Source organism: Pteronotus mesoamericanus, unplaced genomic scaffold (genome assembly GCF_021234165.1).
Source record: "Pteronotus mesoamericanus isolate MK-2021 breed Mesoamerican mustached bat unplaced genomic scaffold, CSHL_Meso_final scaffold_21, whole genome shotgun sequence".
NCBI lineage: Eukaryota > Metazoa > Chordata > Mammalia > Chiroptera > Mormoopidae > Pteronotus > Pteronotus mesoamericanus.
In genome coordinates, this window is record NW_026555310.1 from 29,745,629 (window position 1) to 29,817,717 (window position 72,089).

Genomic DNA, 72,089 nt, shown 5'->3' on the forward strand with positions numbered 1-72,089 from the left:
AGCACGAGCACAGTCTTTTCCATATCATAGGTGCTTTGTAAAAGTTTATTCAACTGGTTGTCTTGTAGTTACTGCCTTCAGATTATTTGTCTTTGTAGCTTAGTCTGAGATGGAAGATACTCATTTCCGTTGCTATGGAAGCCTTTCAAGTACCATGAATTTTGTATATATACATATTCATACTGCAAAGTCGTATATTCGAACACATTGGATAAAGCTGTGTCTTGAATGTGACCCAATCAGAACGTGATCCTGATTCCTCATGTATAGTCTTGAGTATAACACTTTAACCTTGATCAGCCTGAAAACATGAGTTGTGCGGTAAGTTCTACCACTGATCCATATGAATTTTTTTAAAAGACTTTTTTAGAGCAGTTTCAGGTTCACAGCCAAATTGAGAAATTTCCCCCAGACCCTCTGCCCCTACCCATGCATATTCTCCATTATCCACATCTCCCACCAGAGTGATACAGTTGTTACAATTGATGAACTTTCATTGGCACATAATCATCCAAAGCCCATAGATTACATTAAGGTTAATTCTTGCTGCTGAATGTTCTATGGGTTTGGACAAATGTATAACAATGACTTTCCCGTGACAGTATCATACAAAGTATTTTCACTGCCCTAAAATTCTCTATGCTCCACCCATTCATTTCTCCCTACCTTCAACTCCTGGCAACCACTGATGTTTTTACTCCATGATTTTATCTCTTTCATGATATTTAGTTGGAATCATACAGTATGTAGCCTTTTAAGATTGACTTTTCATTTAGCAATACACGTTTTCTCATGTCTTTATGGCTAGATAGCTCATTTCTTCCTAGTGCTGAATCATATTCTGTTGCCTGTCTAGATTTGTTACACTTCATCCCTTAACCTGCTAACGGACATTGTGGTTGCTTCCAAATTGCAATTAATGAATAAAGCTGCTATACACATGCAGGTTTTTGTGTAAATTTTAAGTTTATTGAGTATTTTAAGAATTGGTTTTCTGGCATTCTATGGTAATGAGCTGGAATAGAAAAATCAAAAAAATTTTATAATTAGGCAAGTGAGTGCTGTCAGGGAGAGATTAGAATCTAAACCATGTGATGCAGCAGAGAGAACACTGAGGAATCAAAATTCATAATTGTGGCACTGCTTCACAGGGCTATTTTCCCTTTCAACTTATAAGTAGACTTTATCCTTTAGTGGCCTAAAACCTAAGTAGCCATCTGAAAATCTTTTTTGCCACTATTTTTTCATGCTTACTTATTTCATGAGGTGGCCCTCTCATTTAGCTATTGTGCTTGGAAATTGGAGGAAAGATGGTTGTTACTATTTGATTGTAGAGGCCATTTAGGACAATTTGTTTATATTTTATTTTGTTTATTTTATTTTATATTATTTTAATGTTTTATTTTTAGAGGGGAAGGGAGAAAGGGAGAGGAACATCAATGTTTGGTTGTCTCACACACCCCCTACTGGGTCGTGGCCCAGGCATGTACCCTGACTGGGAATTGAACCTGCAACCTGGTTTGTAGGCTGGGGCTCAGTCCCCTGAGACACACCAGCCAGAGCCAGTTAGTACAACTTAAAGAATTTAGCTCTAGAGCAGCAGAATAGCTTTTATTATTACTATTTATTTATTTATTGAATTTATTGGGGTGACATTGGTTAATAAAATTATGTTTCAGGTGTACAGTTTTATAATGCATCCTCTGTATATTGTGTTGTGTGTTCGCCACCCCAAGTCAAGTATCCTTCCATCACCATTTATCCCCCCTTTACCCTCCTCTTATTCCCCCATCCCCTTTTCCCTCTGGTAATCAGCCTACTGTTGTCTGTATTTATGAGGTGTTTTGTTTTGTTTTGTTTTTGCTTAATCCCTTCAGAGACAAAAAGACAAAAGAGATGAGCTAATTAGGGGAACATGAAGTGTCAAACAAGAGGTCTTTTGAGTTTTTAGAGCCAGGAAATTTTGTATGACTCAGTGACATAAAGGTTGGGCATTAGGGCAAATACCCATGGAGGTGAGAACCTGGCCAGGTGAGGTTACTCCTCCCAGTTGAATGATGCGGACCATTTTTTGTGGGGAGCTGGTGAATGCTGGTGGCGTCCTTTACTTCAGCGTAGGACAGGGAGGACAGTGTGCTGCTGTGACATGATAAACGACTGAGGTTTGAAGCTGTGAGCAGAAGACCTGAAGGTGTGACTGTGAACTCCGTGCTAAGCTTCTAGCTGACAAAATTAACAGTGTCAGGAAAGGATGTGTAAAACATGTGGTTTCCCAAATGAAAAAAGGCTTTGCAGCAAAGCAGCCATTAAGCAAATAAATGAATGCTTTATATCTTTATGTTATGCTTGTATAAGTATGTTTTGCAGAACAGTGGATTTGGAAGACAAAGTATAAGAACATTCAAAATATCCTTTAAATGTATCATTCTGTTTTAACAGTGGTTGTGATGAAGGTTGGTGCTTCCACTTCTGTGCATTTAATCTGAGGCCATGCTAGGAGTTTCAGTGCTGCATGAAGCTACTACTGTTCTGATGCTATTTGTCTTCTCATCTAGGAAGAAATCTACTTTTTCTAGAAAATTGCAGCTTAGGAAAACAAACAAATCAAAGAGAGCTTAGAGGGAGCAGCTACACAATTTGGCTTTTTAGTTATTAATTTCATTCTACGTCACTCTAAAACTGAGAAACCTAGATTTCCTCTTCACTTGAACCGCCTTGTTCACAAAGTGCACATGTGGGCTTTGTATCTCTCCCACGTGCAGCAGCGACAGTAATGAACAGGGTGACATGGTGCTCACCCTGTGGAGTTTATATAGAGGAGACAGACAATTATGTACATGTAAAAAAGTGATCCATACCTGTGTGGCCTCCATCATGAGACCTACCCACATCCTCCTCAGCTTTAAGGATATAAATTCAAAAACAAGAAAGGGTCAACATCACCAATATCTCCAAGGCTGACAAGATGTAAATAACCAGATCTCAGGCCACAGGGTGGGTTTTCTGAGGGGTAAGCAGTATGCTGCCCTACGTGCCCCAGTTCTGCTAAGTTGTATTAATGTGTCCACCCCCATCCTCAACTCCCCTGAGGCACTCTTTCAAGTACCTGCACTCCCAACCTGACAGGACAGAGAACCTACCTCAGTTTCAAGATTTCTGGATTGTAGTCCTGCCTTGAGAGAAAGAGAAAAAGAGCATTTACTTAATTTGAGGTCTAAGAAATCCTAACTGAATTGCTAATCTCATTAAATTTTTCCAAGCCTATGAAGAGAGCACTACTCTTCCTGAACATATGAGAAAACTGAGGTTTGGAGATTTGTAGTGACTCATTGAAATTTTTATAACTAGACAGGATTTAAATCTTGGACTTCCAATAATAATATTTCACGCTTAATGAGAGCCTACTATGTATATTCCAGGTCTGCCTAAGCTCTTTATGTGATCCGTCTCAGTTAATTCTCACAGCATCCTTGGAAAGCAAACATCACCACTGTACTGTGGTGAATCTGAAGGTTCAGAGAAGTGAGTGACTTGCCTCAAGTCACACATGGAAACTAAGGCTGGCATTTCAAGCCAGTGCTTTCTGGTTCCAGAATTCATGCTCTGTGACTAAAGTTTGTTGAAAATCCAGGCCCTTCTAAACTCATAGTCTGTGCTCTATGTAGTCAGTCAGGCCTGCTATTAAACATGGGTCAAGAACGAGCAATAATGTGTCCTTTGGTAAGTTGGTTAACCTCTCATGATTGGTTTCTTCATTTGTAAAATGGGTGCAATAAGAAGTAGCTGTCAACATTGGGAGGTATCAGTATGCTTATACACACAGTAGGTCCTCCAACAAATGAGTGTCTCTCTCTGCCACCTTCCCACAATCATTAGTACTTCCCCCACCCGAGCTCCCTGTCTCCCCTTAGCAGACTGATTGATTGATTGATTGATTGATTGATGTCTTTGGCATAGAAAGCTATGGATCTTCCTTCTCTGTTTTTAGACTGACTAAGCCAACCCAGGGTTAGAGTAAAGAGAGAAATAAATACCCAGTAGCAAGTATTCCTGAAGCGTCCCGGCTCTACCCATGAAACTTTGCTTCCATTATTGAATGCAATTAGCCTCTGGGAGGCATTTCAGCTGATTGCTGCATCTGACAACAAGTGGCCGACCTCTGTAGTGATTCAGAGACGAAGGATTGCATCCGAGGACAGAAGGAGGCCCCCTGAAGGCCATGTAACAGGCAGCGTAACGTAAACTGGGTCCTAGGGGTCAGTACCTTCAGTAGACACTGTTTGCAGTTAGTTCGGAGAAGAGGTGAGAGGATGAGCAGACTGAAGAGCGAGGAGGCTGATGTTTGGTGGTGGGCAGAGGTTGGTAAGGGAAGAAAAGAACAAGCAAAGGATGTTGTCAGAGCCTGTTGAAGTAGGGATGGTTTTGTTTTTGCATAATTAATTTCCTCTTCAGTCCCCACCTCACCCCTCTTCCCCTCTTCCATACTCCATATTAACTTCTATCACATGATTTGAAAAGCAACTTAAATTGGTTCCATAGAACTGTATGTCAGAAGATTGACAAGGCCTGTATGAAATGAAAGTGAATATCTGGCTCATAGAAAGAGTTGTAGAAGGGTATTTTCATTGGTAGGTTGTAGATATTCATGGAGTAAGATTTGTGGACAAAACTCAAGTACAGGAATAATTCTTTAGTATCTCTTCTTAAATAATCGAATGTGAACATTTTCACACCCAAGTAGTGTATAAATGGAACAACTTTTCTGGAGAGCATTTGGTAGAATGTATCAGAGTTTTTTAATTTATATACCCTTTGACTCTTCCTAATTTCGTGTTTAAAATTTTTCCTGAGAAAATATTCAAAAGTCCAGGCCAAATATTTTTTATACTAGCAAAACATTGGAAACAACCTAAATGTCCCACAATGGGGGATTGCTAAAATAAATTAGGATATAATCCATGTGGGTAATAATTATATGGTTTTTAAAATCATATTTTAGGCACATTTTTTAATGAAACATTTGTTAGAAAAAATAGATAAAAAATGTGTTAAGTGACACCAACTTACAGTAAATGGATAAAACATACATTTTGATGATTTATGCATAAAAAACTAGAAGAAACACACCAACATTTTTTATAGTGGTAATTATGGATCTTTTAAGACAATTTCTAAATGCATTTATCTGCAATAAACATATGGAAAAAAGAAATAATCTTTTATTTTCCAAATAGTAATATACAACAGAAAATTTCTGACAGGCTATGTAAGAGTTAAAGAACTTAGTCATTTTTTTATGTATACACATATTTATACATTTATATTTTAATCTTTTGTTTTTTACTACTAGTTTCTTTTAGGTATGCTAGTTTTTGTTAAATATATTAGTTCTTGGTCTCTTGAAAGCTGTGTTCCTTTATTTTTTTGGTCCTCAAACGTTGATTTTTTAAAGGCAACTTTGCAGAGTACCAAGCAGTTCATTAGTGAAGATGAAGGAACACATAACATAGCTCATGACCATCTTTCCGTCCCTGCCAACATCAGCTTTTCATCATACAATTTCCTTTCATCAAGAGGAGGGGCAGAAAATTTTGAGTTGGAGCACTAGTCAGAGACAATTCATTTCTGCCTTTTGTCTTAGAGCCCCTCATGCACCCAAGGGATCCAGGGTTGGAAAGGCCAAGTTCTGCCACCTCACTTTTGTATCAGCTTTCTCCACCTGCATCACTGCATGGTGCAGATACAGGTCACAGTTGCTATCATTCACTCATATTTTTGTACCCGAGTATCTATTAGTCCTCCTTATAAAGAAAAGGATTCTTGGGAAAATATTTTAGGAATATGGTATTTTATTCATTACAAAAGACTCGGCATGAGTATGGGATTGATAGGAAAGCATTCTCGATTGATTGCATTCGAACCCCATTAACTCTGAAGAGAATGTGAAAATAGTTCAGCATTCACAGAAAGTTATTTTCTCTTTTAACGTGCTATGATTTGTGCTTGATGTTATCAAAATAAAGAAGAGGGATTTGGGGGGTTATCACATTTAATTTAGACTTAATGATTTACATGTTATCCATCTTGCAGGATTTTGTAAAGGAAAAGACTCCTTTTATTTAGGCAAGTGGAGAAAATGTGGATAGTAAAATTTAGAAAATTTTGTAAATTAAAATAAAATTTTAAAAGAACAGTTACATGTGCAATGTTTTTCTTATTTTCTGTTTCTTGTACATTACCTTGATTAATGTAAGAAGCAAGGTACATTTCAAATATTTATTATTTAATACCTTCTTTTTATATTGCTACCCATTAATAAATTGCATTTCTCTGAATATTACATAATGGCTGCTTTTAAAATTTGTATTTTAACATAGATATTTCTGGCAACATCATACTCAGAAAAATTATTTTTAAAATTTTAATGTTCATTTTTGGGATAACAAGTGCTGGTGTTCGGCTCCAACTTGAGATTTTTATTTGGTACATCTTGCATGGGGAACTGGAATCTGCAATGTTAACGCTCAGATAATTCTTTTGCAGATGGTGTATGGGACACATTTTGGGAAACACTCTGGTCGAGTCATTTTATAGTTGAAAAGAATTCATGAACTCTATAATATATGTAGAGTTGAACATAGGTTTTTTTAAGCCAAGATATTTATTTTTTTTCTGAATTTCAAAAATGTAGAGTTTATGTTTTTTGAATTGATAATCTTAAGGTGTTTTAGTCGTTTGGGATGGCGCCTGTTTTGCCTAATATTTGTATATGTATGTTGAACATCTTGAGCTTGATTGGCTAAGTGAAGAGGACCCAACCTATTCGATCTGTTGGTAAATATTTAAAGAATTATTTTTGTATTTTCTAATAATCATGGGCATAATATCATGTAAATTTCTTATATAAATCAGTCCATGTGCTTTAAGCATTCAAAGTAGTTAATGAGCACACAGGCAGATGCACATACATATCTCTTGTTTCTGATATGTTTCTATAGACTAACATTTTAAGTTTTCTTTAGACAGAAATCATCCTGACGCAAGGTTTTAATGCAAAACATTTTTCTCTTCCTACTCTAGAGATGAGCAATCAGAAAGTAACTTATGCAACCCTGGCCTATCCCCAGTCTCCTTCAGGGTCATCAAATAGATTAAGGCCTGGTGGCACTCACAGGCCTGGGAAAAGCGATGACAAAGATATATGTTTTAAGCATCTAGATTCATCTTTCTCTTATGGATTGTCAAACTCTCGAAGTTTGAAAAAAAGTTTTTATCTGTAGTTCAGGTTCTCATATGGTGATACCCAACCATAAGGGGTGTAGTAATAGAACAATTTTTTTTTTAAGTTTGTGAGAATGGAAAAATAAATGAAATATTGAAATGAAATATGAGATATCTAGAACTTAATTCATGTTGCATAACTGAAAGTTTATATTCATTTCTCCCTCCTGTTTGCCCATGGTAACCACCATACTACTTTCTGTTTCTCTGAGTTTGACTATTATAAATACTGTAATTGGAATCGTGCAGTATTTGTTCTGTGTCTGGCTTATTTCACTCAGCATAACACTTTCAAGGCTCATTCATGTTGTTGTATTTGGCAGAATTTCCTTGTTTTTAAGGCCGAATCGTACTTCAAGTATGGATAAACACACTTCTTTTTATCCATTCATTTGTTGATGGATTTTGGGTTGCTTCCATATCTTGTTTTTTGCAAATAATGCTACATTGGACATGGCTGTGCAGATATCTCTTGGCATTCCAGAACCTTCACGAACTTCATGTTGTCGTTGTTGATAGCTATTAAGATTTCATTCAGTTAGGGAAGGCTGGAGAATATATATCCATATATATTGCTCTGCTTAACAGAATGCCAGATGACAACATTTAATGTTTTACATTATATGTTGTAGGCAAACTCAATGAAGAACACTGGTCCTGTTGTGGAGAAAACTGTTATTTGTTTACAAGTGAAGATAAAAACTGGAATGGATGTAAACAGGCTTGCCAAAGTTATGGATTGTCTCTTTTGAAGATAGATGATGAAGATGAACTGGTATCATGGATGATTATATTCACTTTTATCGTCCTGGACTCTGCCTCACACCCTCAGATTCAAGATATTGAGGACTCAGGGAGGGGTCCAGAAAAAAGGGACCTTTAGCTATTTGTGTTATGTCTGTTGAGTGAGCAAAAATAATATTGTTAAGAGTCTCCCAGGAGACTTTGCTCACTGATAGGAACATGGTCTTGCTATTTACGAAGCACTCAATACATGTTATCTATTACGACCACTGCTATGTCCAAAATGGAAACCCCTTTGATGATGCAGTTTGGGTCTTTGCAATCATTCTTTCTGAGGAACCTGCAAGAAAATCTCTCACAGAAAAATATGCCTTTCCTTTGGTGAAGTATGTAGTTGTTTGGTAAATACAGGCTGGAACCAGTAGTTATTTCTCCCAATAAGGTGGCATCTAAAATCCTGGAGTAACATGGTCAAGAGTTGCTACAAGGAATCCAGGAGCCAGACTGCCTGCAGTCAAGTCCAGCTCTGGCACTTACTCGCTGGGAGACCTTTGGTAAATTACTTAACATCTCTCAGCCTCAGTTTCCCCAACTACAAAACAGAGATGATGAGAAACATAAAACTGATAACAGTTTTACAAATTAACTTCTTAGTGATTTTCATTGCATCTACAGGCAATATTTACTTGATCAATATTCCTATATATTATATCAAAATGCATATCTTTCAAAAAGAATTGTAAAGGGTAAAATAGTAACACAATATCAAAATTATCTATTCACTTTATTACTAATAAAAACTATCCACTTTATTACTAATAAAAACTACACATGCACTCAATGTATTTTGACAGAGAAATGTTTGCAAAGGTCAGTCTTGAAATATCTATTATTTAGGAAAACAACACAAAATTTATATACAAGTCTAATAGATACTTTAATAATACAGAAAAATTTATGTTGTTAAGTCATAAAATATTAAAAAACACAGTTAATTTTAAACCTATATTTTAAAACATATTCACTTAATAAGACATTGTACAATATGTCACTTTGATGAATTACATTTTTGGACTAGCAAATTTCTAAATTCAGCCCCTTTTTTCTTTACCACTTCCAACCACTGAACTACTACAAGACTTTCTCTTACGAGTCTGAAGGCTCTAATGCACACCTCCCACCTACACTTGTTATTATTTTAATATATTTGTCTTGAAGATTCCTTCTTTCATTTAAGAATTTTTAATAATTATTTTTCTATATCCTTAAATATTTTTCTGGAGCATGATTTTTTAATTGGTTCATGAAGTATCATAAACTACTTAACAAAGGTCCTATTTTTAGATATTTTGATTTTTTTCCCCATGTTTAAATAATCTAAGACACTAGCAGCTGTTTTTGACCTAAATAATCCACTAGGAGAAGATTGTCTTGGGAAATGAATATACAAGGATTAAGGGTAGAAATGGCCTTCTAGGAAGGAGGTATGCAAGGTAATGTGGGAAGTAGCTGAGCACTGGCCACCGAAACAGCTGGCCGCTTTTCCTATCCTCCTCATTCATCTAACAGATGGAGATTTAGTCACATGATAAGTTTTGACTGAGTGATAGGCCTTCCTTCAACCCCAGACTTATGAAAATAACTACTGGATTATCATATAATGAAAGGAAAAGTAAATGGGAATGGATGGGCAATGGCACGCCTGGAACATAAGTCTCTGGAATGCATTTAAACTCTAACATTGGTGTTGGGGTTGGAAATATTATATCTAAAAGGTATCTTCTTTCATTTTCAAATAGAGGTTATTGTTAAAATAAATGATTAAGGAAATGTTTTGGGAAATATAATTGAAAAGGAAGAGAAGTGTCATGCAGAGTTGCTAATAATACAATTGTGGTGCTAAACACATGCTTGGAAAAATATGTGTTATTAGGCACACAAAATTAAACAAAACCATAAAGTGATGTGAAGTGATTGGATCATCCTGACTTAGCCATAGTGACCCCTCCCATAATCACAAATGAGTATTTTAAGCATCCCCAAAATTCATCTGAAACTCCTTTATTAGTTTACATATGTTTATATATTACTTATAAATATAAATACATGTGAGTATACACACACACACCTTTACTATAGTCCTATTAGAAGTATAGTATTTTATAAACTCTTGGGTTTACATTAAAATATAATTTGCTATTAAAATGTTCAATGATTTTTTTAAAAAATCTTAACTATCATATTTTTATTTCTAGGAATTTTGTTTTCAAGTCTTGCTAATTACTCATTTTTTTCAAACTGTCTTTTACTTCTTTAATGATAGTAAACACACTTATTTTATACTTGGTATGTAATAATTCTAGTATTTTAAGTTTTGTGGATCTAATCTATTGTTTCTGCTGGTTTTTGTTTATGATGCCATTTTCTTTGTAGTGTTTTAATGATGTTTTTTTTTCCTTTTTGAGCTGCTGTGGAAATTGTTTGAGAACTGGGATGAAGGCGATTTCCTCAAGAAATAATTTGCTTTTGTTGAATGCCTTGAGGTGCTATGAATCTGGGCCACTTTTAATTCTAAACTTGGGCCCTGCAACTCATGTAGTTCTGGGCTGCAAACCTACACAAGATGTGATGTAGGACATTACCTTGATGTACTTAAAGCCTCATGAGCACAACTATCTCAGAGGTCATAGAGCAGAAAGGCTCATGGATCATTGTAAGATGCTCAAATTTCATGGTAAATTAAATCAATTTAAAACACCTCACACACTGCAAGGGGAAAGAAATGGGACAGCTCATCACACTTGGGTGTGGTGGAATAGGTTGCCACACTTAGGATAAGATGCAAGTATATGAAAGGATCACTTGTATCCTGGGTTATACAGTCTTCATATGGACTGACTCTACTTGCTGCCAAACTCTTTCCTGATCTGACCACAGCGTGCTTTCTAAAACCAAGCTCGAAGTTTGAATAACAGGCAGAAGGGAAGGTCCTTGTGGCTAGCACACACGTTTTCGGTGCTGGGGAGATGCAGGAGCATGTTAAGCCTGGCCACAGCTGCAGCTTTTCAATTAACCTAAGGAGCAGATACAGATTTTATTTGTGTTTCTTGCACAGAAGGCCAGAATAAGTGTTGCCAATGAGTGATGAACTTAAGACTGCATGAATGTTGAGTACCTATGTGCATCGTGTATATTTTGTGTATGATATTTGCTCTTGATTCTTTCTTCCTTTTCTACATTCAGCACACGTGAGCTCTACTTGCTGTATCTATACCTTAACACGTATCCTGGTTACTCATCCATATTTAACATATCTTATGTGTTCTGCCATGCCTCTCAAGCTGTTTCGTTTTATTTATCTTATTTGTTTGTTTCCCTTTTTTCCTGTAGCAGATTTAAATATTCTTAAATAGTATAGCAAATGCAAATTACATGAGGGGTGGTTTATGATTTTGGATTCTTTGGTGGGATTATTTTGCTCTTCTGCTTAAATCTAAGGTTCAGGACAGTTCTAGGGGGTTTATACTGAAGATGTATCTCTTTGGCCCCAACCCTATGTACTTTTCTTCTCTTTAGGATGGTGGGTGGAATTCTTCATTCAGCTTCCAAAACCGGTTAAGGGAAAACTGCCTATAGCCCTTCACTTACTTCCCCAGATTCTCACTTTTACTTGATAATCCTTAGCCTGAGTGTGAATTTGCTTCTTGTCTGCCAGTTCATAAATTTATTCAAGAGGGTTTAAATTTTTTTTTTGTATTCAACATTTTTTATTGTTTTTGATAGAAAGTTTTCTGGCATCTAATCCATCACTTCTCTGAAATAGAAGCCCTGCTTTTAGATATTTTTCAATAGATTGCCATGTTTCAGTTAATGGTTAGCTATGGGATTGAGAAGAAAAATAAACAGAACAGATAAAAAATATTGATTAAATAACCTCATTTCTGACTATATTCCAATTCTACCTTTCCTTCCATAGAGTATGTACACATGAGGCCTTGTTATCTGCTTCACAGAAATTCGGTTCTTGTCTTTTTAAATCTCACTTTTGTTGAAAAAAACGTGTTTGCTATATATCATAATGCTATAGCAATATTGCAAGTAATTTTGCCTTCTGACTGAAAATTTCCAGAGTGGAATGAATTGGGAGATTGTGAGTGTAATTAAGAGACAATGCAAGATTCTATCTGATGGGTTAAGAGCCCAAGACAACCTTTAGTGATGAAGTTATGATTAATATTTGCATAATCCTGACCTTTAGGCAACTGATTTAAAAATTATGATTTATGTTATTGTAAGCTTCAGAATTAAGCAATTGACTATACATGTTTTCTGTTTTACAGTAATTCTGCGATAATGAATATGATCTCTGGGCGAGGACAATGTGCACTTTTAACCTCAACAAGAATAACAGCTATTGAGTGCTCCAAAACCCTCAATTGTATCTGTGAGCAGAGTGTTTTCCCTGCTTTTAATGCACTAAGAGGAAAAGGTAAAATGAAATTTTGTCATTTTTTTTAGTGTGCTTCTTATAATAATATATGATTACTTAACAAAGCAATGCTCTTGACTGCAGGACTTAGTCCAATGAAAAGACAGAGGAACAGGAGGTGAGAAAATGGTCTTCTGGATAACGATTTGAGATACCAGACATCACTGGTCTTCTTGGAGAAGAAGAGGATGTTTTGCCTTTGGAGAGCAGTTACCCTTCTCTTTAATGGGCATGTGGAATTATTCTCTCTTTCTCTTTTCCTGCACTACCCACAGGACCAATTAGAAAACTTATAAATACCTGGGTCTTCTCCTTATTTTTTTGATAAACCACTTCAATAGTCTCTGGCTTTGAGAGAGAGCACAATTAAGAACTAAAAATACAGTTATCATTTCCCCCTACCTAGCTGCTTACTTCTCATCTTTAAAAATACATTTTGCTATAATTTTAAACTTACTGAGTAGCTCAAACAACAGTTTAAGGAACTCTCTTATAACCTTTACCCATAGTTTGCTTTTGTTTATATTTTACCATTTGTATGTTATTGAATTCCTTCTCTCTCTCTTTCCCCCATTGCTGATTCATTTGATAATTAAATGAGAATATTATGTTTCTTTGACTAAATATTTTACAAGAACAAGGACTAAGTCTTGTATAACCATAGCAAAATTATCAAAATCAGGAAATTTAGCACTGATATAGTACTATGCTTTTGTCTACTGTCCATGTTTAAATTTTGTCAATGTCTCAATAATGTTATTTATAGGTGTTTTTCCTCCATACTCAGGATCATGCAATGTATGTAGTCCTGATGCCTCCTTAGTCTCCTTTAACCTGGAACAGTTCTTCATGCTTTCCTGGACTTTCTTGATTTTCCCATTAAAAAAAATCAACTTTATGGAGTTATACTTTGTGTGCAGTAAAATGCATCCATTTAAGTCATGAGGTCAGTGGATTTTCAATAAATGTATACACATCTTAAACACCATCATATCAAGATATAGAACATTTTCCTTATCCCCGAAAGTTCCTTTCCACCCTTCCCCACCTACGTAGGTCCAGGCAACTAGTGACATGCCTTCTGTCACTGTAAATTAGTTTTCGTACTCTAGAATTTCATACCTCATGTATCCTTTTGTTTCTGGCTTCGTTTTGCTTAGCATGTTTTTGAAATTAGTTTATGTTTTCCTTGTATCAGCAGTTCATTCCTTTTGTTACTGAGGAGTATTCCACAGAGATACCACAATTTACCGATTTACCTATGGACATTTGATGCGTTTCCAATTTTTGACTATTATGAACAAATCTGTCATGAATATTTATGTACAAGTAATTGTATAGGCATGTGTTTTCACTTCTTTCTATTAAATACCCGGGAGTTTGGTTGCTGAGTCCTATGGTAAGGGCATGTTTAATTTTATAAGAAACTTCTAGATTGTTTTTCAATGCAGTTGCATCATTTTCCTTTTCCCATCCAAGTACAAACCAGGCCCAACCCTGCTTAGCTTCTGAGATCAGACGAGATTAGGTGCATTCAGGGTGGCGTGGCCAGAGACTCATTTTACTTTTCCAGTAGCAACATATGAGAGTTCCATTTTCTCCACATCATTGCCAAAGCGTGTTATTGTCAGTCTTTTAAATTTTAGCCACAATAGTGTGTGTGTAGTGGTATCTCATTGTGGTTTTTAATCTGTATTTCCCTGAAGATTAATGACAGTGAGCATCTTTTCATGTGTCTATTACCATTCATATCTTGTTTTTTAAAAAATAGTTTACTTATTTATTTATTTTTTAGAGAAGAAGGGAGGGAAGGAGAAAGAGAGGGAGAGAAACATAAATGTGCAAGAGGAACATTGATCAGTTGCCTCTCACACGCCCCCAAAAGTGGACCTGGCCCACAACCCAGGCGTGTGCCTTGACTGGAAATTGAACCAGCCGCCTTTTGGAAATGTCTCAGACCAGTGCTTAACCCACTGAACTGCACTAACCAGGGCACCATTCATGTATCTTTGAATGTGAAGTGTCTATTTAATATTTTCCCCATTTTTAAAAAATATTGGTTTTCTGTCTTCTTTTTGTAGACCTGTAGGAGTTCTTTATATAATTTTCATACAAGTCCTTTGTTAGATATATGAATTACAAATACTTTCTCCCATTCTTTGTGTTGACTTTTCATTTTCTTAATGGTGTTTTTCAAGAAAGAGAAGTTTTAAAATTTTTGATGAAGCTTAATGAATCATTTTTTCTTTTATTGTCCTATCCAAGAAATCTTTGCCTATATAAAAATCACAGTGATTTTTATTTTGTTTGCTTCTAGGATTTTTATAGTTTTAATTCATATTTTTAAAATGTTTTTAATAATAATCTAATAATTTTATTAAGTGTGTTGATATAGCTAAATAAATTTGCTTCCTGTTTTTAAATATATGTGTGTTTATAAATTGTGGAGAAGTATTTGTTTTAGCTATATAAGTAAAGAAAGGAAAAAATTGGGAACTGTAAGTCAAATAGTCCAGAAAAAGCAGAAATAAAAAACAGGATGCTCATATACAATAAGAAAGTAGGAAGGGGAAAAGAGTACAATTTTGTCTTTTAAAATAATGATCTAGTCAAATGCCTTAAAAAGGGAGCTAAGAGTAAAATGGTGATTCGCCATTTTTCTGCCCACCCTGAGTCTTTCAACAACCAAGCCAAGCAAGCAACCTGCATAGGCCTGTATGTAGTTCATCTTTAAAATGTACATAAGTAGAACATTTAATAAAATGAGGAGAAATGGGTTTACAAGCAATGTTGTTTTTTTTTCCCTACATGACCCTATTTTAATAGGCTTTCACAGACTAGTGCGTGCTCAAAATGTGAGGACCTGCTGGTACAGGTGTGACATTTGTTACTATCTTTTTCTCCTCACCCTTATTTTCCTGTTTTGTTTTTGTTTTGAGGGGGTTTTTGCTGCTGTTTTTTTAACCCCCAGAACACTATCATATAGAACTGGAGGGATCCCTCCCATAAACAGCATAGCCATCTTTGGAACCTGCGGCATCTAAAAACCAAACTGAGGGTCCACCTGGGCTTTTCTTCCCCAGCTTTTGCCTGATGCCATTTTGACAGAATATGCACTTTCAAGTCAAACCTTTGCCTTTCAGAAAGATCAAGAACTGAGGTCAACTCTAATACAGTGACCTGATCCTTCCCTTTGGTAGTCTCTGCAGCAGCCCAGCCTTGGCAGAGCTGGGTTCCTGGTCTTTGCACACTGTATGATTTTGTTGATAGGTAATCTCTCTGAGAGCATAATACCAACCATGGGTCAGCTGGGTTTTGGCCAGGAAATTATCCTGTGGGTTCCACTCAATGGCTTAGTAGAGGGACTTTTATTTTTTTTAAATGTAATTCAGTTTAATTAATGAACAAATATTTATTGACCAAATAAAATAAAATAAGGATGATTCAAATTACAAAATGAGTAAATATTATTTTCCATTTACAAAAGCCTTTAGTCAAGTTAGCAATGATCAGTGTGCTTTTATGTACCTCTGAGGCCAAACATGGTGCTCATCTCAGCCTTCAGCCCTTGACAGAGTAGTTACCAGGTGAGAGATGCTACAGAATTTCAGGTGAATGAATGAATATCACTTAAAATAGTTTGTAAGCTTTAGTGTATATGGCTACTGAGAATTTTTAGAAATCCAAGTAGCATGAGTGCTTTTTGAAAGTGTATAGATCTGTGATGTTCCACCTTATAAATTTAATTTCGCTTACTAGTTTTTAATTCTGATTTTGTAATTTTGTAATATGGCCACTAGATGGCATCAACACACAAACCAAGCTCTAAAATTAAGGCTCATACTTAAAAATGTCTTATTGGCAAGAATAAGGTAATAAATATATTCCCATAAACTGCTACTTTATGAAGAAATGTCAGTATACAATAACTGTAAATAAGTGTAACAAAACATATTTGTAGTTTTAAAAAGGAAATATATTTTCCCTTTTTATTAAATGTACTGGTTAATAAAGTTACACAGGTTTCAGGTGCACAATTCTACAATGCATCATCTGTGCACTATAGTGTGTGTTCACTACTCCAAATCAAGTCTCCCACTTCTAAAAATCTATCTTCAGGAAATAATACATGAGAACAAACTGCTATACACTTAGATTTTTACTTTAACATTATTTAAATCGCCAAAAACCAGGGAAATCTTGGTTCCAACTATAGTGGAAGTATTAAATATAGATACAACCATACAACTGGAAAGTATAAAAACTTTAAAGTTATTTTAATAAAGTATTCAATAATATGAGGAATTCTGTCATAACATTAATTAAAGCACTTGGATTGTAAAATAATGTGTAATTCCTACTATGTAAAATATACATAGACTTAATGGAAAGGAAACATATTGACATGATTTGATAAGGTGATTTTAAGGTTCTTTTTTCCTCAGATGTTTTTGTGTTCTCCCAATTTTCAACATTGAGTAAGTAGCTGGAAATAACATCATATTTTTGTTATTAATAAGAAGAAACCAAGTATAAAAACAAAAAAGTAAAGGAATACAAGTTTTTTGTGCTTATCATTATTAAAAATTCTTTGTCTTCTACTGTGTTCAACCACAAAATATTTATTTATTCAATAATTATCTAATTTTTTTACATGTCAAATATTGTACTGGGTGTTATATAAAAGTGAATGAGACAAAATTTCTGCCTTTACTAAATATATAGTCAATTTGGAGATATATACATATATATAAGCAGATATTTTGTAACATCATTTGACAGATACAAATCCAAGGACTAATAATGGTATAACAAAATATTTTTTATCCCATTGAATAATTTCAATTCTTCCAATTTGAACTCTTAAATATTGATGGTTTATGACTGTGATATAATGAACTTTGTTATATATTTTTCATCTTTTAAGGATGTCCAAGAGCAAACATATACATTAATATATAATATTCACATTATTTATCCAGTAGTTACATGTACTTATCTATTGGTGAAGAAATTATCTATGGGTGAGAAATGGATTATTGACGCTGCTATTAAGGTAGATTATGGTATAGTACCCTGTTAGTAAAAAATCTTGGACTATGGGGTTGAAATGAGTTTTAATATGAATTTCCACAAGATTTCTTCTCTGGAACTCTGTATTTTAGCACAACAGAATATACTTGTAAGAAAACAGAACGTGGGGACAGCTCTTTTTCAGAGGAGTTACCTTCGAAAAGCTGCCTTTGGGGATGTGTTTCCTGTTTCTAGGAGCAGATGATTGAATTACTATGTACAAACACCTGGGCTTGAAGAGTTCTGTGGACCTAAGGGCGCCTTAGGGAGACTGGGAAATCTTTCTTCCTAATAACAGAAGGGTTCTTATTGAAGTTCTTGTCCATGGCCCTTCGCTTCCTAAACTTTTCAGATGTAATCGTGAGGAGGGAGATATTGACCAATCATTTTGAAAGCTGGCAGGTGAATAAAAATACTTTCAATAAGGTAGTAAGAACGAACACCTTCCCTTATTTAGGCTGCAAATTATGCTCAAGCTTAGTGGCTCTCTTCTCATCCCCCACAGTTCTTTGGAAAAGGCCCTGTGTGCCTACTTTTGGACTCTTGAACTCACCATTTCTTTTGTGCTCATTCATTTTGTGGTATCATAGGCAGCTCATCCTGGCCATCTGGAGGCAAAAACCTGGCCTACCCAGTTTTGTCTCTCAAATTAAATTTTGTGCGTGAATTGAATATCAAAAACAAAATGATTTGTGGAAATTTCATTTTTTTAAAAGAACTTGACAAAACATTTTCTGTTATGAGTTACAGATGCAACTAATAATGGACACATAATTTTTAAGTGAGATGAGAACGAGCACTTCTTTCACTCTCTTATTTCTTACTTATAGAAGTATAAATGAGTATTAAAATGCATTTCATATAAACCAGCATGGGCATTTATATGCCCTTTTGTGAGTACTTAATGCACCTAAATCTGAGTTACTTGGTCTATAAAATGAGGATAACAACCTATTACACAGTTTGTTGAGGATTAGATGACATGATGGTTGTGGAAGAGCAACAATAACAACAACAAAAACAAACACCCCAAATCTCCAAAACTGAGCTTGACGTATGAATTCCCTAAACGTCAGTTTACTTTAGCTTGTAAGCAATGAAATAAAGATAACAGCACAAAGAACTAACCCACACTCACTCACCTTTGAGAGAATAAAAAATATTACACGACAACAATAAAATTAAATTCTGGGCCCACATATGACGTTTCCAGTCGTCGGACTCTTTAAAACAGGACCTGATTCTCACGTGAATGTCTGTTGCTGTGATTCTACTTGAAAAGTTCGTAACCGAGAGGCCTAATTTTATGTTCGCCAAGGATTTAAAGGTAAATCTTGAATTAATGTTATTTAAAAATTTTACCTTTTGGCTTGTTTCTAGACCTTGCATGAAAGTGGGGACAGAGAGGAGGCCGGGCCTCACACAGCGCAACGCTCCTTGCTCGGCCTTGTGGGGTACCCAGAGCTCCTTGACTTTGAGGTTTCCCCTGTGGTTTTAGCTTGCAAACCTGAGGTGGTTCCAGTTACTTTTCTTCCTCCGCTGGACTAGATAGGCTGATACCTCTCAGGAAGTATATATTTTTAAAATAGAAACCCCAGGGAGGATCTATTTTTATGTTTCATTTTCATAGAGCATTTTATTGTGTTTTTTTTTAGCAATGGGCTTTCAGTTAGTGTCATCATGGGGGAGGGTTGAGTTGGCGTAGAAAATAGCAGGTGATATAAAGTTTACTTATGTGATATTCAATTATATTTTATATTTTGTTCATCCACAGCACAAAACACATAATACCTGGTGGCTGTTTAACAAAAATATAAAAATTCTTAATATGGATATTAATTTTTATAGGTTTGCAAATATATGTAGCCAGAAATTTTGGGTTTCAAGGACTTGTCTCGTCACCTAAATCAAATAGTTATATGATGTTATGCCATACTTCACTATCTAGCCTTCACTATCTAGCAAAGCACATTCCATATTACCAAAGAGTATATGCCACCTGGAAACGGTTGAAAATGATTTGGACTCAGTATAATATTTTTTTTTCAGTTTTTCATAATACATTTTTTTATGGTACGTGGACTCAGAGAATTTAGAACTATAAAATAATGTTGGAGATTAGATAATTTTTTTTTTTTTTTTTACAGATGCTAAATAAACTAAGAAAGTCCTAATGACTCTGAATGGCTGAGATAAATTTAATACTAACTAGATCGCCTACTTACCTAGATTTGGTCCCTTTTTATACAATAGTATTTTTTTCGCATGATAATATTTAGTTTTATTTTTCCTCTCTTCTCTCATTTTTTTCCTTTTTTTATTGTTGTACAATTACAGTTGTCCCTGTTTCCCCCCTATTACTCTCTCCTTCCCTATACACCCCCACCTCCCACATTCAATCCTAATATTTAGAATGACTTTTTCTGGTGCTATAATAAATTTTTATTCAAAATTTACAGTTTTTCACATGAGGTATATGTTTTACATTTCTTGATATTTTCGTATGTTATACCCATTATCTGGATCTCTCTAACTCCACTTTTCACATGGTTAGATCCTATTTAATAATTTATTAGATAATTAGAGCATTCACTACATACATTTATTTAAATCTTTATAAATCATTGGCCAGTTTCAATGTAGTGCTTGGGTACACAGTGGAAAGCAAGGTGGACATAGTGTCTCCTCACAAAGTGTATGTATTTCTTTAAGACTCAGCTTATATGACACCACATCCAAGTAGCTTTCCTTGGTAACCTCCTTCCCCTTGCCCGAGTTAGAAGCCATTCCTCTGCATTCAATGAGTGTGTCATTCCCTCAGAATGTGAGCCCTTGGAAAACAGAAATAAATTTTCTCTTTATATTTTAGGGTGTTGATATACGGTGGTGCTCTAAAAATATTTGCCAAGTGAATAAAGAAACAGGGAAATAGCTAAGTGTATAATGTTTTTCCTGTCTATGGCAGTTTATCTACCGAAAATATGATTTATATCTGATCATGAGGCTGTTGGTTTTTCAATTCATTAACAGAGTTCTACAGGGTTCAAATATAAACAACTGTGTGTACATCACAGCAACCAAGGTGATTGCCACTTCCTACACCAAGCAATTTTTCTTTATTTGTGAAAAGAATTATACTAATTTTAATCTCATATTGGGTGGCAATCAATAAAGTAATGAGCAATTTTGTGTATCTACATTTTACCTGCAGGATGCAAGTAAGTGCTCTGTACTCTTGACATTGCTTTATTTGTCAGGTTGATTGCATGTGTAAGGGAACTTGTAATTTGATGTCAATATTTATAGTGTCAGCTGCATGGGAAGGGGGTTAGTGAGTAGCTTCTTTGACTTGATGTCAAATAGAATTTAATTTTGACAGAAGAATTAATATTATCATTTTAAAACTGTTAATAATATTCCCTTTTCCTCTATTTTAGGTGGACTTCCTTGCAACATATTGGATCCCTTATATACTTTATAAAGAAATGACAAATGCATTTGAGTTATTTTTGAATTAATGTTTGGAAAATACACATTTTGAAATCCAGATGGTTCATGATATGACTATTTACTTATATATTTTTCTGGGAAGTATAATAGTGTCAGTTCGGTGACTTCCATTTTATTACTCTTAGTTTTCAAAATTTTTCACTATTAATATAAGAATTAATAGTTGCAAAATAAAAATAATATAGAAACACATTGAAGAAAAACTGAATCCTCAATCCCTTCTAATTTCTTCATCTCTCCAGTGTACTCTGTTAACAAATTGGTTTGTATGTTCCCATTTTTTTCTGGAATTTGCTACAAATAATGCTCCATGAAACTGCATTACATATATATGTCTGTGAATATATTTGACTATTTCTATTAGGTAGAAATCTAGAAGAGAAACTGCTATATTAAGTAGAATACAACTTTTAAGTCTTGTAATATAAATAAATATTTATCTTCTACAAATGCTGTCAACAAGCATTCATACTTACAGTGCATGCGTGTCTATCTTTCCACTTACTAATATTTTACATTATCAATTTTTAAATAGGCACAAATGTTCTTTTATTGTTGTTTTAACTAATAATTTCACTCTACCTGTGAGACAGAGCATTTTTCTGTTGCTTTTTGGTTACTTGATTTTCTGTGAATGGCTGTTTCATTTTCTTTATGTATTGAGTTTTACATTTGTTTGCTTTCTTCCTCTTTTAGTGATTACAGAAAGTGCTCTTTGTCTTAGTATCCATTCTCACACATTAAAAATTTTTTTTGTGTGTATTCAAGGTCTGACTGGAAGAGTCCAGCCATTGTTAACATGATGAGAACAATTTGCATGACATCAATGTGACCTCATGGCCAAGGAGAGTGGACTGGGATGTATGTGTATGAACAATGGTGACTTCATTGTACTAGTCAGTGGGGACAGTAGATGCCATTGAGTGAGCATGTGTACTGTGTGGACGTTACATTCACAATGGCTGAGCGAGTAGAGCAACTCAAATCTGCATCCAATTTTGCGTTAAGCTCAAGCATTCCTCCATGGAAATTATTCGGATGACTCAGAAGGCCACTGCTATGGGCAACTGGTGATTGGCAGCTTCATCACAACAATGCGAGTCACAGGTATGCATTATATCTCACGCAGGCTTGGTTTTTTTTTTCAAAACATCAAATCACCCAGGTGAGTCAGCCCTCCTACAGCCCAAATTTGGTGCCCTGTGACTTCTGGCTCCTCCTAAAACTAAAACCACCTTTGAAAGGGGAGGGATTTCAGACCATTGATGAGATTCAGGAAAATACACTGGGGCAACTGGTAGCAATTGGGAGACCTGTGTGAGGTCCCAAGGTATCTGCTTTGAAGGGGACTGAGGTGTCATTGTCCTGTGTACAATGTTTCTTGTATCATCTTCAGTAAAGTCTCTAATTTTCATAGTACATGGCTGGATGCATTCTGAACAGACCTTGTACATTAGAAAACTCTTTTGGAGTGTAGATCATTTTGTCAGAGATCACATGTTTAAGGGCCTGCTTGGCCTGGAGTCTCCTTATAGACATAGAAGCAAAGGGAAACACTGGGCGGGGAGAACCAGTGTTGCCTTGCATGGCTTCTGATTCAGGGAGGTCATTACAGTTTTCTCAAGGCAGTGCAGGGTTGATCCCCTCCAACAGGGGTGGAGAGGCAGGTATCAGTGGGGGTGGAAAAGTTGCTACCATTAGGGCTGGAGAGGTCATTGCTACTGGGAGTGAGGAGGCTTCTTCTACTGGCCAAAGGACTTATGTGCACAATGTTTCCAGCTTCACCAGGATATTTCCTACTTATCCCCATTCCATCCTACAAAATCTCATTGTCTCTCAATCAGTGACCTCACTTTAACAGTAGCCCCCTACCCCTGAGGCTGGGAGTTCCATTTGTGTTGTGATTCAGCTAGAACAGGATGAGATGATACATTTGATTTTCAGCAACCTCTGCACTGTAGCTGTAAGAGATAAGGGTCTCCTTCAAGGAGCATATAGAGGATTTCAGGTTATTTATTATGGTGCTCCAATGACTACAATATTATGTAGTCCCACCAACAGTGCACAAAGATTTCAATTTTAATACTTACTATTTTCTGTTTTCTTTGGTTGTTTATTTTAATATTAACTGTCCCGATGTATATGAAGAACATAGCTGAAATCAGTCAAAGAATAAGTTGGGAAGCACTTTTTCTTTTAAAATTTTTTGGAATAATTTGTATTGAATTTATAATATTTCTTTCTTTAATGCCCAGTAGAATTCTCAGTGAAGCTGTCTGGCCTTGGAGTTTATTTGTTTTGTTTTTGTGCAGCAATGTTTAGCTATAATATCAATTTCTTTAAAAGACAGAGGCTTATTCAGGTTATTTATTTTTTCTTGAGTGAGACTTGTGACTTCTAAAAATTTGCTCATTTCATCTATGTCATCAAATTTATTGTATAAAATTGTTGAAAATATTACCTTATCATTTTTGATATCTGCAGAGTCTTTAGTGAATTAACTTTATTCTTGATTTTAATAATATGTGTCTTCTATTTTTCATGATCAGTCTAACAATTTTATTAACCTTATCAAATAATCATCTTACTAAGCTCTTTTAAATCTACTTTGGTAGCTATATCCACTTAATATTAATCCCTACATATTTCTCTAATTTATTCTTACAAAATAAGTTGAAAAACAGCTTTCATTCCATATAATAAAAATTTGAATATCAAGAATGAGAACCACCATTAATGTAGGTGTTCCTTCTACAAGATTTTGAAACTATGGTCACTTCTGATTAAACATCTTAAGTGATAATGAAGTCATTATTTTTTACATCTTTTGATAACTTAAAATTTTGAAAGGTCTTTTATTTCTGCATTGCAGCTTCTACCAAAATGTCATTAAAATAGATTATTGTTAAACAGAAGAGTCTATTTTTGCATTTCTTGAATAAAACATAACACCACTGAATATTATTTCATAATTGTCTAAGATAGAATGTGTGACAAGGAAATAGAGTAAAAATGGAACGTATTAGAAGAAATGACCTTACTTTTTATTATAGCTGCTTCTGCCGAGAGCTTTAATGAACTAAAGACTCTCCTTTTGCTTTAGAAGCTAAGGTAAATAGTCCATTGCATATATGTGCCACATCTTCTATATCCAATCATCTACCAAAAAACAGTTCAGTTATTTCCTTGTCTTGGTCATAAGAAAAGATGAAATACTGTTGCCATTTGCAACAATGTGGATGAGTCTTGGGAATATCATACTAAGAGAAATAAGTCAGACAGAAAAAATCAAGGATCATGTGATTTCACTCATTTGTGGGATATAAAACTTAAAGTAACAGATAGGCAAACAGACAAGTAAAAACACATAGGCCCAGACAGCAGTAAGGTGGTTATCAGAGGGAAGAGGGGTGTGGATGCAGTGAAGTGGGTCAAATATACAGTGACGGAAAAAGACTTTGACTTTGGTTGGTGATCATCACCCAATGCAACATATAAATGATGTGTCATAGAATTGTACATTTGAAACCTCTATAATTTTATTAACCAGTGACACCCCAATAAATTTAATTTAATTTAATTAAAAATAATTTTACAAAGAAGCTAAGGTAAGAAAAATGCCAACAATGGCAGCAATTGGAGAAGGCAAATCAAAGCCTAAATCTTATTACTAAAGGCAATATTGTAACAGAAATGTTTCCCAAATAATTGGAGGCTTAATGTACCAATATGTTAGTTATTGAACAAAATTTATGCATGGAAATATTCTAAAGATCAGAAATAAAACAAACTATTTCTCTTCATCTGTTCCACTCCTTACTCACATAAGTTCATGTTCACTTCCAAATTCAATCATTAGTCCCTGTTTCTTACATTCTATTATAACTAAGAATTTAAGACTTATAATTTCTCTACACTCAACTTTTATCCATTTTAAAATTTAAAAAACAGATGAAAATAATATATAAGAAATACAGAATAGAGAAAATAATTAAAAAACTATTTTTTCTTGGACTTTGTTTTGGAAAATTATTTCCAGATTTTATGCACTCTGCCAGCTTTATTATAAAGTTCACACTAATTTAGCTCTATCTTGCAGTCACCTGCTTTGTTTTCTTTACCTATGTTCACATGAGCTTCTCTATATTTCTCTGTCTCTTTCATTTTGTTTACTTACTCATTTAGTTAATCTTGGGGTTAAATCCTGGTTTCAACTACCCTGTTCTTCTTTCGTTTGATGCCATTTTAATTTTTCTTTTCTTTGATACTGGCTAGGCTTGGTGTAAAAATTTAGAAACATGAATGACAGTTTTGTGGGATCTTAAAGAAAAGGGAAAAGTTGAAGTAGAGAAGAGGTATAAGAAATGTCATAAGAAGCACTAAAAATACATGGATACTTTGGGTGCAAAGGGGTGTGTATGTTTTAAGGATAGGAAAGAGTTTTGAGGGAAATGTACTTATAATCAGCCAATTAATAATGACTTTATACTTTACTCAAAATAGAAAAATTAAAAAAATTTGTAGATATATGACAATAATAGTTTCTATGTTTACTTGCTGTAGATACTGTTGATAAAAACTGAAAAGCCATATGGTTTACTAGATTTTCTAGACTGTATTATATGTGTTTTAATTATGACAAAACTGCAAGCTTATTTTAAAAGGCCCAAGAACAAAAACTGCTAATAATTGCTTTTCATTGGTGGTTTACCCAGTTTTTTAGGGATACATATATATCAGTTGATCTGTTAATATTAGACAATAATAAACATGAGTCTGTAAAACTTTGAAAAAGAGCAGAGACAACACATTACTATAATATATGCTAATATTCAGTGTCAATTTTCCACTTGGTTCCTAACATATAAAATGTTATTAAATATGACAGAGTCTGATCCTATAGCCCAGTCTCCTCAACAGACTCCATTTGGAAGTATTGTTGATGGTGCTAAAGAGGATGGGGCGTCCATAGCCAGTCGCTTCACTGACGCTGCTTCAGAGGAAGACAAAGTACACTGCGGTCAACTCTTAACTCTCCACACCACTGGATGGTATCTCTGCACTGGGAGGTTGAAAACCATACTTATTCACTCACTAGAATACACATTCAAAGTAGATTTACTGTCTTAATTGTATTTTACCAAAGAAGTATATATTATTTTGTAGCAAAAAATACATTTATCACATACACACTTTGGATTTGGGAGTTTGACATGGAGGCATAGATTGAGATGTACAGCAGCCAAGTTGAGTAAATTATACCTGCGAGCCTGGAAGGGCATAGCTCATGGGCACATCTAAAAGCTAACATTGGCCTTTGAGAATTCTCCTATGACATGGAGAATTTCTGGAATGTTTTTGTCATTTTTTATGCCAGGACCCTTCTTCCTGAAAGCCATCAGTTAGATCCTAGCAAAGAAACAAAATAAGCCAAAGACAAACCTACCAAAAAAAAAATCTGAAGAATCTCAAACTTTTACTTAGAAGACAAAAGAAAGATGATTTTGCTTTGAGAGCGATGAGGTAAGGAACCTCAAACCATGGAAGAGAGCTTTTGAAAAGACTTCAAACAGTGAAGCTGACATGGAAGTGGGTTTCTGTTACTACTCTATATTTCTAAGGAGATTTTTAAAGCAAAGCATTGGGGGCCTTTTCAGTGCACAGATCAATGTGATTGATATGAAAACAAACCTCCTTTAGTTTCCATGTAACTCCTACCGCTAGGATGAAATTGTGCATAAAACTTCTTATTCAATTAAATGAATAATACATTTTAAAAAAATGCTCTGACACTTTTCGCTATAACTAATGGAACAGATGATTTGACTCTGATGGTTTAAAAGAACCATGTTCAAACTCATTCAATATTTTAAGCCTATCTTTTTCTTTCGGTGTTACTTTTTGTTATTTAAAGAGAAAGTCTGTTTCTTCAATTTAAAGAGGACATGAGAAATAAGTAGAAATCTGTCATTATTCAAATCAGTCAGCCCAAAATTATATGTTTTTATATTTACTTCAGTCTATCAAGAAACCTAGCTATCCTTAGGCTGTTTGTTAAAAATATAGGCCAAGTGCTGGAAGCAACCTAAGTGCCTGTCAGTAAATGAGTGGATACACAACTATGGTACATTTACACAATGGAATACTTACACAGCAGAAAGAAAGAAGGAACTCCTACCCTTCATGACAACATGAATGGAACTGGAGAGCATTATGCTAAGTGAAATAAGCCAGGGGGTGACAGACAAATACCATATGATCTCATCTATTAGTGGAGCCTAACCAACAAAACAAACAGGCAAACAAAATATATCCAGAGACATTGAAATAAAGAACAAACTGACAGTAACCAGAGGGGAGGGGAGAGAGAGATAATAGGGAAAAATAGGGGAAGGGTTGTCAAGGAACATGTATAAAGGACACATAGACAAAGCCAAAGGAGGTAGGTTCAAGGGTGGGAGGCAGGGATGGTGAGGCTGGGACAAGTGGTTGGGGGAAAATGGAGAAAACTATACTTGAATAACAATAAAAAATAAAAAATAGATATAGACCAATGTTTATGCACATTTTGATATTTAGCAGTTCTTTTAATATATAACAATTGGGGATCTACCTTCATTCTATAAAAAGAAAAGAAGTTATGAATCATGCCAGGTAGACTATGAATATTTCCCTTTTGATTTTTATAATTTTTAAATTTGGTTGTTAAGCATTGCTAATCTCATGAGATTCTGATATGACTATTTTTTTTAAAAAAGCTGCTAAAACTTAGCTTTGAACTGATCTACAAAATGCCCACAATATTTAGCATTTTAGTTATCGATGATGGTTGTCTGACACAGAGTGTGGGAGTAAATGAAATACTGACACCAGTGGAAACTTTCTGTGTGGGAATAGTTAATGCTGTGTGAGATGTGGCTCTCTTTCCTCTGACATGGTCCTCTGAGGCCCAGTCATACCTATCAACCAGTGCCCTGTAGTCTCAAAGCAGAGGGGAAAGGCCAGCAGAGCCCGGGCGAGCCGGCTGTGTTCCTGACGGAGCCTGTCCTCCAGCTGGTGAAATCCCGCGGCATAGACACAGGTATTACCAGGCGAGATGGGTGTGTGGCCCAAGCTTGCTGAGAAAAGGGGGATAAAGTTGAATTTGCTGTAGGGAAGCTATGTAGAAAGTTAGGAGGGATTGGATTGTTACAAAAAAATAATTGACTTTGGGTTTCACGTCCATTAAAGCCTAATATTAATTTTATTCCACAGGTGAAGAGATGAATGGATCAGAATGAGAGCGGGTCAAAATATTTTCTAGGCAGAATGTAATTTTTTAAGTTATCAATTATTTGGGGAACTATTTAATATTTTGCTAGATAATATAAATCTGCATTCTTTTTCTGTGCCTCCATGGGTGCAGCCTAAATGGTAATGAATGATCCAAAGCTTAAAATCCCTCATCCTTAAGTTAAACATAATGTGAAAATTTAAATATTTTAATGTGATTATTTTATATCAAAATAAATCTAATTCTATAGTTACAAAAATTTGTTTTCTTATTAAGTATACAGATATTTAATTTAAAAATAATTAAACAAAAATTAGATAGGAAAACATAACTAAAAAATTTACCTTATTTTGGTAGAGAGAATATTTATTGAAAAACAAATAATAGTGTATTTATATATTTTATCATTTGAAGATTTTTTAAATCATGTTTCCTCAAATTACAAAGTAATTAAATGGTGAAACATTAAGATATTTCAAGAACCCAAGAACCAAATCTAAGAATTATCTGTTGTTTTTTTTTTAATAGAGTTACCAAAAAGGTTATTTGGGAAAAAATGTTTCCTCTTCTTTAATCATTATTTATTTATATTTCTAGAGGAGTCATTATACATTTTTTGTGGATGTATTGCTTATAAAAGTTAAATACAGGTGAACAATCATAATAATGAATGACTATTAATCAATAAAGAAACTATATATAATATATATACTTGACCTAAACATACATATATCTCTATATATTTGTTTTATATTATATCATAACATATATACATATTTAAAGTATATTTTATTGATTATACTAGTACAGTTGTCCCATTTTTATTTTTAATAGCTGCAGATTAGTTTGGATAAATCATAGTTTGATGTTGGGAAACGCCCTGTCTGGTTTCAGGAAGTGTAACCCCGCCGACAGGCTGGAGGGCCCCAAGACTGAAAGTAATCGGGGCCTTGGAAAAACAGGCCACTGAAGCGACAGAACCAGTGCCCCCTGGCAGGGGTGTAGCTCCTGCCTCTGCTTTGCCATGTGATGATCAGTAATCCGTGATAGGTAAGTTATCTCGAGCTGAGATATCCATCTAAGACAGATATCAATCGAGGTATTGGCAGCAGACAAGGAATTGGGGGACAAGGAGAAAAGGCAAAAAGGCCTGCACCCCTTGGCTAGGCTTGGACGTGGCCGGAGTCCTCATTCTATCCAAAAGAAGTCTCTTCGTCTCTTGGCTGCTCTCTCCTCAAGCCTGGCTCAGGCTCAAAACAATACGGGAGTCAGTCCTAAACCAGACCTGGTGTTCCCAGACAAATCAGGCCTAAAAGTAAATTCTTTAAAGTGTGCTTTGTTCTTCCCTCAAAAGCTATAGCCAGCTCATGCTGGGAAGGAAATTTACATTATTCACAGACCCTAACTGTATAAACTTAGGCACTCTTATGTTTACTATGCTCTCCTGTTTAGTCGTCTCATTGTTTACTAGTTTCCTCTCGGACCCGTGTATAATCGGTGTGTTTCTGACATTTGATTTCTTCAAAACATCACCCATTCTCTGTAAATATTAACACACTGATGTAATGAGATAACCTGTGCATTCCTGTTACCCAACCCCACTCATAACCCTTTCAATAAAAGCCTTTAAACAAAGGGACCCTGGGCCTTCTTCACTAGAGGGATGTGCCGTGTCCCCTCTCCTGGAAAACAAAGTGTTTGCGATGACTCGTGTTTATTACTCCCATTCGTGATACCGTCACTGTAACGGGGCACATCCAGGGCCCCCCCAAAGTGTATTTGTGATGGGATCCAGAGATTGGGGTGTCCAAGAAAAATATATTCTCCCCACCCCAGGGCGGGCCACCATGGGGGATGGGAGCCTTGAGCAGGGCCATTGAGAGTCATTTTGCATGTCAATAACAGGATAGCTTCATTCCTTACATGCAAAAGAATTATTTTGCATATCACCAAGGCTAATCAGGAAGGTTTAAAAGACTTAATGCAGAATGTAACTAGAGAGAGAGGGAGGAGGAGAGACCAAGAGACGGAGTTGGGGAACAGTGTGAAGACCACGTGGGAAGAAAGAAGGGAGAGAGGACTCTTGCTAGTGGGCCAGGAGAGGGTGCCACATGGTTATGGATTAAGAGCTGGAGATCGCGGCGACGCAGTGGATGGTGCTGAGAACTCCGGAGAGGCCTGCCTAGCCGAGCCCCGGACTTCCGCTCTTTTTCTTCTGAAGGACGGTACCCCTGACTGGCCTGACTGGCCTGACTGGCCTAACTGGGCAAAGGCGGAAGACAGGGCTGTGTGTGTGCTGGTGATTGTTTTAAAGGGGTTTTGAGGTTTAAGGGTGACATTTAGCCATTAATCAAACCTGTATAACTTTTGAATAAATAGTTCCTTTCGTTTTCACCAAACTCTGCCATTCAGAGCCATAATTCCAAGGGTGGCGGGCAAAAGGACCTACAACCGAGGGACCCCAGGGAAAGGGGTGTCGTTTCGGTAATAGCATCTGGAATCCTCCACCCCCACTGGTGCATTTGTTTGGTAACACCACGACTGGCTCTGCGGGTTTCAGAGTCCCCAGGCCCATCTCAACTGGCCCTGGGCTCCCATTTTAAGACCACATTTTACTTCTTTTTATATTGCCTACTCACTAAAACTTGTAGTTGTTTTAGTTAATATTGTACACTTGTCCTTTAACCTTTACATTAGAGTTAAGTGGCTAACATACCATTATATTATTTTACATAATTAGGTTTCTAAATCTGTGTATATTTACATGTATTAGTGTGTTGTATATTTTTATATTGCTAATCTCTATTTCTGCTTGAAAACGGCTGTCAACGTATGTTTGCACCTCAGGGGTAGTGATGATGAGCTCCCTTAGGTTTTGTTTGTATGGAAAAGTCTATGTTTCCTTGATTTCTGAAGGATAACCTTGGTAATAGATTATACTTCATTGCATCTTTTTTCTTTCTTCATTTTCAATGATTATATCATGCAAATCTCTCTGGCTTGCAGGGATTTGGCTGAAAAACTCACCAAGATCCTATTGGGAGTTTGTAGGTGGCTTTCCTTTTCTTTTGTTGCTTTAGCATTTTTCCTTTGTCATTGATTTTAGATCATTTTATTATAGTGGATCTCGAGGAAGATTGATTTGGATTAAAGTAATGGAGTGATTTTATTAACCCTATCAACTTAAATGTCCAAGCTTTCCCCAGGTTTAGAGAGTTCTCTACCATTGTTTCATCAATAACTATTCTGTGCCCTCTTATCACACTCCTTCCCCTGGAACCCCAGCGATTGTGATATGGTGTGTTGTGAGTATTCAGGGCCAGAGAGGTTCATCGGAATCGTTAGTATGGAAGAATATTCGTGGAGCTTTCAGAAGGTCTCACATTCCTTTATTCAAGGAGGGACAATCCACGCACGCTGCAAGCTACGTGTCACACTGCATGTCGCCTGTCCCTTCTGCGTAGCACCCAGTGTGGGCCCTTGCAGTCCCCCTCCATATCTATGTCTGCACCCCCAGTGAGAAGGTCCTACCTTCTTAAGTACTAGAAGGAACAAAGCTGACTACAGGGCAAACTGTTAGGTAACATAGCATGATTCTTTGCAAGCGAGCCTGCTGTGAGTTGGAACTCTATCAGACCCAGTCTCAAGACTATGAGACTACTACCTTATCAGATCCCTTCGAGGTGAGAAACTGCTTCCCTTACTTACCAAGACACCTGGGTGAGGAATTCAGACTACCTCCACTTACTCTACAGGTATCCTTTGAAGGCATCCTCAGATCACTTGGGCTTTCTCTCTTTTTCATTCTATTTTGGTTTTTGTTGTTCTCCTCTTGTGTGGTATTTTAAAGTCGCTATCTATAGCTCATGGATAATTTTTTTCTATTTGGTCTATTTTGATATTGACGCTCTCTATGGCAGTTTTCATTTAATTCATAGAATTCTCCAGCTCCAGAATTTGTGTTGGTTTCTATTTATTTCTTTTTCAATTTTCTCATCTTGATGATGAACCGCTGTGGGATATGGTTTTCCTGATTAAGTTGTCTCTGTCTTCTTGTAACACTTCAAGTTTTCTTAATTAGGCAATTTGAAAGCTGTGGTGATTAAATCATAGATTTCACGTCTTTGTGTTGGGTACTGGAAAGTTCTTGTGAACTTTTGATGAGGTCATATTTCTTTGATTTTTCATATTCTTTGGAGTTTGTGTTGCTGGTTTTACATTTGAAGTAGCAGTTACCTCTTCCAATCTTGACTGCCTTCAAAAGAGATGTACCCTTTGTCACTCTTGCTATTAACTCTAAGGCTTACTAAGACCTAGTATCATTTCACTTTCTCCATGTTTTTGTTGCCTCTAGGACAACATCCTTAAGCCTGTTTGTCTTGTATCATACCGTACATACGGTAGGCAGCTTATAGCCTCTTTTGTTTTCTTGAATGGAGTATTACAATTCAAGTTTGTGGTTTCTCCCTTGCCTTGAGACTCTTGAGGGATTTTAAATGCACACCTTGTCTCCCAGAGCTAACATATGCTCCTGTCCTTGGAATGCACACTGAGAGCCATGGTAGAGTGAGGAGGTTTGTTGGGCACATAGTATATCGAGGGTGCCTGTGGTTCCAGTGGGTCTGTGCAAATGTTATTTTTGTATGCAATATTTCATAACAGGAACCAACACACACTTTTCACCGTATACAAAAATTACCATAAAATGGAGTATAGAACTTAATGTAAACTTAAAGTTCTAGAATGAAGCTTAAAAGAAGAAATTTCAACTTCAGCTTAATTTAAAATAAATAAATTTTTTAATACAGAAACATAAAATCGTGGGTGAAATAAAATGACTAAACTTTATCAAATTTTGAATTCTGCCTCACTCAACTTTTAAAACTTCATTCTAAAGACAATATTAAGAGATAAAATATGAGATAAAAGATTGCAAGATAATATTTACAAAACACATGTCTGATAACACAAGAATTCAAGATTAGTAGAGAACTGTCACAATTAATAATAAGAAAACAGAAAACCCCATACAATTAGGCAAAATGTTTCAATCAATACTTTAATATAGGAAATGTATGGTTGACTGAAACATGATAAAGTGTTGTTAGTATTTATTCACTAGGGAAATACAACTTGAAACCACCTTAAATTAGACTACACCCTTGCTGGAACTTTTTTCAAACTGACAATATTGAATTTTGAAAATATACTGAAAATGGAATTTTAATACCTTGCCAATGGTCCAGTCACTTTGCGGAAACAGTTTGGTTGGTCACCTACTAATAAGAAAACTAAGTCTGATGTTAGAACTTGTCAGAGAAAACATACCGCTGTGAGGCCGATCACAAACTCATGTCTCATTCAAGTTACTAGTCTCTCTCCAGTGTACTGTACTGTTTTTCTCTTAAGAAGTGAGAAATCAAACGGAAGCACATACACAGTTCATACAGAAAATACCTTTAATGACTGTTGGCATTAATTCGGAGCCCCAATGAGCATTCAGGCAGTGACTGAAGTTTGCAGGATTACTTGCTAAATCTGCGTGCGTTGCAGGAACAGAGTACACGAAGGCTGCTTCCTGATCTCCATCAGAAGCACTCATACTCTTTTACTTCATCGCCGTGTGCTCATAACCAGGGTAACTTGGCGGTCTTCATGTGAGAGGGGCAGACGTGGAGGGTCTGATGCATTTCATCGTGATGTACCCAATATTCCAGCCTCATCTCAAGCAGAGGCTACGACACTGGTACGGCCCATTTAAAAAACAAGGATGTTCTGAAATGAGACAGAGACTCTAGGATTTCCAACAGTCTGAGTTTTTACAAGGAAAAATTACTGTACTTGTCTTTTGTTGCTGCTTTTTGTTCTCATTATTAGTTAACAAGATGAGCATTCTTCTTTTCACAAACATAGTGTGAGGGTTTGGAACATTCAGAAACGTCTATCTTCCTTGCTGCTATCCTTGCACAGTTTCCAATCCTTGTCTGTTGCCCATTGCTTAACAGAGAATAGAAACATATAGGTGATGTAAATACTCTTTCACTATTGCAGAGGCAATAACTGATATTGTGCTACAGTTAAGATGGTAGGTTTTTCTTAATTTATAGAAACTATCCCTTGGAGCCTTAGGGTTTCTTAACGAGTATCTCAGGAAGACATAATTATAAAGTTGAAAAAAGTTGAAGAAACTACCTCTTTTCTTGTGCTCATAATACTGAAATTAAGTCTTTTTGTGTGTGTGTGTGTGTACACGTGTATGCACTTATACGTATATATGTCTATGTAAGTATGTGTGCATGTTTCCTATTCACTTTCAGGAATATAACCCAGAATGTATGATATGGAACTTCTTAGTTTGTTTTCCTTCTAGAGACTTACTTTTGAAGAAAGAATAATGAGGGGATTGTGGGTCCTGAGCCATCTTCCCATGTCCAGGAATGGCTGGTTCCTTTCTGGGACAATCCAATCCAAGAATAATGGGATATAGAGTATAGGTGGCTTTGAATGAACTTCTGTCGCAAAAGAAACATATTCTACAATTAAAAAATCTTCTTCTGTTATTTTTGTGAATCACTAAAAGTATAGAAGTCAACTTTATCCTGATTCTATTTAAATGATAAAATAATGAAATCTCAGTTTTTGGTACATTTTTAAATATAAAGACATAATTCAGACAATAAACCACTCTCTTAGATTAGCCATGTGTGTTTGGATGTATGATTGAAATCTCTTCCTTTTAAAAGTTAACGTGTGTAGCTCAGAAACCACAGTCTGATTTCTACTTTGGACTTCAGTTACCAAAACTATTGGATTTCTACTAACGCTGTTTTCTTTTTTTGCTCCAAAAGTGGTTATGTCCTGCAAAACGAGCATCTTGAGAAAATATTCCTTACCCCATCAGATGAGGTGCCTATCTATAATGGCTGGCTGCAAGTAATTTGATGAGTGCAGAAGTAAATGATATTCATCTTGCCCTTTAATTTTACAGAGCATATACACATTTATTCTCTCACTTGATCTTCCTAAATGTGGTGGAAAGAAAAAACACTCAGTTTTCTTTTGGTTTCTTCCATCTTTGAGAAGATGACAAAAGCTTAGTTCCTCTAGCCAGAGAAAAAAATTACATATTTGTGCCTAGACATAAAATTTAGCATTCCATATTAGAGTTTTTACAAGTATCTTTATTTCTCAATTGAATTACTCTGTAGAAAGATTCGGACTCCTGGACTTTGAAGACCATTCTTGGGAACTCTGTGTATCAATGGACCCCCCAAGTAAAGATGTCTTTGGTCAAAAGACGCATTAACAGTGGATAAATCAATAAATCGGTTATTGAATATAACACCTTTTATATCGTTATTTTGAACTTCTGTAAGCTTATAAAGAAGCTGAGGGTAAACAAACTAAGAGGAGAGACTTAAAAATCCAAAGTTCCATGGCCCAACAGCTTTCACTTTGCTAATGTTTCTCTAATAATTCATGGTTGTGTGAGTATAGTGATACAAATATTTCCAAAAATCCGGTCATCATTCATTTAAATATTTAGTTCTTGTCTAAGAAAACTGTAAACAATTTTTTTCATTAGAATGTCATGATTTACTTACGTAAAACTGAGACAGATATTAAAATATTGCATTAGCTCCCTGACCTGGCCAACATTCAACATTTTCATATAAGCACTTTACCTTGTGAGTTACAAATAGGAATCTAAAATGTATTCTATCAATGACAGTTGCAATTTTCGGTTTCTAAAAATTGAGATGTGAAATTATAATACTTTCAGGTATGCAACAGAATGATTTTCTCTTTATCTTTATGGAAAATGATCACTACATTAAATCCAGTTAACATCCTTTGTCATTCATGCAGTTTTCTGTTGGAGTACAAAAGAAATTAATTCAAACGTTGTAATCTTTTTTTGGGGATTCATATTTTTCCTTTTTTCCTTGATATTTTCAATTTCATATTTCTTATAGTGATTTTGAGTTGTTGAAAACAAAGTAGATGGATAATTGGACTAGTATAGAATACAGAGTGATTCTTAATGTCTGTTAATGTGTTTTTGAGGGAATGTGAAAAGGATTCTTACCCTGGAATGTTAGGATCTATTAATATTTTGGCAAGAGTAAAGGTAAATGAATTCTGTACTCAAAGCAAGACAGAATGATACAAATCATGAAATATTCAGTTCAGCTTTCTTTGGAGGCTGAGTTCAAATTTAACATGATTTAGAAATAACTGACCTTCACCTTCAATTCATATGGAGTCTTTCCCTTCCCTCAAGCTCACTGGTAATGCTGTATCTCTTGCTTTTGTTGGAGACATAATGAGTTTTTTCAGAGAGGCTGAAGCCAGATTTTTATAAACTTATCTACATAAGGTATGCAACTATCCTTGATAAAAATATATTTTAAGGATTTATTTGTCCTCATTGGTTTATGTTTGACTTCACATTTGCAATCTTGTGGAAATTTTTATTGCGGATAAATTATCTGTGTTAAATGAAATTCTAATTTAATTTCCATTTGTATTTCTGACTTTAGCAGAAGCACTGAGTCTGAGTCACTTTACAACTATAAATAGTGCTAAAAAACTCAAGTATTGTTAAACATGAGATTTAGCCACCAATGGCTAGATAAATATGTATGTTGTGAACTGAGAAACAGAAAATATACAGTCCTGACTGGCGTGGTTTAATGGATTGGATGTCATTCTGCAAACTGAAAGGTTGCTGGTTCAATTCCCTGCCAGGGTACAAGCCTCGGTAGTGGGGCAGGTGACTGGCTGGGAGCGTGTGAGAAGCAAATGATAAGTATTTGTCTCGCACATCCATGTTCTCTCCCTTTCTCTCTCCCTTCCTCCCTCTCTCTCTAAAATAAATAAAACAGTAATAATATACATCACCAGTTCTTTCTCATCTTCTATCTTAAGAAGTGTGGAGTCCTTTTCCTTGCAGAATTTCTTACTGTCTTCATAGTTCTTCAATTCACATGAAAAATAATAACATTTCTGCCTACTACATACCCTTTTCATTTCACATGTGCTGCTCTTACTTCCTAGAAAAAAAAAAGACATCCCTCAGTCACTCAGCATGTATCCTGAAAGGCATGCCTGGTCATGAGTTGCTGAGAAATGCTTCCTAGTCCTAAAAACATTTCTTTAATGAGACTGATGTGCTTCATTTAGGCTTTCTAAATAATAACCCTGGCCTAGGAAGAGAGTTGTATTACTTTTATTTTTCACCAATTCTATGCATAATATATTTAAAATTTTCCAAGCCGAATTTTTAGAAGATTGACATTTTCCCTACAACTAAAACAAAAAGGACTTAACAATGGGAAGCGGCTTTGAATTCTCTGCACTGAGTAAAATCGTTAAGTACAGAGACAGTCTGAACTTAGTGCCCGACTACATACCCATATGAAAGGATATAATAGTGATTAGAGGATCTGATATGGAGACTTTGGTGTTTTATTTGTTTGCTTGTTTTTCCTGTAGAAAAGTATTAGAGAACTGGTAACTAACTTGAAAAAGTACAATACTGTGTTAACATAAAAACCTCATGTACAGGAAAGGTCAAATTCTTTCTTGTTTAATTAAGAAGAAATTAAATTTGAATTCCACATTTTGTTTGATGTGGAAATACCCAGTTGGAACAAGGTGACTGAGATAAACAGAAGAAACTTGTTGATCTCTGTTGTCAGCTTATAGATCTGCGTACCTGTGTTAAGTGGCTCCTCTTTGAAAGTGACATTTTTCAACACGGGATTGTCTTGCTGTGTTACGTTGTCCAGTGGCAGTTCCCGGGGCTGGCATTCGTGATGACCCTGGAAAACTTCACTCAACATCATTAGCTCAGGGAGAACATTACACGGGACTGAATAAGTCCAATGTTAATTTCAATATGTTAGTTAATGTTCAGGAGTAAGGGCCATTTATATTTCTGTCCAATTTAGGCATCTCTTCCCTGCATATAATTTATACATTCATATTTCATTTGTTGATAATACATTAATTAATGTCAACACATCTCAGTGGACCTGGACACAGCAATGAAAAAGGCAGAGGTTCTGCTTTCAGGAAACCAGCTCCCTATGATGGGAAGAGCATAGAGCACTACATGTTGGGTGGCACAGGTGTAACTACGTGCTGCTGCCCTGACTTCAGCAAGACTTCCCATACCAGTGTCCATGTAAAACTTATTTTTTCACTATGAATGAAAAAGAGGAGGGAACTTGAAAAGGATAAACAATGGCATTTTATAATGCTACCATGAGATTTCCAAAGCGAAGAAATGGGGAAAACTTGACATATAAAAAAATGCAAAGTTAATCATTATATTGTGATGATTGGTTGTATAAAAGGATTTTAGGTAGGAAAGAAACGAAAATCACATCTTAAAAAAGAATAGATTTAAAATTTTAAATTATATTGACAATATACATAGTGTCCATTACAGAATGTTGCCATGATAAGCTCAGCAAAACAGCCATGAAGAATACAACCATGAAAGAAAGAACATATTTAAGCCTTTAAAACTTGTATTAATGCTATATTTCAAAATAAAAAAATATATTAAACCGTGATGAGAGTAATTGCCTGGACAATTGAGTCATAACCTGTTCATGCTCCTCCCCTGAGGTCAGCACCACGGCCTCTCCATTGCAAGCGGGTTTCACCAGAAAAAGAAGGCTCCTCCTCCCTCCAGGCCCCAGTCTAAGGTGTCTCTACCTAGATTTCATAGGCTAAGGCCATGGCACCCCTCCTAGAGGAGCGGGCCACCAGGCTTTCTCCCTCCTCGCTCCGTCTTGCACAAGTTAAATTCCAGAGAACTGCGGCAGTGCGGGTGGGGCTCCCCTTCTGCACCCAGCCCCACGCTCATCGGGTAGCGGCACGCCCCCAGTTGACGTAAGCCAAGAATATTGGGGCATCCATGGCCCTCATTGCAGCTCATATTCCAGCTTACCTCTCATTTGGAGAGAGGCAAGCCAGAGGTTACTATAGCCTTCTCCCATAACTGGGTTCATAAAACAAGAGTGTTCAAAGCTCCGCAGAAGTGTCCCAGATATCTTGTACAGGGAGCAAAAAAGGTATAAGGACAGAGAACTATAAGTCTTTTCCCAAAGAGCTGACTGCATTTGATCAGGGAAATTCAAGCCTAAAGATGCTCTTGAAAACAATGGGGTGTGGCGCGGGAGTGTTTGGGAGAGTTGGGAAGGGGTGGTTTGCAGTTAAGGGGACTACTGTAGCTCCATGAAAGCAAGAATTTTAACCTTAGGTGTGTCAGTGTACCAGAAAGAACCAAAGGAAGACATAGCCAAGAAAGGCCTTTTTGGGTTAGTACAAATGTCAAAGATTGGCCTGAAAAACTACCCCTGAAAAAAGGACCCAAGTTAGATTGTGTTAGACTGCAAAAGTTCACTCCCCAAGTTATTGTCAAATACCAAAGAGGTCATCAGCTAGCAGTAAATAGATTGTAACAGGTGTGTGTGATACTAGCAGAGAGAGAGATACCGTAAGCATCTTGAGAGTGATCTTGGAAAGCGAAAACCAAGGAAAGCTAAAAGTATTGTCAGATCTGGGTAATTGTGCACATGCCCAAGCCTGAATTTTCTGCTGAAAAGCTGAATGTTTTCCCCCGAAAATCAGGAACAAGATGATGATGTGCAGTTTCATCACTTCTGTTCCACAAATTAATTTAGGTGCTAGTTATTCAAATTATACAATATGTGACAACACTATCTGCATATCATACTTAGAAGATACGAATGAACCCACTGAAAACCACTTAAAATTAATGAACTTCAAGGTCACACGGCATAAGAGCCAAATATAAAAATCACCAGTATTTCTCTCCACCATCAATGAACTATATGAAAATAAGACTTGAAACATATTCTATCTATAGTAGCATCCAAAAATAAAATTTTCAGAAATCAATTTAACAAAATAATTCAAAATATATACTCCAGAAACTAAAAGATATTGCTAAAAAATTGAATACCCAATTCAACAGAGAGATAGCTCATATTCTCCTTACATAAGTTACAAAAATGAATTCCCAATAGATGAAGCACAGGAACGTAAGCTAAATCTTTAACATCCTTAGAAGATGAAAGAGTTGTAAATTCTTGTGATGCTGAATTAGGCAGTGGTGTCTAAGACATGACACTGAAAGGACAAGCAAGTGAAGAAAAGTTGAGAAACTGAACTCATCAGATTTACAAAATTCAGTGAATTAAGAGTTAATATCAGGAGAGTGAAAAGGTAACCCAAACGATGGGAGAAAATATTTACAACTCACATATCTGGTAGGATTCATGTACATATTAATTATATCAACACAATAGAATATTTTTGGATACTTAAAACAATGCTGAACTGACACATTCCATCACAAATAAACCATGGAAACCTCATAGTAAGTGAAAAAAGCCAGTCTCAAAAGGCAATCTATTATATGACTGCATTTTATAAAAAGTTCAGAGTAGGAAAATCAGTAGAGATAGAAGGTAGATTAGTGATTGTTTCAGGCTGCCAAATTGAAAGTGAAATGGGGAACAAGTGCTAATGCATGCAGGGTTGCTCTTAGGGGTGATAAAGATGTTCTGATATTGATTATAGCTATGATTTTACAGTTCCAAATATATTAGAAGCCATTGAATATTACACTGTAAATAAGAGAATTGTATAGGTGAATTATATGTCAATAAATGTCATACACACACACATCAAAGAACTTGTTTTGCCAACCAGAAATGTTAGAGTCAAGGCCATTAAATGGGACGGTGTTCCTTAAAAAAAATATACACAGAGAATTATATTCACTGTACCTGCTTATACCTGCCTATAATACAAGACTTGTTAGTTATATATTTTTGAATCACCTAGAAGGTCAAACATGAGAGGAAAATAATCTAGAGCCGTGGCTCTCAACTGGGGATGATTTTACCCTTCAGGGCACATTGGCAATATCGGGAGGCATTTTGAAGGTAACTACTGTCCAAAAATGAGGTAGAAGTAACTGTTATCTATGATGTAACTACTATCCAGTGAGTAGAGGATAAGGGTGCCGCTCAATATCCTATAATGCACAAAAGAGCATCCCTAACAAAGAATTACCCCACCAAAATGTTAGTAGCGCTGAGGTTTCGAAACCCTAGTTCCAGGTTAAAATTGCAAGATGAAAATTAGAAAAAGTGAAAAAAATGAGCTTTTGAAAAAGAGAATTACCTTCTGCTTATGTAATTATAAAATAATTATGGAGGATTTGGAAAAAAATCATCTATATTTTCTAAAATAGTCCTTGAGGAATGGGTATGATTTTCACTGGCAAAGACAGGCTGAGGCAGAAGGCTGCCCAGAAGGGAACAGCATAGAGATGTGCTGGGACAGAGGGACTTTCGGAACGTGGGGGTAACACAAGTGATCTAGAATTACTTGAAGCTAATTTGGACATGCAAATTTAAACTTAAAATTATTTAATTGAATTAAGTTTAAGATTATAAAAGTAAACATCAGCAGTGGGGTTTAATATAATGCAACTGAGAATGAAAAATCTCCAATGATTTCTTGGCATTTTGTGACATGGTCGGAGATACTTGGAGAAGAGTATTTTGGAGTCTGTTGACATTAGGGTAATTTTGGAGGCAATTCCAATAGTATAGAAGAAAAATATTGTTGGGTTTATTAGGCATTTCCAAGAATAAACAATTTTAAAAAGTAAATTGGAGCTGCAGACTGAAGATTCAGTGGTGAAACCAAGGGGGCTTGACCGTCTATTGTAAGAATGCGTCAGCGCGGGGGATGAGTGCCCACACAGCATGACTGACTGTCACACAACCTCAAGGTAGCTTTCCTGGCGGTGTCCTGAATACCGCGCAGTGTTTAGGAGTAAAGGAGAAGTCAGAAGTTTTAAGGAACTTTGAAAAGGCCAAGTGACTAATTTATAGGTGAGGGTGGGAGGGTTTCCTGTGCAGAAACGGTGTTCGTAACAATGGAACTAGGAAGAAAATTACTAGCAGAGAAGGCAAGTCCTAATGGAGGGGATAGATGTAATTCAGGGCGCAGGACTTCTTTAACTTACCCATGAATCCCAAAATTCCAGTCGTTAAAAGGAGAAAGAAGCAGAATATTCCAAGAATCACTACAGTGAGACACCAGGTAAATGGAACTGAAGACGCTGCCCAGAGGGAAAGAAAGAGAGACTGAGTACCTCGGCTAAAGACTCAATTAAAGAGCAGGGTTTGGAGGAGGACTTTCTAGAAATTCAAGACCCTAACTTGTGAAAGTCTTCAAACTTGAAATTATCAATTAAAACGAGACAATGACCCATCTGAAATAACAATGAATAGAGAATTGGATGCCTAAATTCTGCTCTTTATTCTGCTTGTTGTGTTTCTCTTGCGGTTGTTGCTTATTCTGACTTTACCAAAATAATGCCCCGTTTCATCTCAATGATGCATGACTACAAAGTGGAATAATAAATATGAATACACTTGGTTTTAAAATGGCAAATATACTTCAAAAATACATCTGTATATATCACTTTTATTGATCCACAATCAGAAAATAGTTCTTATTTTGATAATATGGAAGGTTTGGAAACATACTCCAATTTTCTCTTTGGAGCCTTCCTTATTGCTGTTCTTTAGCAGCAGGATTAACCCCAGCTACTGCACAGAAGAAATTATAATGACAGACATGTATCAAATCATGTTCATCAAATATTGTTTCTGGCAACTTTGTGGAATGATTGATAGTGACATCTGGAGATTACAATTGTTTCCAAAGAAGTTGAAAAGGAATAATTTTCCACCCTGACTTGCTCAGTTATGCACATGAGTACAGTGCACACAGACTACATTAGTTCCCCGCAATATACTAAACAAGGATATTTAATTTTTCACTCTGCTTTTCCTGAAGGAGTATTGATTATAAAATGTGGTTTTAAAAAATCTCACAAACGTGGGCATGGTAACTCAGTTTTCCCAAGCTGTGATTTGTAATTCTTGTTCGTTGAAGTATCTGCACATAGGCTACAGAATTGGAAGACACAAAAACTAGGCTTTCTATTTCAACTTTACCTTTTCCTTTAGATGATTTATTCTTTGTTACCTTGGTCTGATTGGAGTTTGAAGTAGATGTTTTCACTTCTGAGTAAATTATTGCCTCTTTTATCTCTGGAGATTGAAAGAAAGATGTGGTTATTTCTTTATATTCATACTATTTCTCATAAATATGTAGGTTATTAAGATATGCGAAGGTGGTTGACAGAGTAAGATTTTTTCCCATAGGAAAAAAAATCTATGCAATTGTTTTCTTCCTATGAGGTAAAGTCCATCAGGTAAATCTTTTAAATGATAAAGTCCTCTAAATGTTAGACACAAAGTCCCATGTGCTAAATTATGAAGAAAATCTTTAGCGAAATTATTGTACAAGGGACAGAAAATAATAACAGAATTCAATAGGGATTGGGAAAAATACTCACTTTCTTTCTGCTTGGGCTTTTTGGAAGGAAGATGCTTCAAATGTGCATATGTTGTATTTGTTTCATTCATCTCTGAAAAATTTTGAGGTACAATTCTAAAAGACACAAATTGACAGTTTTTTTAAAAAAAATTAGTTTTCAATTTCCATCCTTTCTAGGTTGCCCATGTATAATTAAAATCAGTGTTTCATGCCATTTACCTACTGATGAATGATTTTACTTTTGCAATATTTTTTCCAAGAAAGATTCTTGCCTTAGGTTATTTTCTTTCCCCTTCTCCAAATAAACAGTTACAATTTTCTTTACATCCTTGGTATTGTCATTTTAACAGCTATGCTTGGACTTATCCAAATATAGTATTTAATTTAATTTAAAAGGTTAACCATGCTTTGATCAATGAAATATTTATACTACATTGTATAAATTGTCCCTATCCAAGAAATTCCATGAAAAATATTATAAGTCATTTGTATTGTAAAAATATATTGTGTAACATGGGGTTATTAGAAAACATCTCCATGATCTTTCCCAATATTTTTTCTATTTATCTCTACTTCTTATTAATAACTCAAAGACAATTTGATTCCAATAATCTTTTAAGAGATTGTTGCCTTCTCTCCCAACGTGGTATTAAAAATGAATGTCCTACTGCTAGGACAAAAGTTGATTAAGCTGCAGTCCTGCAGGTTATTTTATTTGCATAACACTGAAGACGTAGGTTAAAAGCAACTAATCCTGCTTGAAGTAATAATTTTCCTTGCAAATGTTAAAAAAATTAACTGTTTCGGGTGTTTTAAATATTATTTAAATGATCAACAAAGAAATTTATAGGAATAAACTTTTGATTACAGAAAAAAGTATTTAATTCTTATGCTCACTAGTTTCCTAGTGTACCATCAACTTAAACACTTTCTGTTTTGGTTTTATTTTCTCAGCATTATGCTCCAGTTATCTTTTACAATATGATTAAGAATATAAGTCTCTCTGTGTTCATATACTCCCTTATGACATTAAAATATTTCTCACAAGATAATATCTCATAAGAAAACATGATTTACAGGCATATGCTTATAGCAACTATAAATTTTTTTTACCAAGTCAGAAATATATCATCAATGTGAACCTGTATCACATAAATTAGCCAAGTCCAGAGGTAGGCGAGAAATAGGGGAACATATTATTAGATAGGAAAGAAAAATTAATAACTAATCACTTAATTCCTCAAATCTTGTCCTCATTGATATGACCTCTGTTAATACATTTCATTAATTCAACAGATATATTGAAATATTTACTAAAAAACTGTCAGTTATATTCCATGTTAAACTAAGAAAGCTATATAGCAGGTAATTCACTTTAAAAGCAATTTTTAACTTGAACAGTTCAGCTCATTTGCCTACAAGATTGAATGTATTGGATTACTTTAAAAAGCAATCTATTCTCTGTGCTCTGTGTAGGCAATCAAGTGGCAGTAATAACAATGATATGCGCTGAGAGCCACAGCTATGGATACAGTCAGCAATACCTGTGTCACTGCGGTAGAGCTTTTGCTCCAGTGGAGTCTGGTCCAAATAGAAGAGGTAACCCCCTGCCTGTGAGTGGACCAGGTGAGCGTGTGCTGGAAGGTGATTCTCCTGGGCTCTCTCTGTTGTCTGCCCTTGGTACCCAAGAGCCTCAGTATTGCTCAGCTACACATAAAGGTGTGAGAAAGCAGTTCACATTTAAGCTTCAGGTTTCACTATCTGCATCCTTTATTACAGAGAGAAGTGGTTCCTGTCTTTTTCTTTTTTTTTTTTTTAACAGGAGATGAGGGAGAAAAATAACTTAAAGGCCCATGCCTATTTTACACAAAGTATAAAGTGCACATTAAAAAAAAAAACGACCACTATCACCGCTGTGATGACCACCACCAGGGTAAGATTCTAAATATGTTCTCTATAACAGACATTAATGTTTAGTGCTCCAAAAAGAAATTATACCTAATGAGAAATTTATGTTCATCTCGTAAGCTACTATAATATTAGCTAAATGAAAATACATAAATAGTATTAGAGTCCACATATGTACCTGAAAGAGAGTTTGATTAATAAAGTTTTATGGTCTTAAATTGTATTGGAGTGAGAGCCACTCAATTCCTGGTTCTCTAAAAATGCATCTACATTCAATGGTTTTATTCTCCGTGTAAACATTTTCCCATGACAATTTTTATACAGTCTGTTTTTTATATACTAAAGGACACATTTCAATTGTGAGTTTAATTTATTCAAAAAAACATTTGGGGGTGAGATGTCCAAAATATTTTCATTTTCTAGAATGGAGAAATGATTAACAGAAAATAGATTTTGACATAAAAATAAATCTTTACAGAGGTTATCAAACAATTCATGTAGTCAAAGGATTACCATAAGTAGCCTATGAAAGAGATGTTTTTACTGTATATTCTGGCTGTGTTCTTTTTGATTTTGTAATAGTCATTTCTCATTTTTGTTCTGTTCTTTCCCACTTCTGTGGACTTGATCCAAAACAGCCAGCTGGCAAGCTCCACACTCAACGCTACTGTGATTGGAATTTTAGACCTTGAAATTATTTGCTTAGACCTTGACTTCTTTTATTTTGTTATTTTAATCATTATTTATTGTTAATCTGTTACAATTGTCTGAATTTTTCCCTCTTTGCCCTCCTCCACCAAACCCCCGTGTGCTCCCGCAGTCACTCCCGCAGTCACTCCCGCACTGTTGTCCAGGTCGCGGGGCATTCTTACACGTCCTTTGTCTCCTTCCTGCCCATCATTTCCACCATTATCCCTTTACCACTGCCCCTGGGTTGCTTTCCTTTTGTTCCATGTTTCCATGCCTGTGGGTCTATTTTGTTAGTTTATTTTGTTCATTAGATTCTTCGTATAGGTGGTATTTGCCTTTCACCTCCTAGCTTATGTCACTTCACATAATGCTCTCCAGTGCCATCCGTGCTTTCACAAAAGGTAGGAGTTCCTTCTTTCTGCTGTATAGTATTCCTTTGTGTAAATGTACCTCAGTTTTCTGATCCCTTCATTTACTGATGGGCACTTCAGCTATTTCCAGCAGTTAGCTATTGTAAATAGCACCGCTATGAACATAGGAGTGAGAGAGTAAGTTCTTTGAATTGGTGACTCAGGACTTTTACAGTGTATTCCCCGAGGCAGAATCACAGGGTCAAAAGACAGTTCCATTTTTAGTTTTCTAAGGAAATACCATACTGTTTCCTTTGGCTGCACCAGTCTGCATTTCCACCAACAGTGCACTAGGCTTCCCCTTTCTCCACATCGTCGCCTACACTTGTTGTTTGTTGACTAATTAATGATGGCTATTTGACCAGTGTGAAGTGACATCTTATTGTGGTTTTAATTTGCATCACTCTGGTTGCTAATGATGTTGAGCAAATTTTCATATGTCTATTGGCCATCTGTATGTCTTCGTTGAAGAAGTCTCTGTTTAGATCCTTTGACCGTATTTTAATTGGATTGTTTGTCTTCCTGGCATTGAGTTGTATGAGTTCTTTATACATTTTGGAGATCAAATGCCCATCCAATATTTCATTGTTAAGTATGTTCTCCCATATAGGTGGTCCTGGTTCATTTAAAGAAAACTTTTTTTTGCTGTTCAATTACAGTTTCCTCCCCTTTATTTTCCCCTCACTACATCCCCCCCATCTCCCACATTCAATCCTCCCCCCTGTTTCTTTGTCTAAGGTTCCTTTGTATATCCCATCATTTTGATGATGGTTTCTTTAGCCATGCAAAAGCTTTTTAGTTTGATGTCCCATTTGCTTATTGTTTCCTTTATTTCCCTTGTCCTAGGTGATGTATTTGCAAAAATATTAGTATGTGGAGTATCTGAAATTTTCATGTCTACGTTTTTCTCTCGGACTTCAAAGCTGTCATGACTTTCTTTAAGTCTTCTATCTATTTTGAGTTTATTCTTGTGTATGGTGTAAGTTTTTTGTCTACTTTCTTTTTCCTTTTTTTGTATTTACTAGTCCAATTCTCTCAATATCATTTACTGAAGAGGATTTCTTTACACTATTGTATGCTCATGCCTTCTTAGTCAAATATTAGTTGACCATCAAGACTTTGCTTTACTTCTGGGTTCTTTATTCTGTTCCATTCGTCTATGTGTCTGTTGTTATGACAGTACAAGACTGTTTTGATTACAGTGGCCTTGTAGTATAGTTTGATATTGGGGATTGTGACCCCTCCCACTTTGTTCTTTCTTAAGATTGCTGAGAACATAATACACGTAAAGAAAATGGAGGACAAAAAATCACATGATTATATCAATAGATGCTGAAAAATCATTTGATAAAATCCAGCACCTATTTATGAATAAAGCACTCAGCAAAGTGGGAATAGAGGGAGCATACTTCAACATAATAAAAGCCATATACAAGAAACCTATAGCTAACATCATTCTCAATGGACAAAAATGAAAAACTTTTTCCCTAAGATCAGGAACAAGACCAGCATATTTGCTCTCACCACTCTTATTCTACACAGTACTGGAAGTTCTAGCCACAGCAATTAGACAAGAACAAGAAATAAAAGTCATCCAAATTGAAAAGGAGGAAGTAAAAACTGTCATTATTCACAGACGACATGATAGTATACATAGAAAACCTTATAGTCTCCACCAAAAAAAAAAAATACTCAACTTAATAAGTGAATTTGGCAAAATAGCAGGATACAGTATCAATATTAAAAAATTATTGGTATTTTTATACACCAACGATGAAATATCTGAAAGAGAAACTATGAAAAAATCCCATTTATTATAGCAATAAGAAAAATACAGTACCTAGGAATGAATTTTACCCAGGAGATAAAAGACCTGTACTGAGAAAACCATAGAACACTGAAGGAAGAAATTAAGGAAGACACAAATAGATGGAAGCATATACTGTATTCATGGATTGGAGGAATTAGTGTCATTAAAATATCCGTACTACTCAATGCAATTCTTATTGAAATACCAATGGCATCTTTCACAGGTGTAGAACAAATATTTCAAAAATTTATATTGAACCAAAAAAAGAGACCTCAACTTCTTGCATTTGCAAGTCCATCTAATGATCTTCTATTTTCCTAGGACTACTTTCTCCACTTAATCAAGAAATCAAGTCTTTGACCTACTTCTTAACCATTTTTTTCATTATTATACCTTCTCACAGCAACTTGCCTTTTACCAATGATACATTGAAATGATTATTTTGATTATTTAACATGTCTATCCTGTTATTCTAAATATTTCACTCATTTTTAAGAGTTTCATGCTCTACCGACTGAGCTAGCCAGGTGCCTAAATATTTCACTAATTTTTAAATCTTTCAATTCAACTGAGTTCTCTATAAATATGTCACTCTACAAACAACTTTGTTTCATTTTTAAATATTAATCCACCCAGATTACTCAACACTTTGTAAGATATCAGCATTGTATTAAACATTATTAGGTTTTATTACATTTAATCCTTAAATTATTTAAAATTATTAAAAATTAATATCATTTTTTACTACTAGGTGATAATACAACCTAATAAACATTGTTAACTTTCTATTGACTCTTTAGCTCTCTTATTTTTAAGGATACATGCCAGTGGATAAACACTGAAACATCAAAACTCACAGTACATTGAAGAGTCTGTTTTTGGACGTGAGCCTCAGTTAGCCTTCAATTAGCATCAAGAACCAAAAAAAGTACTCAGAAATCAAGATATGGGAAGGATGACTATGTTAAGAATATTTTAGCATTGGCAGCCCAATATTTATCATCTATTAAATATGGGATACATTTATAATAATGTCAACATAAAAAAGTAATGGGGAAAATAGCATTAGTGGTATTATATTTTTCCAATGTTTTGTATAATATGTATCTCTGACTAGAGAACTAAGAATCAATTTGTATTTTCTAACTTCTCTTATATACTAAATGCTAAAAAATACAAGTTTATTTTAATTTCTGTCCCACTTAATATTTTATTGATTATACCTATTCTGACAGGTGTGAAGTTATAGCTCACTGTAGTTTTAATTTACATTTCTCTGATGGTTAGTGATGTCGAGCATTTTTTATATGTCTTGGCCATCTGTGTATTTTCCTGGGGGAAGTGTCTATCCAGGTCCTTTGCCCATTACTTAATTGGATGGTTTGTTTCTTTGGTGTTGACTTATGTAAGTCCTTTATACATTTTGATACTAACCCTTTATCAGACATATTGACAAATATAATCTCCCATTCAGCAGGTTGTCTTTGTTTTGTTAATGGTTTCCTTTGTAGTGCAAAAATTTTTAGCTTGATATAGTCAAACATTGTTATGAGAAATGCCTGAGATTTTACTGCCTATGTTTCATTCTAGGATTTTTATGGCTTTGAGTTTAACATTTAAATCTTTAATCTGTTTTGAATTTCAAGGGGTAGCAAGGATGTGGAGAAAGGGGAACCCTCATGCACTGTTGGTGGGAATACACTTTGTGAAGCCGCTGTGGAAATGAGTATGGAGATAGCTCAAAAAATTAAAAATTGAACTGTCTTATGACCCAGTGATTCCATTTCTGGGAATTTATCCAAAGCAAGCTGAAACACTAATTCAAAAGAATATATACATCCCTGTGTTCATTGCAGCGTTATTTACAATAGCCAAGATTTGGAAGTAGCCCAAGTGTTCATCAGTACATGAGTGGATAAAATATTATAGTACATTTATACAATGGAATACTACTCAGCCATAAAAAAGAATATTTTATCCTTTGTAAAGGCATGAACGGACCTGGAGAACATTATACTAAGTGAAACAAGCCAGTCAGAGAAAGACAAATACTTTATGATTTCACTTATGTGGAATTTAATGAACAATCTGAAATAGCAAACAAAATAGCAACAGACTCATAGAGAGCAGGCTGACAGCTCTCTTGGGATGGGTTGGGTGTGGAGGAATACAGCAATAAAGAGAAAGAACTCACGAACATGGATAACACTGTGGTGATTGCAGGATGGAGGAGAGTTGTGGGTAGAAGTGGAAGAGGGGAAGGGAGGGATAAATGGTAATGAAAAAATGCAATAAAATTAACTATTAAAGTATTTTAACAATTTGAGTTAGTAGGTTACAACAATTAGTATTAGATATTTTGCTTTTTGGTGACTAATATTTTTTACTATGTAACCATGGTTAAAACAAAATTTTAACATGACAGTAATCACTCAGTAAAACTTTTAAATACTAGGCAAAGAAATATGTTTGTTTAACCTTTTGCAAAATTGTTCACAGGTTTTACATCTTCTATTTTTCCAAATGACTAACACAGCTGGGTGTTACATGTTGTTGCGCAAAGAATAGTTATTAAATGTAATTTTTAAAAAACACATTCTTTATTTTTTAATACTTTTAGACTTACAGAAAGTTGGAAAGATCATGCACACAGTTTCCTAATAGTCCTCACCTATTTTCCCTTAATGTAATCAATCATCTTGCACCACCATAGTCAAAATTACTGAACATAAATATATTAAAAATAATGAGAGTACAATTTTATTAGGATTTTAATCACTTTTTCCATCTATGTCCTTTTTCTTTTTTAAGATTCAGTTAAGGAAAACATGACATTTACTTATCATGTCCCCTTTCCTGTGACACTTTTAGTCTTTTCTTGTGGTCACCTTTTGTATAAAATGTCTCAATTATTGTTCCTTCAGATGTTTTTCTCATGTTTAGGCAGAACCTATGGGTTTCTAGAAAAACTGCTTCACAGGTGAAACACCCTATTTATCAACACCCTTATCATGGGCATGTGTTACTCACATGGCATCTGTGGTGATATTAACCTTATGATTTGGTTAGCGTGTGCCAGGACTTCCACTGGAAAGTTAGCATTTGCTGCTTTCCATACTCTGTTCTTTAGAAGCAAGCCATCAAGCTCAGTCCTCTCTGGGTAGGTTTACTCTACCTCTTGAAGAGGAAGTATTTGAAAGTCTTCTGTAAAGATTTGTCTTTTCTTTCCAATTTTTAAAATTACTCAATCATTTTTCTATAATAGTATGGACTCACAAGTAATAATTTTATACTTAGGTTATAATCCTATACTACTGTATTTATTTTGTTGTTTAAATTGTTCTAGTTTGGGCCATTGGAGGTCTTTCAGGTTAGCCCCTTCATGACTTTGACATGCCCCAATCTTTTTATTTTTTGCATATTTCCTTACTTTCTGGCGTTGCAAGATGCTCTGAGCTTATCCTGTATTTTCTCTTCTGTGTCCTTAGAATCATTTACTTCTCTAATGGTCTCTAGTTCCTTTTACTGGATAACAGTATTTAGAAACTAAGATCTGGATGCCGGCTCTGTTTGCTGTTTCTGGGGCTTCGTTGTTTCTAGGTTCTGTAAGTAAACAGAGCTAGGTGATATACTAACCCATGGGCACACACGCACACACACGTATATTTGTTTATGTATCAACCCATTGTGTCTACAGTAAGCTAAACATGTTTTCATACAGATGTTTCTGACTTTAACCTAGTTGTACAAGATTTATTATAACCTCTCATTTCTTATCTGTAGTTTGCCTCTCTGAAAGTGTGAAAGTCATTTCCCACCAACCACTATTTATCAATTTGTTTAAATTTAGTATACATGTAAATTGGTTTCATAAGTTTTAAACTATACCATCATGAGAAAGACATTGACCAACTAGAGTAGTGTTTACATTCTTTTTCTAACATTTCTAACTTGTAACCTTACATGTTCCAGTCATACACCAGTTTCTGAAGCTACTTAAGCTCAGTTATTATTTTTTTACCCCTTTCAGTACAGTTGTGTTAAACATGTATAATACTTAGATTTTTTTGTCATAGTCTGCCTGATGTGATTCCCTGACATCTTGACTGATGTGTTTTCTTTGCATTAGCCTGCATAAAAGTTCATTGTGGCATACAATTCTATAAACTTTGACAAATGTACAGCATCATGTATCTACTATCCCAATAGCATGCTGAATAGCTCATTCACTGTAAAATTTCCCTTCTGCAGCCAACTTTGTACTTAATCACTTCTTCTTCCTCTAACTTCCAGCAATCTAGGGTTTGTTTTCAGTCTCCATAGTATTGCTTTCTGCAATATCCTTTGAATGAAATCATACAATATGTATTCTTTCATTTAGTAAAATGAACAAAAGATTTATCCATTTTGTGTGAATCAAGGGCCCATTTCTCTAAAAACTTTATTCTGGAAAACTACATAACATAGATTTACCAGCTTAACCATTTTTAAATGTATAATTTAGCAATTTTAAGTACATTGACAATGTTGTACAACTGTTACCACTATCCATTTACAGAACGTTTTATAAAATTCATCCCATACATTCTGTGCTCATTAAACAATACCTCCCATGCCCACTTTTTCCAATCTCTGCTAACCACTCTTCTAGTTTCTGTTGTTATGAATTTGCCTGTATTTTCTGTCTCTATTTAAACAACAAAATAAATACAGTAGTATGGGATTATAACCTAAGTATAAAATTACTTCCAGGTACCTTAAATAACTGGAATAATATAATATTTTTCTATTTTTTTCTGGCTTATTTTACATAGCATGTTTTCAAGGTTTATCCATGTTATATCAGAACTGCATTTCTTTTTATATATGAGTAATATTCTATTATACATATTATACATATGTGTGTGTATATATATTTATACACACACAGAGTATGTTATTCTTTATTATTCCTAAAAACAAAATGTTGGATGTTGATGGGTACTTAATTTGTTTTCCTCTTTTGGCTATTGTGAATAATGCTGGTATGTATATTGGTATACAAATATTTGTTTGAGCCCCTGTTTCATTTTTTTTTATATATCTCTGATTATTTTATGGACTTGCTGGAACATATGGCAATTTCTATGTTAAATCTTTTGAGCAACTTCTAACTATTTTTATAGTGGCTGCACCAGAGCTTCAATTTTACCACAATTTTTGCTAACTTATTTTATTTTATTTAATTTTAATTTTAATAATAACAATCCTAATGGGTGTGCAGTGGTATCTCATTATGATTTTGACTTGCATTTCCATAATGACTAATGATTGGACTAATGACTAATGGTCATGTGTAATTGGTATTCCTTCTTTAGAAAGTGTATACCCAAGTTCTTCATTTTTGAATTTGGTTGCTTTTTGTTTAGTTGTAAGAACACTTTATACATTTTGGATGTAAATTCTTAACAGATACATAATTTGCAAGTGTTTTCTCCAATTTGAATACTCTCTTTAGCATTACTTGCAGATAAAGGCTTATGTTGACAAACTCCCTCTGCTTTTGTTTATCTGGGAATGGTTAAATTTCTTCCTCTTTTTTGAAGGATAATAAAGCCTGATATATAATTTTGGGTTGACAGTTTTCTTTCACCCCTTTAAATATACCACCCTTATATTTTCTGGCCATCAAAGTTTATGGTGATGTTAGCTGACAACATTGTTGGGAATCCTATATGCATGATGTATCATTTTTCTCACTGCTTTCAAGATTCTCCATTTGTCTTTGTCTTTCAACAATTTCATTTTAATGGGTGTTGGTGGGACTTTCTTTGAGTTTGTCTTACTTAGATATTATTCGACTTCAATTTTTAGACTAAAATTTCAATCCAATAGGTAAGTTGTCAGCCATTATGTCTTCAAAGAGTCTATCATTTTTTAAAAATTTCTCTTTTGTTCTTTTGGACTTTCATAGTTCATATTCCATTCATATGATGGTGCCCCACAAGTTCTGAAGGCTCTGTTCACTTTTTTTCACTGATTTTCCTGCTCAGATTTTATAATTTCAATAATTGTATTTTCAAATTCACCAATTCTTTCTTCTGCTTATTCATCTGTGTTGAATATTTCTTAGTTTATTTTTTTTCAGTTGTTTTAATTCCAGTTCCATAATTATAGTTTGGTTTCATATTATAATTTTTGTCTTTTTATTAATGCTATCATTTTTCATATATAATTTTCCTAATTTCTTTTAGTTTTTGTTATCCTTCTTGTCTCTGTCTCTTGAGCATATTTAAAGCAGTTGTATTAAAATCTTTTTTTATTAAGTTTGATTTCTCAACTTCCTCAGGGACTGTTTCTGTCAACATATTTAGTTCCTATTAATGAGCCATATTTCCTTGTCTCATTGTATGCCTTGTGATTTTTTGCTGTTGTTGAAAACGGAGCATTGCATTATCACAATGTGGCATTTTTAGAAATCATATTTTTCCCTTCCTCAGGGTTTTTTGTTTTTTTAAAACAATATTATTGAAGGTAAAGTAGTCCATGTTTAGTGACTTCTCCAAACTATTTTTGCCAAAAATATTCTTTGTCATAGGTGCCTTGGGCAAGTAAAAGGTGAATTCTCTGTTCACTTCATTTGTGTCAGTTAATGTTCTGAAAGGATTTTCTTCAATACCTCAAGCTAAAGAAACAAGCAGGACAACACAAAAACTCACTAAAAAAGACAGAAGACAGACAAACAAAATTAACAAAACAAAATATCTCTTAAACTTTGCAGATTGAAATTGTGCAGGGGCACTCCTCAGACAATTGGCAATGATTGCTCTGAGCTGGGGATTAAGCTAAAAGGAATGTGTAAGGTCTTCTTGGTTTTCTTCTAAATACATGTGTTGTCCTGAGCGTTCACATGCACTTCTAAATTTCTCTACATAAATGGTTGATTTTCAATATCACAATTTTCCAAAGAATCTTGCCCTAGTTTTTCTACAGGTCTTAGGCATTCCATTGTATGCCTTGAAGGTGGTATCTTGCCCCAAGGGTCAGTGGTTCTTAGTCCACCATATAGATTTTCTAAATAGTGACCTCTGCTTTTCCTGCCTGAGTCCTGAGAGAGGTAAAACAGAGAGGAGTGCCTTGCCTCATGTCATCAAGAATTCCCCAGGCAGGTTGGGGCAGTGTACATAATAATTTGCAAGTAAAGTCTGTTCTGTTTCCTCTGAGGTGAGGGATGCAACTAGTAGAACTAGGCTACCAACACTTAGAGATCAAGACAATGGCTGCACCAGGGAGAGGGTGGAATCTGGGCAAGTAAAAATGTACAAATTTTCCTTTGACTTTGAAAGTGGCTTTTTCATGATTGGTCATTTGGCTTGGTTGCTCTAAAGTGTTAACTTTTCCAGAGCTCCAACCAAATTGGATCTGCCAGAATCTCCCTGTTTTTCAATGCTTCTGTTGGGGGTTGAGAGCTTGGAACTTCCTAATTTACTTCAGCTCATGACTTTTTGATGCTGAATTGTATTCCATTGGGTAGCTTTTGTCTAGTCATAATCACTGACTTAAAATTGAATTTGGGCAGTGTATATCTCTTCTGTTCCTTCCTCAGTTCTTAAAATATGTAGTAGAAATTATGTATGGCATTATTATAGTAAGTTCTATGTTTGCTAGAAGAATTCAAGAGTCAAAGTTCCCTCTGTGTTTCCTGTTTCTCTTCCTCTCCTCTTTCTTTCCAGGTCCATTTGGTATTTTCATGCCCACATGTGAAAAAAATCCACTCAGTGGCCCATTCTAGAATCTCAAATATTAAGTTTAGTTGAAAATAAGTGGCATATACAGGTTTAGCATTGCATATCAGGTTATAGGTCTAGTCAGTATCACGTTGCTGCTTGTGGTGGTAAATACTGAAAGAAAAAATATTTTAAAAATTCTATCTTCCATATTTACAGTATTGGTTTTCAAGTCAGAATTTCACAATACCTTGCTCCTAATAATAAATTATATAATTTTAGAATGTTATATATTAAATTTACTAAGAATATAAGAGAACAATAATCAGTCTAGTCTATTATTTGTTTGAGAGAAAATTTCTAAAAGATGATCCTTGACTATAGTTATCTCAAAAATATGATTAAGGTTTTTTGATGCATATGTGTCTGTTTATATGTGTGTGTATTGGAGGCAGGAATGCATGTTAAAAGCAGCTTCAGTGTGTTATGTGTAATAGTAATGAAACATTTGTTTGCAGAGTTTGTTTAATACACCATAATTTTTAGGTTCAAGTGAAACAAACAAAAAGGAAATATGTACACATGTATACAATTCTGAGATTGAAGTTAGTGTTAAAATGTAGATATAATGTGAAATGTGTCCTCAGAGACTATGTCATTTGTATTATATTCATCTAATATACCTATTGTTCCTAGTAGAGAGAGCAACATCAGAATTATTACATTCTAAATACAGACACATCCATTTAGTATTTACAAGTACAATTGACTTACAAAAACAGATCTCTCAAAGCTATAAGGCTTGGATGATAATCCAACTTCGTTTGAGGCTTGGATGATAATCCAACTTTGTTGACTCCTGTTATATTGATCCCAACACAGGTTTTGTAAAACTACGTAGTGGTTTTTTTTTTTTTTTAATTATACATTCTTCAATTTAGTTCAGTCAAGAAAGCCTTAGATTTTCAATCAGAAGTGAAGGAATTCTCCTGTAGGATTTAGGATTCTATGTAATTTAAAAAATGGATTAATAGAAGTGACATTCTTAAATGAATTTAAGTAACAATTATTAAATTGAGAAAGGTAAATATGGAACAAGAACACATTTATTACATTGCTATGATTTCTAAATGAAAAGGGGAAATATATTAACAGAAGAAAAATTAAAAAATAATGCCTGTATGGATATGAAAATGAAAGATTATGTAGAAGACATGCTAGTTTTCAATTTTATTTAACAATTTAAAGGATTATCTGTTTTTGTAGTATAAATATAAAGAGTACTTCTTATAGAACAGTTTTTTAAAAATACATTAGAACACAAAGGATAAAGCTCTTCTGTAGCCATGATATACTGCACAGTGGCATCTACTGGAAATATTTTAAAGTATATAATTCCATTTCTTTTCTATCCTGGTATGATTTTAAGTCACACATGCCTACTGTTTCAGCTTTATTGAAGTATAATTGATGAATAAAATTATAGGATATTTAAAGTATACACTGTAATTATTTGATACTTTGAAAAGATACTTCCCATCTGCTAGTTAATACCTCCATCACTACACACACACACACACACACACACACACACGAATACATATTTCACATTTAGCATTAACACCTTAATGATCCATCCATATTGTCACAAATGGCAGGATTTCCTTCTTTCAAATAGCTGACCTATATTGCTCTTTATTCCTTTGTCTCTTGAGAGGTACTTAGGTTATTTCTACTTCTTGGCTAGCATGAATGTTTCAATGAACATGGGAGTGAGATATTTGTGGGAGATCTTTTGTACATTTTCTTTGAATATATATGCAAAAGTGGAATTGTTGGATCATATGGCAGTACTATTTTTATTTTTTGTTTAGGGATATCCATACTGTTCCCCTGAGTGGCTGCACTAATTTACCTTCCCATTAACAGTGTAAAAAAGTTCCTTTTTCTCCCAACTCTCACCTACATTTGTTATCTCTTTTCTTTTTGTTAATAATCATTCTAACAGGGGTGAGGTAAGATCTCATTGTGGTTTTGATTTGCCTTTCCTAGATGTTAACTGCTATTAAGTTGTTGAGCATCTTCTCATGAACCATTGACATTTGTCTTCTTTTAAAAAATGTCTATTCAGTTCCTCTGCCATCATTAATCAGATTTATTTTGCTATTGAGTTGTGGGAGCTTTTTAAAAATATATTTTGAAAATTAAACCTTTATCAGGTATATTATTTTTAGATATTTTTCTTACCTTATTGGTTAGGTTTTCACTTGTTGATGATTTCCTTGTTGTGAAGTCTTTTTGGGAGGTGAGCTTTTTATTCAGTTTCATTTGTCTACATGAACTTATGTCTATAAAGTAAATGTCAACGTAGTGATTATATTGTATGTATAGTATTTCATTATATTAATGGTGGATTAACCTGTCCCTCATTTATGGACACATCATTTCTAACAATATGGTCCTTGGTTATAATACTTTTATGGGCATTCTCTGTGATAAAATTTTCCCACAACTTGTATTTTTCTTCATACTGAATTGCTCTTTTTTGCTTTTGCTTTTTGATCTTTATTAAAATTTCTTTAAAATCGTTAAACAAATATAATATATACATTATATATAATATAAGCCTAATGATGAATCAAATATGAATAATCTTTTCTTCTCCCATACAGTCCTACTTGCCTATGACCATCAACATAAAAAAATTTTTCTATGCTCATTTGAATCAAATAAACACATTTATATATATTGCTTTTTCTTGTTTTTATCTAACTTTTCTCTTGCTCTTGTTTCTTCTCATTTTCCTTCCTCTTTTCTTATTTACATGCTATTATAAGTGTCCACTACTATGCAATTTGTTTTTTTCCCTAAACAACAAAACAGTTAAAATCTCCCTTCTAGATCATTCTTTAAAGGATTCTTTTTTTGAAATGCATAGATATATAACTACCCAAGTGAAAAGATGCTTAAGTTGCAAGGTTACACAGTACAGTAAGCTTGTTTCATTCTATAGAAAAGATGCAACCATGAATGGGATATTGTATACTTCCATAATAGTAATTTTTCATGTATGCTTATTATAAGTGGTGTTCAAACATTAATGATTAATATTTTCCTCCCACTTGTCTGAATCCTGACCCAATTCAATGAAATCATATTTTAAAATATAGAATCAGAAATTCAACAAATTAAAAATTATTTATAATATAGGCAGAAAATCAATGGAGGATATATTTTTGATTAAACCCCTGCTCTCATTATTCTTGACTTTACTGAGATCTTTGAGTGAGCAGTAATGTTATTATTCTTTTAAGTCAAACCAACCTTGTACTTCATATGTTACAATACAAGATTTGATATATTTTTATGATTAGTTGTAAGACCATTGGATCTGAACTGCACATAAATGAATGGAAAACTTATGACAACTGTTTATATCTGTGCTTATCTTGTGTGGTTTCAACCAGGCTGGCTCAAATATACATTAATTTCTGTGAGGTTATGACTCCAATGAGAAAGACATATGTCTATTTCTGTTCACGTACAATATCTATTTCTACCCAGTGTAAATACTGAGCTTTCTTAATGCGAATCCAATAAATAGCAAAAGATAGACTGTTGGTGGCTACCCACAGGTACTTCTGTAAATAGAACTGGTTTTTACTTGAAAAAAAAGTCAAAGGGTGGTGGTGCTACCAATAAACTTAAGTCAAACTTTCAATAGTTGGGTATATAAATTTTATAAAGGGATTTTAGCCTTTGAATGCCATTTTGTTACATCTACCTTTGATTAACAGGTGTCTGTTCTTTCTAGCGTTATTTCTTTTCTTATGTACCTGGTTATCTAGACTCTTAGTTTCCATATACTTTATATCTTTCTTCACTACATTCTCAATTCTCATGTGAATTTTCACTCTAGACTACTTAGTTATAATTTTTTTTTAATACAGTGGCTGTTCCTACTTTGTTTCCAGAGTGATAAAGTATTACTAGTACATACCAGATGCTTTTAAAAGGCTTTTTGTACCGTTTTTATTTTGGCAAACCTATTAGAAATATATATATCCAGTTCCAATTTGCATGTCCTCTGTGGTTTTTGCCAATGTAAATTAATATCAAACAACTGTATGTAACTGCTCCGCCTTAGGTCAGGCTTGAACTTATCACCCCTAAGGGTATACTGGCAGAAACATAGCTTCATTCACCTCCCAGCATCTCTGTGGGCTCCTCTTCGCCGTTCAGACAAAGAAATCATCCAAAGGCTCCATAATGTCAAATTCTGCAGACTTTGAACAGTCTCCAGGTATTTTGTTAATCTAAATATCCTATGCTATTTTATTAAATGTTTATTTAAATAACTAAAATGACATTTTAGGGTTTTATGGTCTGTCATTGCTACTTGTTATGATTTTAGTAGGGTAATAAATACATACTTTCTTTAGTATTTTCCAGCTATACCTAAAAGAGTACTGTTACATATAGTTAAGAGAAATAATTATGTATTGCTTGGTTAGATCCAAAGTGTAATCAATTAATTTAAGTAGTTTTAGGAGAACAGGATGGGCAGTTGGATAGAAATGTGATTTGAGTGTCTCGCAGTTTACTACTCTTATACATGTATTTCTATCAATCTTTCAAAATAGTAATAATCTCTTAACTTGCGTTTTAATCTAATTTGCTTTACAAAGTTATAAATTAGTTATATATATTCTGTGTTAAAGAAATCACCGAGCAGACAGAGATAATCCCTATTGTGGACTTGGAACCACCTCATGTCTTTCCTCCCCCTCCTTCTGCAAAGGATGAATTGGGTCCAATTCCTGAGCACACCAACATGAATGGTAAAGCATATATACTAGATTTTATTAATTTAAGTTCTTTCTGTGTTATTTTTTTTTGAAAGGTGCACATCGTGCTTTATTTTTAGGATATGAAGATTCAATTTGTTCATCAAGAGTGTATAATAACTTTAAATTTTCTTACAGAGAAAATGTCAAACATTCCTGGGATTAGGAAGTACAGGATAAAGAGCCCCCAGATAGCCCTTACTCAGCTTCAACAGTTATCAATCCATGAGCTATCTTGTTACCATTCCTGCATTTCCCCTAAAAATCCCCTAAAAAATTGTTGTTCAGGTAACAGCTGCCCCCCTTTTCCCCACTGCTCTCCTCTGCACGGTCCCCATCCCACTCCTACAGTCAGTCCCTACCCAGTTGTCCGTGCCCATTGGTCCTCTTTTCATGTTCCTCGGCTTGCCCCTTCCCCGCTTTTTCCCCCTATTATTCTCCTCCCCATCCCTTCTGGTCACTGTCATTTTGTCCTTTATTTCCATGTCTCCGGTTCTATTTTGCTCACTTGTTTGTTTTGCTGATTAGGTCCCACTTATAGGTGAGATCATGTGGTATTTGTCTTTCACTCCCTGGCTTATTTCACTTAGCATAATGCTCTCCAGATCCATACATGCTGTCATGAAGGGTAGGAGCTCCTTGTTTTTTTCTGGTGCATAGTATTCTATTGTGTAAATGTGTCTTCATTATCACTTTACTTTGATTTTACTTTTCTCTAAGTTGTTACTAGTTGGATATCTTAAAATTTAGAGAAAATATAAAGGGTAACATTTTTTTAAAACATATATGGAAGTAAAACAAAATCATATTTTCTCACAGAGATGTTTGAAAATTTCACATATCAAGAAACATATTTAATCATAAAACAAGCCATTTGTCCACATTTGAACTTGTTTCCTAATGTGAAACTGAGAAACTTAAATGTGACTAAAGTTTAAGTTTCAACAAGATTGAAATTGAAATACTTAGGGTATAATCTCGGCAGTGGAATTGCCAGATCAAATGGGAACTGGAAGGCACTATGCTAGGTGAAATAAGCCAGGTGGTGAAAGACAAATACCATGTGATCTCACCTGTAAGTGGAACCTAATCAACAAAACAAACAAGCAAGCAAAATAGAACCAGAGACAAGGAAATAAAGAACAAACTGACAGTAAGCAGAAGGGAGGAGAGAGGGAGATAACTGGGCAAAGAAGGGGAAGGGTCATTAAGGAACATGTATAAGGACCCCTGGACAAAGGCAGCGGGGGAGGGAGGATTGAATGTGGGAGGTGGGGGTGGGTATGGCAAGGGAGACTAATGGGGGAAAATGGGGACAACTGTAATTGCACAACTATAAAAAAAGTTTAAATTTCAACAAAATTGTAAAGACAAAAAAAGGTAGAGCCCTACTGCATGATTGTTTCCTTTTGATCATAATTCAACTTAATATTTAGTAGAGCAAAGCTTCTCAATTCAGCACTAATGATGTTTTGGGCTAGTTTGTTCCTTGTTGTGGGGGTCTGTCCAGTGATTACAGGATGCTTAGCGCCATTGCTGGCTTCTGCCCTCTAGATGCCAGTAGCACTCACCTATTACTTATGACACTAAGAATGTCTCCAGACACTCACAATGTCTCCTGGGGGACAAAATTACCTCTGGTTGGTAATCACTGAGTTATATTATTCAGAAAGTTAAAAAATGACTTAGACATTAATTATGGATATAACCATTCTCTTTGGTAGGAGCTTTTCGCTTCATTTCAGAAATATAAGGAAATATGTTTTTTACACTAGAGTTTATAAGTTTATTTCAGAGGGAAACAAACATACCAAGAGAAAGGACTACTAACAATGATATCTGAAAGTTTAGTTTCTAGAATATGGGGATGTCGCATATTCTTTTTATGAAACTGAATAAAGTATAGATGTTGTTAGGCCTAAAGCCAAATTATTTAGTGAAAACATTACCTAGGATTTACTATAATTCTTTATGAGGAGAATATACTATTAGTCATCAATTTTTTTTATTTTTTATTGTATTTTTTACCATATACCATTAGTCATCAATTTCTAATGAAGAATTCTATCTTAATAATAACAGATTTAAAATAATTAAATATTTTCCCATCTGATCCTATTAATGAGGATAATATAATCTTACCTGGAATTTTACACCTGGTATTTAAGGATATTTAATAATTCCTGTGTGTGTGAAGTCCTCAAGATCACAATGAGGTTTGGTGATTCTCTGAAAGAACTCATAGAAGTCAGTACACAGTTGTACTTACAGCTTAGATTTACGACAGTGAAAGGATAAAAGCAAATTACCAAAAAGAAAGGTATGTGAAGGGAAGTGTGAGGGAGACCAGGCTCAAGCTGCCAAGGACCCTCTCCTAGTAGAGTCACACAGATCAGGTGAATTCCCCCAGTAACAAGTCTTGACATCGCGCGTCAAATGTTGCTCTCCAGGAAAACTCAGTAGAGAATCAGTGACTATGTCCTTGATTGGGGGCTGATCACATATATAGCCTCTGGTTGGCACATAACAAAGTTTCAGACTTCCAGAACAAAAGCAAATGTTCAGTACAAAGTATATTGTTTACAGAAACAGTTTAGACACAGGAGGCCACTCTTACCAGTTAATGGTGGTGAGAATACTCCTGAAATCTGTTTCCAGATGCCAGCCAAGGTCATCTTGTCAACAGGCTTTGTAGGACAGCGGCCAGGTCCACTATGTTAATTCTTTTCTTCCTATCTTCTTAGCTTATTGTTTTTCTCATTCAATCTAACAGTTCATAATAATTCATGCATTGGACATTATCCTTCAGAAAATTAGGACATTTTAAAAACAATAATAAATGAAAAACAATGATATTAGTCTTTCAAATAAAAGGAACTGACATTTTCTCTGACTATCGCTCTGTTTCCCAGACTCTACCTTTCCCTCTTCGCTATGTGGAATAATGCTTGTGATCCTGGGAGTCTTCAGCCTGCTGCTCTTGGCCTTATGTGGATTCTTTTGTTATCAGTGTAAGTTCGATTAATTGGGGGAAAAGAAATAATAGCCTATTTGTCAAATTATCATGTTTCTTTAAACAATTTTCAATCTCTAGTTTTTTGTAAATGTATTATTGCCATGATGAACAGAGAACAGGGAAAAAAATGACATGAAATTATCACAGGTTTTTACTACATAAATGAATTTAATCTTGTAAGCCCTCAACTATACATTTTTTCTCTAGAGAGGATATATTATTGCAATACTGCATAAGATATTAATATTAATGGTTATTATTATTCTTTTGAAAATTACAATATACTAGAAAATTTAGTTCACTGAACTTGCAATTGTCTTTACTATGAGCATAGAAAAATTCTTTGACAATTTCTTCAAATTGTTCATGTAGCCAACAGTCTATATTAATTTAAATGTTTTAAAAAATTTTTATTTACTTTATTTTTTATTGTTGTTCAATTACAGTTGCTCCCATTTTCCTTCCATTACTCTCCCTGCCCTACCCACCCTTACCTCCATGTTTTCCTTATTAAAATTATTTGCTATCTGTTATTTAAAAATAGTAATTTTTCTTTGATCACATTAGTTTGAAACTTAAAATTCTATACTTTTGTTTAGCAAGTGAAATTATACACATTAAATCAACTAGTCATGATGCCAAAAGACCTGAGACAACTGTAATTGTTTTTGTCTGCTTTAATTGGTTTGACCCATTTTTCTATTGATAGAAACACATTTAAACATAAGAAATTGAAATGATATTTTTAGATTTAGACTAAACTTTAGAAATAATAGTGAGTAAAAATATACTTAGCTAAATATCTTTACAGTTTTTGAAAACATTTGTGGGAAATTTATTAAGGAAAAAACTATAAAAATTAAACTTCATAATCTAATGGACTACTGATAATTGAGCATGTGCTTTATACATAACTGGAATTCTTATTCGTAGATTTTCAAAGTGTCCAAGCATTAGAGAACAAGATGAAGAATCTTAATCAATGGGTTGAATCTTTCCAAAACAAAGCAGAAAACTTTCTTCAGGTCCAAAAAGAACTTGATGAAATTAAAGGTAATATCACAACTACAACAAACTCTCTTTTCAGAATACTACATAGTTTTCCTTGTTGCAACTGTCAAATGGTTGGTTGCATTATGCGGGTGGAACTCTCCAATATAACAGCTTGGTCGTTTTGATGGCTTCTTGCCTCTTTAATTCTTCATTCCATCTTCTGAAGCTGAGCCTCACATTTACCAAAAATAGCTTCTTATATTAATTAACTAACTCATTAACTCACTTATTTATCACATTTATTCAATGCACACTAGATGCCAGCCACTAGGCTGGGGATCAAAAATAAATATAAGAAGAACCCTGCCCCTGGGAAGCATAGAGATATGCGCAGGATGTTCATAGGACATGAACATGTAAGAACTTAAATATCTGAAAAGCGATCATTTTTTTCATATTTTCCAAATGCTTCCTAAGGAAAGGAATTTAAAATATTGGAGTAACCAGAAAACATCTTTTATGCTAATTAAATGGTAATATAAAAGTAGTCTATGTTTATGATAAATTAAGTATTTGGCAAAGGCCTTGCATTAAAATGTTATTTTTTCTTGTGATATATCAAACCTATATTGAACAATTAAGTCAACCTTTTGAGAGTTCTTTAATGACTAGTCATGTTAAAAGACTGGTTTCTGTTTTGTTTTAACTGAGATAAGATTGTCATATAATGTTCAACTTTAAGGTGTGCAACGTGTTGGTTTGGTACATTTATATATTGCAACATATACAAATATATAAGTGTTAACTAGCACCTTGATTATGTCACATAATTATCATTGCCTTTTTGTGTTGAGAACAATTAAGATCTAGCCTCTTAGCTACTTCGAATTTATGGTACAGTATCATTGCCTATAATCACCAAGTTGTGCATTTTAAAAGGCTGGTTTCTAAGCAACCGATTATTTCAGTCAGAGATGAAACTAATTCACTAAGGAAGGGAACTGGAATAAAATTATTTGCATATTTTGCAACTTGATCATTATCATTATTATGAGTCTTGAAATAGTAAAAAATATCTGAGATAAAGTATGTTGTCATCTAATGTCAAGTCTTGTTGTCCTATATAGAAACCCTAGATCGGCTCCAAAGGCAGAATGAGCATCTCATTGAGGCTTTGCAAGAACTAAATGCTAAACAAGGTAATTTGGAAGTGAGATGATTCTGAGTTCATGGTAATTCTTATTAAAGGCCTCATTCTTTGAAAAAGGAAAAATTATGAAGCAGTTAGACCTTGTTTGCAAGGATCTATAGGCTCAGAGTAATGAATATTTCCTTTCCTAGGAGACCAGTGTGGCCCTTCTCTGCCTCACTGGGAGAAATTCGGGGACTATTACTATCACCAAAGCACGGAAATGGTTTCTTGGTCAAACTGTTCTGATGTTTGTGCCTCTTTCAATGCTACATTTTTAACAACGACAAGGAATAGATTAATGGTGAGACTGTATTTCATTCTTTATTTCCAAATAAACAAACAGCAGGTCCCAGTCAACGGAAGGGCTCAGCTGCAGACGTAAAACCAAGGAAAAGGATGGTTTCTTGCTGAATTTTTTACGGACCTTTCCCGGTGTGCTGCATTTCAGCGCGCCTTTCTTTCTCAACGCACTGCGATGCCTTCCCTGCAGAGCCTGGCGCTTGCGTCCCCTTGGCATGCTGTGCTCTTTCAGCCACCACCGTGGCCAACAACTTAGTCTCCCTTAAGTGTTTGTTCAGGTGTCGCTTGCTGAACCAGAACTAACTCAACAGCGCCATATAATTGCAACCCGTGTATCATGTCCATCCCCCAAACCGGTCACCCTCCTCCTTCCGCTTCTTATCCTGCTCTCATTTTTTTATAGCACTTGTAACCTTTTTACATACCAGACCATTCCTAGGTTTGTTTCCCTCTGTCTGCCCCTCCCCACCCCCCGCTGTGAAGCAGGGATTTTTCTCACTTTTATTTAATGATATAGCTCAGGCTCAAAGACTAGGCACATAGTTGAATAAATGATAAAATGAGTTAAAACAATAATTCATTTTTTTGGAGACCTCTTAAATATAAGACTTTTCTGTTAGTTATTTTTTTCTTCTTTTAATTCCTGGTTTGAGAAATGTACAGACACTGCAGTACTGAAATATTTGTTGACATTTCATTTATCAGTGGGCATACATAAACTGCCTATTTTTATTTTTATAATTGTTTTTTCCTCATTTGACACAAGCTTCCTATTTTCATCTCTAATGCACTTTTTCTGTTAATATCTTTGTGCATTTTGGCTCCGTGCAGAATATCACGATGTTACCGTCAGTGAGTCGGGCTTGGCTTGGCCTCTCTTACAGTAAAGCAGACAATAGATGGGAATGGGAGGACGGCTCCTCTCCTTCTTTTGACCTGTAAGTATATGATTCAGTTCCTTAGTCCCTAGTCAACACCTTTCACCTGAAGTACTGAAGAGGGTACAGGTGATGACTGAAGACAGGATTTAGACCTTTTTATTTCTTACTTGCATTATTTCAAATTATAGTGTCAGTAATTTTATAAATTATAAAGTCATTGAGGTGTTTTGTAATTTGTATAAATATACATCTACTATTAGATGCTTTTATTACTATTGAGATAGTGAGTATAATATAGGGAAGAACCTAATTATATGAATTTTGGAACATCTTTAGTATTTTATTCAGAAAAAAGTACAGAATTGTTATTCTTCAGCCAAATAATTTGGGCCTTCTTATGGTTTCAAGTATATTACTAACTTGCTACCCAGAAATATTACATTAGACAACTATGACAATATGCATTATGAATTAACAAGCTCTTTCATCACTCTGTGACATTTGTATTTAATATTTCAAAGTCTTGATCATTTTGATAGCTGATTAATTTTGTTCTCTTAGGTTATCTTCTTCTAATGTTTAAAGAATCCATTTTTCTTATATGTATACAAGGGTGGGGAAAAAGTAGGTATACAATTGTTTGTATGAAAAACAAGTTATGATTCTTACAATAGTTTTAGTAAGTCTTTTTCATGTACTTAAAATTGTAAACCTACTTTGGTCCACCCTGTATGTTATAAGTACACACACACATAAGTAATATTCTAAACTTCATGAGTAGTTTTGTCTGATTTTATATCTAATGTAATGTATTGATCAACAAAATAGCCAATCTTCAACTGCAGCTACGCACGCATAGTTGAGTTGTTTCCCCCATGCTAATCTGTACTTAGGCAAAATTTTATAACCCAGGTCATTTGTTCTTTCATGCCATTGCCATAATTTTCCAACCAGCCCATTCTTTTCCTCTTTATACAGGTGTATATTTTCCAGCTTATAAATAATTATCCTATTTTATGAAGCTTATCTATTACTACATGCTTACCTCATTTCTTCTATAAATATATGAGTTCTTTGGAGACAGGAAGAGTGCCTTTATTCCTTGAGTTCCCCACAGCTCCTAGTATAATATACTTCACAGAGTATGGTCTTAAATAATGCTATTTTATTTTAATATAACAAGTATGACCTGTGACTTGTATTTTCTAAATTTCTCAGGAGTTTACCAACTCCAAGTCTGGATTTCCAGGGAAAATGTGTGTATGTAAATGCACATACCATTGGCACTGACAACTGCACCAAATCTTCTTCATGCATGTGTGAGAAGCCTGTCCACTAATAATTCAGAAGAAGAATGGAAATAAAAAGCTGAGGCTTGGATTCCAATATTCTAGATTCAAGATCTGCCTGCCTTCAGTCTGTTGTTATTGCATGGTATTCATACTTCTTTTTTTCATGGTAGGAAGAAATAAATGAGTTTATGAGAGAAGGACACAGTGTATGATTATAGCAAAAATATTATGGTAGCCCAGAAAACTTAGAAATTTCAGAGCCTTTTCGATGTTGTCAAAATTGTATAACAGTTAATAAACATGCCATTTGTCACGAATGAGTTTGGGGTCTTTTTACATTTCAAAATTTATTTATTTCTTTAGAATTGTGACTTCATGGAAGCAAACCTTTAGAACAAAAATGATGAAAAGTAATTAATAATTTCACATTTACAAAAATGGCAATCAAGTAGCATAAAGCAAAAAATATAAATGCACATTTAATTAAAATGCATTTCTGAAGTAATTTATTAAGTTGCTTGCCTAAGTCTACCTAGCAGAGTTTAAATATTTCAGTTTTGTTTACATCTTTTATTCCTTGCTTTTCCTCTTAGTAGAAAAGATATATTTCCTAACAAAGGTTACTTTTAGAGTCTAATCCATTCCCCCAACTTTGTTTCACATTTTTATGACATGTATTACGCCCTCACATATGAGTACATGCAACCACTTCCATTAAAAATGCCTTACCTTCAAGACATAAACGTATCCATACATCTTCCTCCATCCCACTAGATTCATGTCCTTTTCTAATCACCCCTTTTACAACTTTCTCTTCAACTTAAATGTACTTGAGCAAAGGATCTACACTGGTTATGTACTTTCCCACTTTCTAATCATTACTTAGAACACTGTTACACATTTTACCTTTTTTCCTCTTTATTGAGACTGCTTTTGTTTAAGGCAGTACTGATCTATTTGTCATTCGTTCATTTATTCACTCATAGTAGTTTCTGTCTTACACAGGAAGTTTAAATCATGAGTTCAATGTATGTTAATGCTTATGTTAATTATGTTATTTAATCTATCAACAGCTTTTTATTGGATCACTTGATTTTTGACATTATTGTTATCATCACCACCTTGGGACATAGTATCATTTTGTTTTCAACCGTTTGTCTTCCTTGGTTTTCTTCTTACCATTCTCATTCTGTAGTCTGTCTTCTTTATAAAATTCTCTCTAATAGCTTCCTAATGTTTTTTAGCTTGGGTGTTTCATTAGGAAACATTTATTTTATTTAGGATGACATTTCATTTATTGACCCAGGTTTAACAGAGAGATTTTAAAATTTTATTTATTTATTTATTTATTTGTAGAGAGAAAGAAAGAGAGGGAGAAAAGGAGGGAGAGAAATATTAATATGTGAAACATGGTTTGGGTGCCTCTCACATGCCCCAACTGGGGACTTAGCCCACAACCCAGGCACGTGCCCTGACCAGCAATCAAACCTATGATCTTTTGGTTTGTGAGACAATGCTCAACCTACTGAGCCACACCATTCAGAGCAAGCCTAAGAATTTTAATAATAAGTAAATAAAATAATATTGAGCATTTATTTAAAATGTACTCTGTGTCAAGTGTTGTTACAGGTGATTTATATATATTAATAAATTTGATTCTGAAGATAATCCTGTAAAGGTATATTGCAATATTGTACAGAAGAGAAAAGTGGTTAAATTTACTTTTCCAAGATACAGAACTTGTGAGGAGCAGAGCTAGAATTCGAACTCAGATATCTTAACTCCATTGTCCATGCTCTGAAGCACACTGCCATGCGTATCTTCTCATACACCTACTCAGAGAAGCATCTAGCCTAAGTATAATATGCCATTTAGTGACAGTGAAGATTATACTGAATGCCTTAGGAAACAATAAATAAAATTTTTAGTGATTCTTATTCAATAAAAATAGTGGTGAATATAGAAGACTATTCAGGTTTTTGCAGTTTTGCAGGATTGCAGTGATCGTTAAAGAACATTTCTCTGGGAAAGCATGTAAGAGGTACAACTCAGACTAAAGAGTGAACTAGGACAGGCAGTCTAGCAGATTTCATGCCTCGAGATATACCTTGAAATACAGCAGAAGCATCAAATTGTTTTTTGAATACGTGGCAAATCGGGCTCTTGGGGAGATATTATTTGAGACAGAGACCATTTTAATTAAAAGTGCTCTTGAGATCAATCCTTTGTGGGAGAGAAGGGCAGCATTAGACAGAATAAGCTGGGATGAACTCTCTACTGAGCCTCAGCCAACATCACAGGGATCTCCGGAGCTAGCAAAGTCCTTCAGAGTAATCCCAAATCGGGGTGCGGGCTGTGTTTTTATACCTCCTGTGTCACCCAGGCAGGGGTTGCAGGCGGATACAAGAAGAGTGATGATCTTGGGTAGGGCAGATGCCATAGACTGGGGACAATGTCTCAGGGCTGCGACTTTACAGCTGTTATGCATCAACATTCCCAGCATCTTTGGAAGTTAGTGCTATAGTTCTGAAGGGTAATCAGGATACAGTACAGTACTTACGACAGAATTTAATAAAAACCCTCAAACCTGAAGGATTGAGTTGGAATTAGGCAGAAGAAAGTCAATGTTACGGATAAGGAATTTTCCGGAGAGAATAAAGCATCGGTAAATGACATAAGGAAGAGGTTGTATACATTGCATCTAAAATGCATTGTAAGGAAAGACTGAAAAGCATTAAAGAACTCTTTATGGTGGAAAGCAGGGGAAGGGACTAGTCAAAAAACCTGTGTGAATGACCCGTGGACAGGGACGGCAGTGTGGGGACTGACGGTGGGGGTGGGGGCGAGGCGGCGGGGGGGGTGGGGAAGAGGGCAAGAGGGAAAATAGGGACAACTGTAATAGAATAACAATAAATCTTTTTTATTTTTATATATTTTTTTTATTGTTGTTTAAGTACAGTTGTCTCCATTTTTCTCCCACGAGTCCTCCCCTCCCTGTCCATCCTCACCTCCCACCCTTGATTCTACCCCTTTTGGTTTTGTCCATGTGTCTTTTATATGTAATACTTGATGATCCCTTCCCTCCTAACCTTTTTTTAAAAAAGATCCATTTATGGCTTCATACTGTTTAGCCCTGTTAAGTTTGTACTTAACTTGGTGGGAATCTACTTAAGTGTTTTAGGCAGAAGAATATTTAATCAAAT

General features: G+C 34.9%; 2 protein-coding genes across 2 annotated transcripts; both read left to right on the plus strand.

Annotated features, from left to right (window-relative positions):
• The first annotated feature begins 7,458 nt into the window (after nt 1-7,458).
• LOC129084611 (killer cell lectin-like receptor subfamily B member 1) lies at nt 7,459-29,340 on the plus strand. Its single transcript, XM_054590811.1, is given in 7 exon segments — nt 7,459-7,639; nt 7,914-8,056; nt 9,636-9,673; nt 9,675-9,749; nt 12,366-12,514; nt 25,986-26,148; nt 29,265-29,340. Coding segments are annotated over 7 exon segments (825 nt in total).
• A 31,229-nt stretch (nt 29,341-60,569) lies between these two features.
• LOC129084612 (C-type lectin domain family 1 member A-like) lies at nt 60,570-68,933 on the plus strand. Its single transcript, XM_054590812.1, has 8 exons — nt 60,570-60,668; nt 61,087-61,206; nt 64,125-64,223; nt 65,162-65,281; nt 66,349-66,420; nt 66,563-66,714; nt 67,545-67,651; nt 68,813-68,933. Exons 1-8 carry the CDS (start codon nt 60,635-60,637, stop codon nt 68,931-68,933), a joined length of 825 nt encoding a protein of 274 aa, XP_054446787.1. The 5' UTR covers nt 60,570-60,634.
• Nucleotides 68,934-72,089: the final 3,156 nt, after the last annotated feature.

What these genes read in the sequence shown, in the direction of transcription:
- LOC129084612 (XM_054590812.1), top strand. Translation starts at nt 60,635, where the DNA reads ATGTCAAATTCTGCAGACTTTGAACAGTCTCCAG. An exon ending in AGACTTTGAACAGTCTCCAG is followed by an intron (nt 60,669 to 61,086) that starts GTATTTTGTTAA and finishes TCTGTGTTAAAG; the next exon opens with AAATCACCGAGCAGACAGAG. An exon ending in TGAGCACACCAACATGAATG is followed by an intron (nt 61,207 to 64,124) that starts GTAAAGCATATA and finishes TCTGTTTCCCAG; the next exon opens with ACTCTACCTTTCCCTCTTCG.